The sequence below is a fragment of the Orcinus orca genome, chromosome 12, assembly GCF_937001465.1.
Source record: "Orcinus orca chromosome 12, mOrcOrc1.1, whole genome shotgun sequence".
Taxonomy (NCBI): domain Eukaryota; kingdom Metazoa; phylum Chordata; class Mammalia; order Artiodactyla; family Delphinidae; genus Orcinus; species Orcinus orca.
In genome coordinates, this window is record NC_064570.1 from 28,336,754 (window position 1) to 28,387,218 (window position 50,465).

A 50,465-nucleotide genomic window follows, 5' to 3' on the forward strand; every position below is an offset into this window, starting at 1 on the left:
TGTGCTCTAATCTACCATGTGATATCTCTTCTGGATATTATCTTTGTGGTCCTAACCCAAAGAACACTGATATACGTATAGAAATTATATGCACCAGCATTATTCTCCTAGGATTTTTAAAGCTATAAAATCTTAAAATTAGGAAGAATCCCAGAATATCCTACTCAATGCAGGAATCCCTTTTACAAAGTTTTGATCACTAGTTATCCATTTTTTAAAATTTAATTTTATTTATTTTTTTATACAGCAGGTGCTTATTAGTCATCAATTTTATATACATCAGTGTAGTTATCCATTTTATTTTGTCATTTAATTTTATTTTATTCTTTTAACCAGGGTTGAGGGGAAAAGGATGATTGAGGAAGTGATAGTTTCATGTGTGCTTTCTATCCAAAGACAACTGGTAGTATGAATTCTCTTTTCCAGAAGCCTACTGCAATCAGGAATGAACTCTTCAAGTCAGATGTAGGGGAAAGGTCACCAGAAACTTTTGCTATACCTAGATTCGGGCAAATCCTTTCCCAAGAATATCCCAGAGAATACTCCACAAAATTTCCAGGTATTCAAGAGTTCTGGGGACTTCCCTGGTGGTGCAGTGGTTAAGAATCCACCTGCCAATGCAAGGGACGTGGGTTTGACCCCTATTCCGGGAAGATCCCACATGCCATGGAGCAACTAAGCCCATGCGCCACAACTACTGAGCCCGTGTGCTACAACTACTGAAGCTTGTGCACCTAGAGCCCATGCTCCACAGCAACAGAAGCCACCACAATGAGAAGCCCACACGCCACAACAAAGAGTAGCCCTGTTTGCTGCAACTAGAGAAAACCCTCGCGCAGCAACGAAGACCCAGCGCAGCCAAAAAGAAAGAAATAAATAAATTTATGGAAAAAAATGAATTCTGTTGTTAGCTCAGCTAAAGATCAGCCATTCAGAGGGCAGTTTTGGGTCCTCCTCATGGGGTTTAGCTAGAAATTTGATTTCTTGGGACTCTTTCGATTCTTTCCTTCTTGGGAAAGTTAACTGCCTGGGTTTTCATTTTCTTGTGTCCTGCGCCACTTACAAAATTGACGTCTGTTCTTTTCAGACTAGAATAAGTACACTAGATTCCAAGAAATAACTTACAGGTTTTTCAAGTTTTCCAGTATCAGTATCTCCTTGTATATCTGTCACATCTACCTTCACATAAACACATAGACATATGTAGGACTTTAGCCCTCTGGTGGTGATGAAAGCCAGGCTTGATGGTCAGATTGAAGACTGATCACCTGTCCACATGTCTAGGGGACCCAATCTGATGAACAGGGCCTGGGCCAGGAACCCCACACATGAGTTTTCCTTCATGTACTGCTTTCCAGTTCTTTATGAGATTTAAGGGTCTCTGACCCTGTTCTGTCTCTCTGCCGATTCCCACTATCGCTGAAATAGGCAATGCCTGCCTAACTTCTCCAGCTTATTTTGAGAGTCAAGGGAAAAAAATATATATGCAGAGTTAAGTGCCATGGAAGAGGGAAAGTATCATGTCCACTCTTCTATCCATATTGAAAGTTAATTGTTTAGCTTACTTTGCATTATAAGTTGGTTAGTCTAGGTGGAGTGGAGCAGAGAAGGAAGGGCAGTGATATATGGGCGGAGGTGTCTAGAAGGAAGGAAAAATGGACTAAATAGCGTTGGCTTATTTCTCCATGTATTGATTTAGACCTCTTTATTAATCCAGAATGTTTTTCTCTGAAAAGAAGATGAATTGTTAATAACTCAGGACAATAGGATGGAGAAACTTCTTACCTATGATTTGACACTGTGGATTACTTCCTCTCCCCCATTTTTGTCTTTTGAGAGCCAGAATCATCCCACAATGAATAATGGAGAACAACATGCTACTGGGCAGGTCCTCTGAGTGTCCATAGCACTCAGACCATAGTTAAGTACCACTATTTGTGGCCTGTGGCATCGTGCTCACTGCAATAACTAAAGCAACAAATACTTCCTGCTCCAAAAGTCAGCAAGCATACATGTGCTGCCCAAGAGTCATCCGGGCAGCTTTATGTTCCTCCCCTGACAGAGCTAGTGCTTCATCAGTGAGCCAGGATGGCGGAGGCTTTGACTGTTTTTCTAAATTTTATTTTTAATGTTCCTTCTAGGCTCCAGACTCACTGGAGACATCCTGACACCGTATGCTTTGCCTAGCACAATGTGATGCCCTTTACCTAGTAAGAGTGAGTCTCATAAAGGTGCTGCCTTCCCCCGCAGAACAAACAGCGGAAATGCATCAGGAGAGCTCAGCTGCAGACAGAATGCACATCGTGAAGCAGGAGCCACCACGGGATTGCTTAGATGAAAGCCGATTTCAATGAACATTGTGTTTCAAAGCCTGCTTCCTCTTGCGCCGTAAGAGCTGCAGAAGGAACATCCCACTTGCGTCTGCTGACACAAAAGAATGCTGTGGTTGGGAGATCTTATCAAGCCTTCCTGTGCCACAGTAACAGAGCTCCACTTGTGTCTTGTAAGAATTGCTCATTGTTTCATGGGGACGACTGGCTCCTTTGGGTGGGATCTGACGGCATCTCATGGAATGGAGGTAGGTGGTGTTGGGAGATCAGCCAGCCACATGACCCAGCTTGCTGGCTTTGGGGAAGTCAGAGAGAGGAAGAGACTTCACCCAGGTCTGTTGAATAGCTAAGCATTTAAGGTTAAACGATTAAAATAGGCATATGCTTTTTGTTTACTTCTATCTTCAACTGTATATGTTAAGAACAAAAAATAAAAATGATGGTCAGAGTTTCTCTGTTGGTATAAGCTGTTTCTTCTCTTTTAATCAACTCACCTAAAGCTGTCTCATGCTGATAAAATTGAAAAGAATAAAGGAGAATTTTTTTGAAAACAGAAATGTATTGATTTAAAGCAATCTCTGGAAAAGTTAGATGCTAATAAGTAAATACATTAGCATTTATCACATAAACCTCAAAAACATATATGTTTTATGAGGATGAACCTCGGGTTTAAAATTATTGACTTTATATTTAAAAGTGTAAGTTAATAATATTGGATTAATTAAATTTGGCCAATTCTAGATGATGTATCCTTTGCTTAGAAAGTTTGTGGCTTCCCAGTTTGGGCCTCTTCTAATAGCGAAAATTGATGATTAGCTGTTTAGCTATATGGAGAGTAGAATTAGAATTTTTTTCTCTTTTCTCTTCCTTTCTGAAGGCTTGCTGAGTAATTAGTACATATAAGAAATATATAACTAGATATGATATGATATGGTATGATATGCCAAGGAAAAAGGGTGACCATGAGTTTCCTAAAGGGACAATGCTTGAGATTAACATTTTTAATCTCTCCCTCCTGTATCCCCATGTAGTACTTTCTGAAGTGCCCTTTGCCCTAAATGTACTCATATTCAGTTATTTCAATAACAAAAATTATCTTCCTCTTACTCTGTATAAGGTTCTAAAATCAAAATATTACCAAAACACCATCTTTGTTCTTAACACATTTATTAAAATTATCAAATGTTGTAATTTGTTTTCTCTTAGTGAACTGTGAGCCTCTTGAAGAAAGGCGTTGGGTCACATTCATCTTCTTGTCTCCACTGCTGAGCACAATGTCTTGTTCATATTGGTGTTGACTAAATATTTACTGAATGGATGAATAGATGGATGGATGGATGGATGAATGGATGGACGGGTGAATGGCTGGCTCTGCTGTAATGCCTACAGTTACACATGGGGAATTGATTCAGGTTGTCTACATGGTTCTTGGCATGACAACACCTGTTCCTTCTCTAGGCCTTTATTATCCCACTCTTAGATGCATAGACTGAAGAGATTCTCAAGATCCCATAATCCAGCTCCTTCAGTTTACTGTTGAGGAAATGAGACTCAGAAACAGAATCTGATTTATTCACAGTCCCACAGCTGACAGGTGCCAGATCCGGGTTAAACCCAGTTCTCCTGCTTCCGGTCAAATGTCCACTGCGTTATGTTGCTTTCCATGACTCATAGTTGGAGGCTTTAAGGGACCCTTTGTGGCTGCTGAATTCATGTGCTGATGGTGCTGAAGCAAGGTAAGAACAAGAACGACTCATCTCTATTCAGGCTGACATCATTCTATGTCTCTCTCTGAAGGTGCCACACTCAAACTTCAGTGGGTGGTGTCTGGTTCCTCCCTAGTCTCCTAGATAACCTTTGGAGACGGCGCAGTCCAGCCCTATTCCACTGGTCAAGATTTCTGTTTTACACAGAGTCCAGCCTTTCAAAGCCCTTTCCAAAGAAGCTCGTGCTCCTGCCATCTCTAGGTCCTCCTGCCATCATCAGGAAGTGCTCCCAATGTATCACCTCTGATTGCCTGGACTCCTGTTTCTCTGAATTATGCCCAGTCACGCTGCATCTAAATGCTTGTGTTTGACCTATATTTAAATAAAATGTTGTTCATTAAGAACTTAACCTTTTGTTTTGTAATAACCTATAAGGGAAAAGAATCTGAAAAAGAATAGATAGATAGATAGATAGATGTCTAACTGAAATACTTTGCTGTACACTTGAAATTAACACAACATTATAAGCCAATTATACTTAGATTTTAAAAAAAAGAGAATTTAACCTTTTAGATTCAACTATTTTAGAACGAACACATAACAACAGAGATGAATCTCAAAATAATTATGCTGAGTGAAGTAAGAGAGACAAAAAAGACCATGTACTGTATGGTTCCATGTATATAAAGCTCTAGAGGGAATTCCCTGGCAGTCCAGTGGTTAGGACTTGGCACTTTCACTGCCAGGGCCTGGGTTCAAAACCTGGTTGGGGAACTAAGATCCCACAAGCCGCGTGGTATGACCAAAAACAAAAAACAAAAAAAGAACTAAAAAATAAAATAAAACTCTAGGAAATGCAAACTAATCTAGAATAGGAGAAAGCACACCAGCGGTTGCCTGGAGAGGTGGGGAGGGAGAAGCAGTGAGGGGTGGGGGGAGGTTAGAAAGAGGACGAAGTAGATTTTTGAGGCTGATGAGTATTTTCACTCTCTTGATTATAATGGTGGTTTCATGGGTGTATGCAAGTGTCAAAACTTATCAAATTGTACAATTTAAATATGTACATTTTATTGTATGTCAATTATCTCTTTAAAAAATTGAGTTTTTTTTTTTTTTTTTTTTAAGGAATGTAACCTTTTAAAATTCCACCAAAATACTGTGTTAGTCAGGGTTCAATTACAGAAGCAGAAACATTAGGGGATATTTATATAATATAGTTACAGGGATTTGACCCTATATAATTGTTGTGTGTGGTTAATTCACGTCTGTAAGGTTGTTGTCTTCACATCTGATGTTGGAGCTTGAAGTCCAAGGAAGAAGGTGTCAGGAAAAGAAGGTGTGAAGAGCCTATTTTAGAACAAGTTGGAATCCAGAGGCACAAGCTGTAGCTCAAAGGGAGAGATGAAACTTGTATCAGTTCTTAATGCCTCTGACCTTGATTGCGTGGATGTCCTGCAAAAGCAGGGCCCTTCATCACAGAGCTAAACACACACACCAGGCCCAGGAATTGGAGGAGCTGCAGGAGGATCCAGGGGAGGCAGAGCAGTGACAGGCCCAGCTACTGTCTCTTGCAGGAGGTGAGACGGCAGAGAAAAGTCAACTTGTACGAGCTATGGAATGGCTGTAACCTCACACACCCCCTCCAAATTTTTCACAAGAATGTCCCTCTGCCCACTCTAACCAGAAATATACAGGAGAGAGATTCTGGGAAATATAGTTCAGCCTCCTCAAGTTCACTCATTACAAAGTTAGTTCTTGACAACTTGGCACTTGAACACATTTCTTTACATCATACTTACTCTCCAAATAAAGATAATAACACAGCCATGTCTCTACCTAACATGATGCATCTATCCCAAGTACAACCCAAACACATTAACCTTTCCCCAGAAGAGGATCCAAAAATTTTTTTTTGACTTTGGGTGATGTTTGATTTTAGTGTGCTCCTTGCTAATTCACATTTCCCCTCTGCTATCCTATAATTTATATACTGAGATATTAAGTCTACTACTATTAACACATCTTATGTTAGATAAGGGCATGAGAAAGAGGATAAATGCAAAAATAATTGGGTAAATAATATTTATATGAATATATAATTTATATGAATATATATATATTATAATTATATATACATATACATGGTCATATCATAGTAAGGAAGAAATACTAATAACTATTCCAGTACTTATATCTGCAACTGGTTGTGTGGTCATAGCTGGTATTTATAACTACTTCCTTCCACCCATTCCGTATTCCCTTCATCTTCAGCAAACACTTCAGCTAGTTGTGCATCTTTGCCTGGTGGGGTGAACAAAGTTTTCAGTCCTGAAGGGTCTGGGTCATTAGGAGTCCTGTTAACTGAGTTGAGGTAGCTTAATCACAGAGTATGGGAATACTGAGAGGCAACCTAGAGGATCTTTAACATTGGAGACACTCCCCTTTACCTCTTTGTGTAGAAGCAGCGCAGGTTCTGTCACTCCCTTCTGTGCCTGTTGATTCAATGGCATGAGTCAAGGTGCACTCCAGTTCAACAGAGTCATCACTGGGTGCCCTGGTGGAAGCACTCCTTCCTTTGGAACTCTAGACAAGCATATCCTAACATCATAGGGACTGGAAGCAGCAGTTTAGTGGATCACCAGGGACAATAGTGAAAGGAGCCTTTCTCATCATCACCCCTTGTTCCCAGGCCCATGAAAACTGGCTGTGGGAGAAACAAAAATAAATATAGGATGATGATTTAGAGCATATTTGCATCCTGGATAGCTGACTATAACTGAGTCTTCAAAAGGCCATTCCATCATTATATCAAGCCAGCTGCTTCAGGGTGATGGGGAACATGATAAGACCAGTGAGCTGCATGAGGCAATTGCTGTACCTCATTTGCTGTGAAATAAGTTTCTTGGTCAGAAGTGATACTTTGTGAAATACCATGGTAGTGAATAAGTCATTCTGTATATGGTTTTGGTGGTGGTTTGGGCGAAAGCATTGTGAGCAGGGAGGACAAATCTGTATCTAGCGTAAGTGCCTATTCCAGTAAGAACAAAGCACCACCCCTTCTATGAGGGAAGATCTGATCTAATGTAATCAATCTGCCAACAGGTTGGCTAGTTAGTAGCTGGGAATGGTGCCATGAGAGGGGCTCACTGCTGACCTCTGCTATTAGCAGATTGGGCTCTCTGCAGCAGTCATAGTCAGGTGGTCCCTGGCAAGTAGACATCTACGTTGCTGTGTCCTTGCAAAACTTTCATCTCTGCCACCATGGTCACTTTACTCATGAGCCATTTGGGCAGTGACAACAGTTGCTGGAGAAAGAGGCTGACTGATGTCCACAGAATGGCTCATCTTCTCCATCTGATTTTTAAAATATTTCTCTGTTGAGTTCACCCTTTGCTGAGCATTCACATAGAACACAAATATCTTCACAGACCAGCCTGTTTGGAGAGATCTGTCAACCTATGTTTCCTCCAGATCTCTCTGACACCAATTTTTCAATCACATTTCTTCCAATTCTTTTGACCTTCCAGCCAAGTATTAGCCATGGCCCATAAATTAGTGTAGACATCTCTCCTTCCAAGCAAAATGGACAACCAGGGGCAGTGCTCAAAATTCTGGCACTGGGAGGATTTCCCTTTACCACTGTCCTTCAGTGGTAAAGGGAAATCCTTCAGGGACCATTGTCCCTACCATTAGACAGCTCAGGTCACACAGTACCTTAGTGACCCATGGCCAAGCATTCAATTTCTACTAAGACTCAGTAGCAAAATGTAAGCTATTTCTTAAAAGAAGAATAGTTATCCACAGAGGAGGGCTTTATTCTAAAATCCTAAGGATTTGCACTGTGATCCACCTATAGGAATCTGAAAGAGGCTCTAAATAGCATCCCTATCTGGCAGTGACATTTCAAGCACCATTGGATCTTCTGGATTAGATAGTCCGAGTGTAACTGATCAGGACCCTATGGGGCCTTCCTGGGACAGACCCGTCCTCTGCTGTAGCTCCTCCCTGAAGTACCTAGATAATAGTATGTGAGGCACACTTCCTGAGTCGTTTTACAGATGCTAAAACCACGACCAAATGGAAGAAATTAACTACTTGATGATCATAAACCCCTAGACCTCCTGGGGCCTAAGGATTGATACTGTTAACCCCTGTGACACTGCCCTGTTACCTCAACATCAACCAATCAGAGAATTGTGCACAAACTGATCATAGATGCTGCGACCGCCCCCCGCCCTCACCTGGCCTTTAAAAATGTTTTGCTGAAACCCTTCAGGGAGTTCAGGGTTTTGGGAAGCATGAGCCATCTCGCCTCTTTGCATGGCCATGCAATAAACCTTTCTTTGCTCCAAACTCCAACGTTCATTTGGCCTCACTGTGTCTTGGGCACATGAATTTGCATTTGGTAACAACCAGTGGCGGTCTGGGCTTCTTAGAGAGCTTGCTCTTGTTCTGGGCCCCTGCTCACACCCATAGCTTTTGGGATCAATCAGTAAAGGGGTCAGAAAGGGTACCTTAACATGCCACGGACTGGACACCTAGACATTTCACTAGGGTTGCAGGTCCCTGATTTTTCATGGGATTTATTCCCTACCATCTGGCAAGCAAATGTCTTATCACTGTGTGGAGAGCAGTTGCTCCTTTCTGCTCACCTGGTGCAGGAATCAGAGAAGCTGAAGGAGGATCCAGGGATGATGAGACAATTGTAAGGCTGGCCACAGCCTCACACCGATGAGATGAGCCAGCAGGTAAGCAACAGTGTGGATGAGCGAGAATAGGGCTGCTGCTTCCCTTCCTGCCTCTGCATCTCTCACAGCAGCTTTCTTATAGCCCACCTGCACTTGAAACATACAGGAACAGAAATTTGGGAAATGTAGTTCATCCTCGCCAAGTTGACACATTACAAAGCTACCAGAAATACAATTTATAGTAGATTATTATAGGGTGGAGAATCTAAATAAAAAAAAAAATAGTAGATGCCTATCCTGGCATGATCTTCTTTCCTGAGGAATTCATACGACAAAAATAATTTCTCTTACCTACAAGGCCTTGATTCCACAGACTATATGTACGTGATCTGACCCTGGGGAGATTTTCAAAAGAGAGCTTTTTCCAGAAACATATATTATTTTTTAATAAGTAAATGCTTAACAGTGTGAAAATATATTCACAGTTTGAGTGTATTTATCAACTGCTTTTCCAGAGAGACTGAAATTTGTTGAGGTTTAAGGGTGGTTTGGGTTTTTTTTTAATGTTTAGTCTTCAAAAAATAAGAATTTGCTTTTAAGTTAAAAAGTGTACTGCAGGGCTTCCCTGGTGGCACAGTGGTTGAGAGTCCGCCTGCCGATGCAGGGGACACGGGTTCGTGCCCCGGTCCGAGAGGATCCCACATGCCACGGAGCGGCTGGGCCCGTGAGCCATGGCCGCTGAGCCTGCGCGTCCGGAGCCTGTGCTCCACGACGGGAGAGGCCGCAACAGTGAGAGGCCCGCGTACCGCAAAAAAAAAAAAAAAAAAAAAAAAGTGTACTGCAGGCCAATGGCAGTGCGATGGGCTTTTGCCTTGTAATGAAAAGAAAGACTCAGAATTTGCTCACCAGGCTGCCTGGGATGCAGCTCACCCTGGTGCTGGTGAAAGACTAGTGTCATTTCAGAACGGATTGCTTGTGCATCTTGACGTGTAGAATCTTTTTCTATTGTTTCTGAAGTCTATTGTCTAAGAGAGAGCTGACACCAACTTTTGTTTCTTACTATATGAATCTACAACTTTCCCTTAGAAAGTGGTAAGATGTTTACAAGGAAGGCATGTGTATGTCGGAGAGTGCCAGCAAGACAGGCTTTGCAGAGACTTAAAGGGCAGAATTCTCAACAGAGAGCAACAAAAGAAAGAGAAAGTCCAAATGAGACCAAGGGGAAGACGGTTTTCAAATCGACCTTTCCTTATCACAAGCCAATTCATGACTTCCTGACGAAGACATTTGTCCACCCAACTGTGCGGGTGTTTCTGAATATTCCCATCACACAATAACAATTGTCAACACCTGTCTCAGACACAGGAATTGGGAAAAACCACAAGTGGAAAAGAGACACAAGTGCACAACCAATGTGACCATTTTAGTGACGAAATCGGTCACCTCAGTTAATTTGCTGAATTGAAGGATTAAAAGAAAAGGGCATATGGTGCCTTTGACATAGTATTGGCTGAATAACCATTTAAAAATATAATTGGATGGTTGACTAAGTAAGAAAAGAGTCATATCTGCTCTTCATACAGACATTTGGCAAATGTTTGACCCTATTCCCCAAAGAGCTCTGATTTCTTTTTTCCCAACCATTTTGGTCCTTGAAGCTTTAAAATCTCAAAATTAATCCTTAGGATTAGAGCATGTTAGGATCACAAGAGAGACTCTGAACCACTGAACAAAGGAGGGAGGGACATAGAACAGAATGATGGAAATTTTCCACCCATGAACTGGACACACCCTCATGCAAACAAGGCTCTTAGGCTAAGGCTATATTTTATAAAAATGTGATAAAACACTTGATAAGCCCAGAGAGGATAAGCAGTAGTTTTGTTTGTTTTTTAATCCTCCAAAATCCAGTACCACAAGCTGAGCAGTTGGAGGGAAAAGCCTTTTGTCACCTCTGTTTCCACGTGTCTATTTCCTTTCTGGAGCCCCAGCAGTTTGAGGGGCTGTCAAAGGCGAGAGGTCAGTGTGTCAGCAGCTCTGATCCTGCATTCGCCCTGGTGCTCACTGCATCCGTCTCTGCCCCTGGCTGGCTGGCTCTGACAGGAGGCACTGGGCTGGGAGGTCGCAGGAGGATCTGTCAGGCTAATTTCTCTCCAGCTCTGCAGTTGGCTCTGCGTCCCTCAGGAGAGGGCAGAGAGGCAGATGCAAGCCCCTTGGGAGCTTTCACCCTTTGCAGGCATCTCCCAGTGCTCTGGAAAGGGTGCCAAGGGACCCGGTCCCCTGAGAACACTTCTCAGTCCTGAATACATTGCTTCCCTTCTCCCAACACCTCTTTGAACCACTATTTTTATAACCACAATGCTAAAATAAAATAGCTTATGCTCTGTAGCTTAATAGTAAACACGCAAATGATGTCAAAGGTGGTTTTAAAACCCTGGCTATGGGATAACTGCCTTCTTCTTAAAAAGGAGGTGATCTGTCTTCTCCATTTTCTTTTGCATTTTTCTTTCAACTGCCAGGCCCATGAACAGCCTGCAGCTTCCTTGTGGTTGGCTATATATTATATGTTACTTTGGTGCTTTGCAGCTTTCAAAGAGCTTTTACACAAAAGTGATCTCATTGGGTCCTCAGATAACCCGATGGTGGGTAGGGTTGGTGGATATTCTATCACCATTTCTCACGGGGGAAAGAAAAGTAAATAAGTTATGTAACTTGACCAAGGTCACTCTGCACTTCAGTGGTGGAAATAGATTCCAACAGAGGCATCTCTCTGGAAGTTTTCTTTCTTTTCTTTTCTTTTCTTTCTTTCTTTCTTTCCTTTCTTTCTTTCTTTTTCTTTCTCTCTCTCTCTCTCTCTCCCTCTTTCTTTCTTTCTTTCTTTCTCTTTCTTTCTTTTTTTCTTTCTTTCTTTCTTTTTTAAATCTATTTCATCACACCAAGCCACCTCTGTGAAGGCAAGGTGCATACATCTTCCTAATTCAACAATCGGGTTAAATAGCTACAAAATTATAGCCACAGTAGCTAAGCTCATTAGGTGACAACTTTTTCCTTATTTCCATATTCTTTTGTCCCTACCACTATCATCATTTTCCTCCCTACCCAGCATCCTCTATTTACACTCATAAAAGTAATAACATCCTCTTCTACTCTCTCCTCTCTTCTTTTCTCTCTCCCTTTCTTTTTCTCCCTATGTCTCTCTATCTCCTTTTTCTATCTCCATTTCACTCCCCCCACACACACTTTTGTCTTTTTTGTTTTTGGTCATTGATTGAGTACTGAAAGTAACACATGACTGGGGTGTAAGAGAACTAAGTTCGAGATATTACAATTTCACATAACCTCTCTGGATCTCTGTTGCTTTATTTGCAAAATTGTTTCTCCTAAAATAATGATTTTTCTACAGGAGTGAAGAACAGAAAAGGAAAAATGTGACTTTTGTGCTCATCAAAAAAAAAGTAAACAGTTAAAAAAAATGTGAGAGCTACTTTGTAGGTTTTCTTATTTTAAGCTACAGATGAAGTGATCAAACCCACATATTCTGTCTATAAGTCAAATATTTAGTGATTTTATTTTATAGAGATTTTCACTAGCCTCACCAATAAGCCCTTTTCTTAAAAAAATTTTTATTTATTTTTTGGCTGTGTTGGGTCTTCGTTGCTGCACGTGGGCTTTCTGACTTTCTCTAGTTGCGGTGAGCAGGGGCTACTCTTCCGGGGACTACTGTTCGTTGCGATGTGAGGGCTTCTCATTGGGTGGCTTCTCTTGTTGTAGACCATGGGCTCTAGGCGCCCGGGCTTCAGTAGTTGTGGCGCACGGGCTTAGTTGCTCCACGGCATGTGGGATCTTCCCAGGCCAGGGATCGAACCTGTGTCCCCTGCATTGGCAGGCAGATTCTTAACCACTGTGCCACCAGGGAAGTCCCAGCCATTTTTAATATGAAACGCCAGGACAGATTATCCAAAATTTAGGAAAGAAAGAAGTGAGAATTGCCTCTTCACTATTATTAATACCTGATAATTTCTCACATTGATGGTGCTTTTTAAACACAAATTAACAGTCAACAAAACAACTCAGGAAGAAGAATGAGATGGTCATTTTAGTGCTCTATTTTTCTGGTTTTCTTTGTTAAGTGAAGTGATGGCAGGTGATGGGGGTGATTAAGTACAGACTAGAAATGAGCTACATTTAGACACTGTCTACAATGGTTTTTCCTAGGATGAAGCCCTTATTTAACTTTAAATCCATGGTTCTACAGACTTGTGTTCTCTGAATGCAGCTGTGTAATTAGTAATCATCATTAATCATTTCTACTTCTGTACTTCTATCACCAACAAAATTATAGCAACCTATATTTTTAGTAAACTCTAACTGTAAGTTCAATTTGTTATTTATTTATTACTTTAAGAAGCAGTTTGCTGAACTGATTACACAAATCTAAAATAATGTATCTGAAGATAGAAATAAAACTTCCCATCAGGAATAAATAGGATTTTCAAAAGAAGAGTATCTGCCTCTTGGCAAAAGGAAAAAAGAAAAAATAAAACAGAAAATTAGGCTTCCAGGCTTTTTCTACCTTTAATGTGAAAATGAATATTCACGTGGGATGGCTTTAGACTATTAGAAAATGCATATCAGGTAACAGATGTATAATTTATGGACCTGATTGCTTTAAGCAGAGAAGATTAAAAATGAGTTTTGCAACTCAGGTTGTTCTCATGAGGCAAACATATGCTAATTATTCAGAATTGAAACCTGACTGTGAAACATAAAACCAAAAGGAAAAGAAACTTAAAGAAACGTTTGAGAAGTAAACTGTCCCACCACTCAGAAAGATTTTCTTGTCTCTTTCTATGGGAAGAAATTAGGTGGTTTATATATATATATATATATATATATATATATATATATATATATATATATTTTTTTTTTTTTTTTTTTTTTTTTTTTTTTTTTTTGTGGTACACGGGCCTCTCACTGTTGTGGTCTCTCCCGTTGCAGATCACAGGCTCCGGACGCGCAGGCTCAGCGGCCATGGCCCATGGGCCCAGCCGCTCCACGGCATATGCGATCTTCCCGGACCGGGGCACGAACCCGTGTCCCCTGCACCGGCAGGCGGACTCTCAACCACTGGGCCACCAGGGAAGCCCGGTTGTTTATATTCTTGAAAACTCCATTAGATAGTGAGAACTGAGCAGCTGAGATTCTCTTATGGGACTGTATGTAGACATTCCCCGGGTTCCGATTCAGGATTTCCAAGCTTTCTGGGGTGGATGGGTAAATAGATGTATCAGCTGGAGCTGAGAAGCATTCTCTGAGCCAGCCTCAAGATGTGAAGGAGACAGGGCTTATTTCATTTATGAAACTGAATCATTCGTAGACTCAAGGACAAAAGTCTAACAATGAAGATGACTAACATAAAATTATCACTGTCAGACTTACATTATATCTGGAAGAACTGGATTATAAAAGCCAAGTCATGTGTTGTCAAGGGCCTGAGGTTTGCAAGGAAATTCTCTCAAAAAGGCCCATGCAAAAAATGTCCTGAAGTAGAATCTGAGACCTGGTAGCACAAAAGTGCCTTGAATGTGCTTAACTGGCAGGGTGAAGACCAGGGGACAGGGGCAGTCTCTAAAGTAGCCACAGCCCTTCAATCACATTCAGGAACTGGTGCTTCGAAAAAACAAACCACCGAAAATAGTACAGAGAAATGTCACAGCAAATCAAGTTAAAACATGGTAAGCCAAACTTTATACTCCTATAAGAACAAGGAGTCCCAAGGAGAGGTACACTGGACTTTTCAAATGTTCTACAAACAAAGAGCAATGCATCCTTCACTAGCATCTTATTTCCTGATTTTTGTTTTATTTTGTTCTGTTTTGTTAGTATTCATTTTAATGTCTTCTTTGGAAGAGATAGATTTTTCTCCAATTTAAAAAGAAACAGGAATGACCATCTAGGGTAGAATGGATAACATACAGTAGAATCTTGCATGAATCTTAAAAATGTAATATTAAGAAAAACGAGTCACAGAAGAATATGTTTAATATGATTCCATCTGTACAAAGGTCAAAAATAGGTAAAATTAAATAATTTATTTATAGAGATCCATATGTAAGTGGTAAAACTATAAAGAATAGCAAGGAACAACTAATATAAAATGCAGAATTATTGTTTCTTGGAAGGGGGCAATAGAGAGAGGGAGATGTGATCAAGGAGGCATGGGGGGGTAAGGGGGGGTGTCCCATATATGGACAATATTCTGTTATTACTTATGTTGATGGTGCATGCCTGAGTGTTCATTTTATTATTATTCTTTAAACTGACCATAAATGTTATCATATACTCTTATAAATGTATAATTTACAAATTTGACTTTTTTTAAAAGAGATGGGTCAATTTTTATCATTTCATTTTGTTTCTTGAAATCCCAGCACACCTATCTTCTGAAGGTAGCCTTCACCTGGAGAAATCTGTGAAGAAACTCAAGATGCAGCGTTTCCAGACTCGTAGACAATGCAGCCATAGAGCAAAAATAAACAAATAAATTAAAATCAGGAAAAAAAAATCACTGGGTGGATGATTTTTAAAAGTCGGCCCCCATATATACTGCCTGCCATGGCCTGACACTCAAGGCCTTTTGCCAGTGGAACCCAGTCTTTCTAAAGAGTATTTCCTAGAACTTCCCTGTGAAGCTTCTTTCCTTGTGAAATATGATTCCCTGTGCAAGCCTTACATTTTCCACCCTTGTGCTTTGATGATCTCTTTCCAGTTACCTATATTTCCCACCCTCTTGATGATTGGCCATTACAGTTTGACCTCTTCTGGGAAACCACCATGATAACCTCATAACCTCAGTCTGAAGTGCTCTAGCCTTTTCCCGAACTCTTCAACAACTGCCTATTTAATTTTTCAAGCAGTTAATCTTGTGTGCCTTGTAACACTGGCATTTTCACCAACCAGATTTATTTTCCTCCTTGGCAAGGAGCTGGACTGTATTTCCTGTCCTCCTTTGCAGGTAGCTGTAGCCACGTGATTGAGTTCTGCCCAAAGGAATGCAGATACCAGGTGCGTAGTTCTTCTCCAGGCCCTGTTCTAACACCTCCCACAAAATCCTCCACACCCTCTTTCTTCTCATCAGTGGTTACTTACAGGAACCCGAAGAAGCACTTAAAGCTCTAGGGAATTGTAGGCTCACGTCAGGGGTCATTAAACTTTTTCTGTAAAGGGTCAGATAATAAATATTTTAGGGCTTTGAGGATATATAAGGTTCCTGTTGCTGCTGCTACTGCTTCTCCAACCCTTTAAAAATGTAAAAGCTCTTCTTAGCTTCTAGAATTGGGCTGGGTTTGACTTGGGGGCTGTAGTTTGTCAGCCCCTTCACAGATGAAAAGGTCTTAGATTTCAGAATGCCTATGTAAAGCACAGCCCCCTCCCCCCTACTCCCCCCGCCTCCTGTGTCTGCAACTGACTCACTTGGATTATGATGGGAATGATAACTTTTACTGTGTTTCGCTTTCTCTGAACTATAGCTATGAGACTTTCTATCTCAAATGCAATAAAGAGATAACTATTTGGGGAACTTGAACAAAGTGGAGCTCCAATTTCAAGAAGTCGAGGTCCATTCACCCCCAAATAGTCTTCTTTACTAAAAATGTTGCTTATTCTAGAAGTATCTTGTTTGCTACGCTGCTTTGTCTAGTCCTTGTCTAGGGAACCATCGTGATCAAACAAATCTGCCTAGGCCAGAGCAGACTGCTTTAAAATCACAGCTTTAAAATCCAGCAGAAGAAGTTTCCAAGTTGGAGGAGGATCAAGAGGAGAATCTGGAAGAGTAAACAAAGAAAGAAGATGTGCGCTTCACCACATAAATTGAATCTGCAAAGCATATGGAAACCTCAGGTGTATCTGACTCATAATATTAATATTTTCTCTAAGATCTACAATCTCCCTCCTTCTCTTCTCCACTTTTCTGAAATAACCCACATCTGTGAAGTTTCTTCTTTTTTTATATTTCTCAGTCCCTACTGATGCACAGAACTCACTAGTATCGACAAGCCCAGGCAACCTTTGGTAGCAAGTCAGGGTGGCGTAATGAAATGTTTGGGGAAAAAACTCCCCACCGCAGTCTGGTTCACTCAAACAGCTTGCCAAGATGATGCGGTTCTCATGCAAAGAAAAAGTGCTCCTTCACCTGTACCAGCAAGTTGCTCCCCCTGAGACAGCAGACTGCATTTGTTTTGACACTGAGTGAGTCGCTCTTTTCTTTCATAGGCTGACAGTTGTTCTGTCCCTTGAAGCTGCAAACTACCTCAAGGGCAAGTTTTTCTTTCTACATGTACTGTCTTCACTTACTTACTAACGTGCAAAACTTGAGAGGCACAAAAGGAACAGGAATACCAAGCAAAAAGCCAACAGACTCTGGTACCTGTTCTTGTAATGCACTTCCATTACCAAAGGAAGACGGTCTCTTTTCGATTGTGATGTGAAAAGTAGACAAGTGATAGCTTCCTAAATCTGGCTCAGTCAAAGGAAGTTCAAAGCCTTCTCTATATTCTGGATTCCCACCTTTCTATCTCTGAAATTATATTTATAGAGACTATAGAGTAGATCTTAATTCTCAGCAACTACAAACAATGGACTCTGAACAGTTATTTATATGTGAGCTTTGAATCTACCAGCCTTCGTTCATTATTTGATGAGCTAGTATTAATAAAATATTCATAGCTCATGTGTTAACTCTTCCAGGGAACCAGCATTTCACTCAGACCTCTGAAAATCATCATTGTGTGCTTTAAGAAGCAACAGAAAACCCAACTGAATAAGAACTGACCTCCTTTCTGGCTGCCCTGGTAGATCACGCTTAGTAGCTGCAGTCTTCATGGTGCCTGTCCCCTGGGCCAGGACACCAGATGCCCCATGACTAAGTCTAACGCATCTAGGAACATAGATGGAGGTGGGGCAGGATGGGGAGAGAGATGACTGACTTTTGCATCCCATCAACGAATGAATGCTGGTCTACTTTGTTTAGACTAATCTAGAAGAACCCAAAGGGATAGAGCAGAATTAACCTTGTGTTGAATCTCCTAATGTCTTTCTTCTAATGCAATTATTTAAAATATAACTCAATAGAAAAGAGCAGCTCTCCTATAAATTTCTTGAAATGTTTATTCATAGGAAGGGTGTTGCTAATTTGATTAATTTTTAAGGATTTGTTAGATATTTTTCCCCCCCGAAATGGATGAAAAGATGAGCAGTTTTAAATTTTGAGTATCTTAAGAGCAACATTGGCCCTAGTGAAATTTTGTTTGAGAAAATTCATAGGAAGTTACTGTGAAGCAACCATATTCTTAGAAAGCTTCTATCCAAGACTCAGGTCAATTCTGAGGTTATTCTGGGAGTTGGATACATTTGTTCTCTCTCCGAATCACAGTTTCTGATGTGTTATTTTACAAGTTCTTGGTCTTTTTCTAAAAACTGACAGGCTTTTGGAAAAGTTAATAATTCAGTGAGTAAAATATGCTTATGTCTGCAAACAACAGAGATGAAACAATGTGCCCCACTTTTACTGTGAATCTTCCTAACGGTATTAAAAATGCAAACCCAAATCTGAAATAGAAAATGTGCAAAAGACTTTAGCCTTTGAATCTTCTCTGCAGGTTTTCCTTGTCATACAATGTTTTCAATTTTCCTTGAGGTGAAACAATTTAGAGCCCAGCTTTAGACCACTCTATCCTATACTACAGAATGTAAAAAGGTTCTTAGAAAAATGTGGCTTCTATGAAAAATAGCTGTATTACACCAAAATGACTATTTCTACATTTTTTCAAACTAATGGAAAGATAAATTTGAGGATGATTCTCTTATAAGTGATACTAATGTCTTTTATGAATGCATCAGTGCAAATCAGATTTGACATCTTGTAAGGAGATATGAGTAGGACTTATCAGGTTTTGCAATGATATTTCAGTTATATCTGGGATGTAGCTGTCAAACAATAAGAATAGCCTCCTAGTCCATAAAACAATATGCCATCTTCAGACTAAAGATGAATACTGTATTTTAGAACACAAAAAGTTCCGTTTCTTGGGTTGCTATTCCACCTGTCCATAACTTCACAGAAAATTACCTATTAGAAGCTCAAACTCAAGTAAATAATTTGTGAAGTAATACATAAATTCATGGAAAGAAAGGAAATCCTATCTGCTGGCAGACTTTGCTGTGAGCAGTGCAAGAAGGACTAGCTCTTCTCCCCTGGAACCCTTGGTTTCCTTTGCCTGGAACCCTCTTTCTCCATCTTTGCATGGCTACCTCTGTCTTGCCTTGGGATCTCAGCTTAAAGGTCACCCTACAACGATCTTTCTGATCACCCAGTCTAAGTAGGTGCCCTACTATATAATTGCCCATGTAGCCCTTATAACTAACTGATATTCTTGGGTTTTGTTTCATGTCAATTTCCTTGCACTTGGAGAGCATGAATTTTGTGATATTCATGCTGTAATCCTAGCATCTAGAACACCTGCGAAGGCAAGTGTTATGGGTTGAACTGTACCCCCAGGGCCCCCAAAATATGTGTTGACATCCTAAACCCCAACACCTCAGAATGACCTTATCTGGAATACAGTTGTTGCAGATGTAATTAGTTAAGATGAGGTCATGTGAAGTAGGGTGGGCACTTAGTCCAAAAAGACACTCTTCTAAGAAAAGGGAAAGACATACAGACAGAGAACACTACGTGAAGACACAGAAACATGGAGAAGATGGTGATGTAAAGACAGAGGCAGAGATTGGAGTTATACTGCTACAAGCCAAGGGACACCTGGGGCTACTAAAAGCTGGAAGAGGCGAGGAAAGGTCCTTCTTTAAAGCCTTCGGAAAGAGCATGGCCCTTCCAACACCTCAATTCCCTTTTCAAATGCTGATGGCTCTCATTCCACCCCCTCACGCGATGGCCAGATACATGCCTTAAAAATGATACTAAAGAAAAATGGGATTTTAGCAATAAAGACTTGTTGTATAGCAAATGGGCTGAAACATATTCTATTGCAGTTTTCTGGTTCAGCTTGAAATAATATTGTATAATTTCATCAGAAGTACTTATAGGAGGAAAGATTTTTACCATAACTTTGTACAAATGTTACTGTAAATTTGCATGTTTCAGCTAGCATTATTTAATAATTTTAAAATGCATTATGTATATATTTTCTTTTTTGCAGCAATAAGAGCATGCCTTTGGGACAATGGATGGAATCAGAGTTGAACTGAAGCCAACTCCAGTTTTTTAAGGAAAAATTTTCATGACACTTCCAGGTGGGCAGATTCAAAGACAGCATGAATCAGTGTCAAAATGATAAAGGAAATATTCTGGGTTATTAATTCCCAAAGTCTGCATGACCAAAATAGTAATAGCTCAGAAACACAAATTCAACATGTACTCATTGTTAAAACTGATGTTTAGTGATTCCTTTTTTAAAAATCTGAAATCACTTGAAAACCAATCATACGTGTGTGTGTGTATATATATATATATATATAGAGAGAGAGAGAGAGAGAGAGATACACACACACACACACACACACACACGTGTGTGTGTGTGTGTTTGAAATCACTAGCATTTGGGAACTGAAAAAGTTTATGATGAAATCCTTAGAAAGGCTACTATAGCCAGTGACTCCATTTATATCAAGTATATCTTCCTAAATCAGTGGGAAGTGTGTTCACTTATTCCTCAGTGCCATAAGAGCAATTTCTTTAGCAGGCATATTATCCTATAATTGCAGTTTTCTCTCTGTCTCATCTGGACACAATACATAGAATTAAGTAAAAAGAAGCAAAGGGATGTACTGAAAACAAAGATCAGACTTTGTTGGGGGTCATGTGCAGGGTCTCAGAGCATTTCCTGTCTCATAGGAAGCGTTCACATCATGACTTGTCATCTATACTGTCTAGCCCACTGTCTCCTAATTTCCTGGAATAAAACCAAACTAAGCAAAACAATAAAAATGACAATTTTTCTATGTTTTGGAATTCCAAACTCTTATTACTGGAATGCTAAATCTTTCAACCCTAGTGGCTATTGTGCCGTCCAAAATTAACAGTGGTTTTTAATGGTTTGTTTTTTAAAATGTTATGCTTCTATGTATATCCCATAAATTATAACAACTTATTATAAATATTACTCTAAAATGTTGGTTTAGTACTCAAATCAACCTTTGTTTTTACTTCCGCAAATGGTTTGAACAAAACTCATTCTCCCTTAAATATTAATTGGGTTTTAGATGTAGGCAAATGACCGGAAAGTGAGTAATAGGAAAACAATCCTTAGTTTTGTCTGTGAATTTGCCATTCTTCCCCTCTACATGTTCTTGCTGGTCTAATGGTTTCCAAATCTGGTCCATATTTTATCTTTTTCTTATAAAAGAAACCATCCCATATGGAAACAGGGTTATATTTTATCAGTACCATCACCACCAACTACATCACCATCACCACTTTTCAATTTGCAGAAAATTCAGCGTTATCTGCCAAGTTGGCAAGATGTCAAAAGTGCATAGATTGTTTTAATGAGAATAATTTCTTCCATTGTAGATGAATTTTAGGGACCCGTGTCAGGTGTGGGAGAGCTTCTGTGTCATAAGCTTTCACATCGCACAAATTAGTAGGATGGTCCAGGTACAGAGGCTTGAAGAAATCAACAAAAAACTCTGCTTTTCAAACCAAGTTGAGAGTTAATTTTAGGATACCCTTGGGAATGTGCAACCATGAGTGAGGTGTCCCTGGAGTAAAGGGTCAAACAGGAGCTGCAGGATGGGTTGAGGTGAGTGTGGGTCAGTACGTGTGTGGTAGAGGTTTGGCTAGTACACAATTTAATATCTATTTTTAAAGGAAACTCAGATTATGGAGGCAAACGCAAAATTTTCATAAAATTTTAGGACAAAAATGTTCTGTCCTATTTTCTGTTTGGAGCAAACATTCGTAGAGAGTACAAATTCATTTAGCTTAAGGAGAAGCATTTATCCAAGGTTTATCCAATCCAGTGTTGTTATTATATTGGTAAGGAAATAAAAGTGACTTACCAAGCCACTAGAAGCTAGATTTTCTGACTGTTAAGCCTCAGCTCTGATTCATAGCTCTCTGAGGAAAAAGGAAATGCAGAATTAACATCTATTGAATATCATACATGGGCCGGACACAGTGAAAGCTGCCAGGCACTGTCTTCTTCCCAAGCAGAGGTTAAGGGCTAGGCTCCCAGTTAGATTTCTTCAGCAGGAAATTGGTTCCATCTCTTACTATCTGTGTGACCTTAGACAGGTCACTTAAGTTCTCTGATTCCTAGTTTCTTCATGTATAAAATGTGGTTCATGAATGAACCTTCCTTACTGACAAGGATTAAGTGAGATAATCCTTAAGCCTTCATAGTGTTTGACACATAAATGTCGGTTCAATGAATATTGAGTACAAAAAGAGGAAAAGAAACTTGGCATGTCATAGGGGTGCGGGGGATGAAGTAAATGGGAGGAGATTTTATGCCTATTTTTACAAATGAGAAACATTAGAGTTGGGTAAAATTCAGTAATTTGCCAACAAATTGCAAAACCAGAATGTGAAGTTTTGTCTGTTTCAACCCAAACTTCAGGTTGTGTCCGCTATACCACAATGCCTTATAGAAAGGTTAAGAGGCTCAGGGAACTAGAAAGAATGCTGGGATCATCCGCTTGGAGAGCCGGCTACTGTGCTCATGCTGAGCTCTGAAAGCCTCCTGGCAGCTTCCCAGTAACTCTAGAAATCTACGAAGCTCTGAACTGGGTGCTGCCCAAGTGGCAGAAGCCAATGAGAATATTCAGGTGATAGTGCAAATATGACTCTAGGTTAAAGTCTGGAATGTAAAGTTGGCTTCCTTTAGCTAATTACCAGTCCATTCTCAAGGGCAGGTGCTGTGTGTGCTCTCTTTCTGCACAGCTGACTTACTCCACGCCCAGAACTCTCAGAACTTGCTCTGTAAGACCTTGCTCTGTAAGAAATTGCTCTGTGTCAGCTCTGCCAATACTGTGACCTTGGGGAGGTCACTTAAGTCTTCAAGGCTGGTTTAGGACAAACGCTCAGGCCACACCTCCAACCAACTAATGCAGATTCTTACAGAATGAGACCCTGAAATATGTAATTTTTATGTAAACTTTTCACTGAAGTCAAGCTTACATCAGAAAAAAGAAAAAAAGTACAAAGCCTGTAAGTGTACAGTTCCACTAATTTTCACAAAGTGAATACAGTCTCAAATCAAGTAATAGATCAAACCAGACCAGAAGACACCCTTCTAGGCCCCCTATTAGTCACTCTTTCCCAAGATACCCACTATATATTCTTACTTCTAACATCATAGCTTACTTTTGCCTGTTTTTTGTTTGTTTGTTTGTTTTTTGCGGTACGCGGGCCTCTCACTGTTGCGGCCTCTCCCGTTGCGGAGCACAGGCTCCGGACGCGCAGGCGCAGCGGCCATGGCTCACGGACCCAGCCGATCCGCGGCACGTGGGATCTTCCCGGACCGGGGCACAAACCCCTGCATCGGCAGGCGGACTCTCAACCACTGCGCCACCAGGGAAGCCCCACTTTTGCCTGTTTTTGATATTTATATAAATGGAGCCACACAGTGTATGTTCTTTTGTATCTGGCTTCTGTTACTCAACAGAATGTTTGTGAAATTCATCCATGTTATTGCATGTAGTTACAGTTTGTTTGTTCTTATTGCTATATAGCAGGGGGTCAACCTCCTGTTTTGTGAATAAAGTTTTATTGAAGCACTGCCAGGCTAATTATTTGTTTTCCCTCCCCCTCCCCCTCCCCCTCCCCCTCCTCTCCGCCTTCTTCCTCTTCTTCTGATGGCTTAGCAGTGGTGAAGTTTTATTATGATTTTTTGAGGAAATGTCAAGAGGAGAATGTAACAGAATTTTATAAAGGAATATTCTCAATTGAATCACATTCTATCAGGGTTTGGCAATACCTATCTGTGTGAAGATGAGATATATAAAATCTCAGTACAGATCAGCATTAGATGAACATTTGCTATTGATTTTGATCATACTTTGAACTTCAATGAAGCAAAATGTATACTCCCCAAAAGAATTTCCTTCTTCATATTAATAGATCTATATTATCAGAAACTGTATTCAATTATTATTTTGTTTTGAATGGTATCAATTTTAAAATTGTGAAAACTGTTTCTCTGTTGTGATATAAGTACCTGCATCCTACATAATAGCCTCAGTTTTGATTTTTCTGGCCCACAAAGCCTAAGTATCTACTGCATGTTCCTTTACAGAAAAGTTTGCTTATCTCTGCTCTAGACAGTGCCCAGTACTAAAACTAAGTGTACACGCAGTAATTTCTTTTGCTTGTTTCTGAGTCTCGGATAATTTTTTCCAACAGAGAGAAGCACACAACTTTTCTCTTATGAAGGTTATGTTCTATACAGGGAAACCAGGCAATAAATAAAAATGGATAATAGATAAGGGAGTGCTATGATGAAAATAAGGTGATGTGATAAAGATGATGGGATAGAGTGATGGGGATGCAATTAGATTGGGTGGCCAGTGAAGGCATTACTGCGGAGGTACCTGAGAGTTAGGAATGATAAAAAGTGGCCAGATGGGCAAAGAGTTTGGGGCAGACCGTAGAAGCATTGGGAATAATAAGTGCAGAAATCTTAAGACAGGAATGAATTTGGTGCTTTTGAGGGAAATAAAGAAGGCCAGTGTGGCTACGCCAAGGTTAGAAGTGAGCTATAGTGAGAGGGCTGGCAGCGCCCAGGGCAGGTCTCCTGTCTGCCTCCTGCATGGATCGTGAAGCCTTCAGGCTAATTTGTTTCTGTATTGTCTACAGCTGCTTTCACACAACAATGCCAGAGTTTAGTTGCCACAGAGACTGTTTGGCTGCCAAAGCTGAAAATATTTACTATCTGACACTTGACAGAAAAAAGTTTGCTGACCCCTGCTCTGTAGTATCCAATCGCGAGTATACCAACATTTCTTTATCCATTTTACTTTCGATGGGCATTTGGATTGTTTCTAGTTTTGAGTTAATACAAATAGTGCTGCTGTGAACATTCTTGTACGTGTTTTTGGTAGCATGTGTACATATTTCTATTGGATGTATGGCATGTGTATTTTTTGAAACCTCTGATCGATTCTAGTGTACAGACAGGTTTGGGCACTTCTACTTCAGAGATGTTTAGAGAGTTGAAATCCAAAGTGTTTAAACTGTCGTGCCCAAGGTTACACAGAAAATAACTGGCAGAGCTGAGACTGGCAACCAAACCCGTTTCATGGAACAATGCTGGTTTTCCACTGTAGCTCCTATAGCCGTTATCTTTAGAACATTAACTTAGAAGGGTCTTTACTTATCCAAGGTCCTTCACAAATACGACTCTTTTCTACCATTTGTGGTTGTACCTTTTAAAGAACAGGAATGGATTATATAAATCACTTAATCCAACCCCTTCATCTTATAAATAAGTAAACTGAGGCATAAGGATATTAATAATTCGCCCAAAATAGGCATTTGAATCATGACTTTTATCATGTACTACAAAATGATTTTTAACTTGCTGTTGCATCTGCACTTGTCTTTACATTTAATACTATTCCAGTCAATTAACTGACACACGGAATGCCTATTTGCTTCAACTATTTAAATTTGCAGAAATATCTAAATTAAAACTCATAATTTCTCCCCCCCTTCCAGCTCTATGGCCTCTCCCCTGCTTCTAGGTGATCCATTTTAACAATTTGTATTTTCATCATCTACATATAAATATATTAAGATGCCTGTAACTGGTATGAGTCCACAACTTTGATGAGGAAGAAATATAACTTAAATTTTCTTTAACTCAAATTAATTTCTGGTTTGAGTTTCCATCCCAGCAGTTAGGTGGCCACTCAGTCTCAGTTAATTTGGAATAACCTCCTTTTTTCCTATAACTGGGCCTGCATTTCAGGGAGCGGGTTATGTAGGACCAAGAAATTGAGTGGGAGGGAGAACATGAACAGCATCTGATTCTTCGTAATCATAGTGATATTGATACTTCCTTCATCTGGGCCTTGGCCACTGGTTCCCACAAATGCATTGGCCCCTGTTGTCAGACCCTGTCAGGTGCAGTGGTTTCTGTGCTATGTCTGAGCCACAGCACTCTGTGCCAGGCTGTCTGAGGCCTTACCTGCCTGGCTCCCTACAGCCATTTCCTCTGCAGGCTCTTCCAGCCTCCCTGGCCTCCACCTGGAAATTGAGTGCAGTTTCCTCTGGTCTTAGATCCCACCAGCCTAGCTGTAGTTTTCCACTTGCTCAGGCTCCATCTGAGGCTTTTGGCATTGGGCCCCCTTCTTCCAGGCTCACCTCCACACTCACTGCTTTCCTTCCAATACACTCTCATCTCCCCCCAAGCTGGGAGCATCTCCTCTCCAACCTTTAATAAGCATCCTTGTACACGTGTTTTGTACACTTGTATTTTCATGTCTGTCATATACCTTTTTCCAGTCAGGCAGTGGCGAGACCCCTCTCTTCTCCAACCCTCAAATATTTGCAAGTTTGACTTTTCGGAAACCGGTTGCTAGGACGATTCTTTTGTCTGTTCATACCTCATTGGGAACAACACGCCCGGAGCAGTCTAGGGGCCTGAATGGGAGTAATGGTAGAAGGGGGTAAAATGTGAACTAGTGGAAGAAAAAAAAAAAAACATGGTTAATATCACAATCTTATCCTACTACAAAAGTAGGCACATCTGTAAAAGAATTATTTAGTTTTGCTCTTATTCTAAAATTGGCTTTATACAGTATATCAAACTGTAGCTTATACTTTTTCACCGAATGTATCTTGGACAAATACATGCATACAGATATGACTCATTATTTTTAATGGCTTCATAGTACAGTTTGTTCAATTATTCTCCTTGCTGATGGATATCCAGGTTGTTTTTGTTATTACAAACAATGATAGTATTAACTAATATTTATTTGGTATTAAAATATAGTAGACAATGTTTAAACACTTAACATGCATTCTACCGTTTAATCTCTATAAAAATTTCATGAGATATATCATACTTTGCCTTCTTTTTTTGCAGATAAGAAAATTGAGGCACAAAAGGATTGAATAACTTACGAGGTAAGTTATGGATTTGAATTTCACCGAGTCTAACTCTAGTGGCCGTGCTCTTAGCCAACACACGGTTCTGCGTTTTTCCTTCAATGAGCACACCTGTATACAGGTTCATATAGTTTATTTTTATTTCTGTCATATAACCACACAGAACTGAGATTGTAGGTAAGGTCTCTGTGCATTTTTATATTTTGACAAATGCTGGCAGATTACTTTTGGGTTGAAGCAATTTACAGAACCATCCCAAGTGTTCAAGAGTAAGGATTACCCCCAAGACTTACCAACAGTGGGTGTCAGGCCTTGTCTGAAGTTATTTCATGCTGGTAGGAACACTCTCCCTCCATCTCAAATGATGATCAGATGTTTCAGTTTTCACTTCCGTGATTAATAACATGGATGTCAAACATCTTTTCTTAGGTTTATTGGTCCTTCGTATTTCCTCTGCTGCAAATTGCCTGTTCACATCTGTCATTTTCTAATTAATTTGCAAGAGCTCTTTGTGTATTAGGGGTATTAAGCCACTGTCTTATATGTACTGTAAATATTTTCTCTTACAAGATCATTTGTTTTCTTCTTTATACCACACAGTAGTTATACATGTTAATTTAATCAACTCTTTTCATTTTTTCCTTCATAAACTAGTTACATAGTACTCTATAGTATGAATAGTTTTTTAAAAATATAATATTATTTACCCTGTTTCCTATCTTGCTAAAGAAAGCTTTTCTCATTCCATAGCTATACAAATGTTTTCCTGATGTTTCTTCTAATATCTTTATAGTTTTTCATGTTTTATATCTGGTTCCTTAATACAGCTGGAATTTACTTTTGAATATTATAAGATAGGAGCTGATGTTATTTTCTTGCTAATAGATAGCCAATTATCCCAGTTTTGTTTATCATATGTACTTTGAGTTGTATGTATAATGAATATTATACTTCCTCCCCCAATGACTTTCACTCCCAGATACACTTGGATCTATATCTGGGCCCTATTCTTTTCTATTGACTTATCATTTTTAATACCAGTATCATTCCACTTTGATTCCAGTAACTTTAAAGTAAAGTTAGATATCTGTTAAATGAAGAACGCTCCCCCATTTCTGAAACAGACCTATAAAGTTCATTAGATACTTTTCTTCTCCAGATATTTCATAATATCTCAGTAGACCAGGATGCTACCTTCTCATAAACTGGTTTTCTCATGAATGAAGAAATGCAACTTTATTAGGCAAATGAAGCTCCTTATGTCTGAAAATTTACACGATCTGACATTTTTCAAATTCTGTTATATAATATTGTCAATGATTTGACCTTGAATTAGAATTAGAATTTTCTCTCAGCTTTAGATGTTATCTAAAGTTCAGACAATTGAGAAATAAGCCAATAAGGGGAAAAAGTTAGCAAATTTATGACTGATAAAAATCATTATTTTGTTTGAATAGAAACAATTGAATTTAGCAATAATTTAACTGATTGTTACTCTTGTAATTCAATGTTTTTTTTTTTTGGTGTCCCTTCCCCTGTCCCCAATCTTTATCACTAATTTGCACCCAGCTTTAATTTTAAAAGCTTTTTATTCCAAGCTTCATTATGGATGTGAGAGAGCTAAAGTTTATGGGTTTTTTAATGCCAAGATCTTAACTAATTTTCCATCAATGTCCATGGGTGTGTTGGTTCTCGTGACTTTTGCCTAGGCTATTCCTGTTTGTAAATGCAGCTCCACAGGCATATTTCTCTAGCTCTATCTATGTTCAAGCAATCCAAATAGAACCACCCTGTATGTAGTATATTACTAATTTATAACTGAAACTGGCACAACAATGATTCACGTGCTGTATGTAATATCTATTACTGCTTCCTACGAACTCTGAAAACATTTTTATTTTGGGAAGAATTCTGTCTGAATACCCACCACAGTGGATTTTTGCCCTCATTTCCGTAGTATTTATTTTCGGTGGCGTTTGTGAGACGATGAGGATCTATTTTGGTTAAGGACCCTATTCTCTTCCCAGAGGAGGAAGTGACAGCCCAGTGCTTTGTCTCCAGCTCCAAAGCTGTTAGACAGTTCAGACGGGGAGCTCTGTCAACCAGGCACCAGGAAGGCTTCTCTCTTCTGATGGAACAACTGAACAATTGTTACTATTTACAATGGGCCAAATGGAGAAGTATTCTTAGAACAATAAGAAAAGGGAAAGTCAGCCACCAGACAGGAAAGAAGGCTTTCAAGCAACATCAAACTCAGAGAATGTGAATGTCTTTAAAATGTAAACAGTTTACCCATAACACCTCTCCAAATAACAATACCAGGGGTGCTTGCCATGTGCAAGGCACTTGACTTACACTATTATCTCTAATCCTCTAACAACCATACAAGACAAGTGTTAATCCAGTCTGACACAGAAAGAAACCAAGGCCAAAGAGCTTGTAATAACCACTCCATGGCTGGTAAATGTGGAATTCAAACCCAAATTTGGATAATACAGTTAAGATATCCCCATACTCTTACCTACCTTTTTTTTAAATTAAAAAATGCATGGAGATTTACAGTTCTTAATGGGTGAATCTATAATCTTCTTACAAAAAGCACCAGGTAGCACTGAGGGCTCCATTGATACTCTGAAATATGTTCTCTCTGAGTTTCTCTGAATACTGCAGAGGCAATGGGAATCAGAAGAAAACTTGCTAAATGCTGTGTGATATGACAGCCCCCTTTGTCACATACATAATTATTCCCTCTCTATCACTCTCAAACTCTGCAAACGACCCGTGGGATGAACTCTTATTCTGCTTACAGTAACTTCAAACCTTGAAGACAAGTGTGTAGCTTAGATATCTATATTCACAATAACCATCATACTAATTTTTAACAGACCAATTGGGTTATCTATGGCACAAGTATGATATATGCATCTGAAAAATAATCATCTGTTTTAAAAGAGTTGGCCTTCTTTCCATTAGAGTTTTAACATTTCCCTGAAAATTTCTATTAAATGCTAGATCAATGAAGCAAATCTTACCTTATTTGTAGATAATTTACAATAGGTGAGAGGAGAAAATAATGGATCTAAAAGTGAGATGCTGACTGGGTTGTTTTGCATATGTAGTAATATATGAGAAAAAATAAATAATTGATCTAAGAGCTATAATGGACCATGAAAAGTTGCTAGTTTTCTAGTTGCTTCAGATATAATGACACAAATAATTTTATAGTTTTTTGCTAACTTTTTCTTTCGTTCCACTGGGCCCAATCTGGGCCTACTCTACATTTAGGTGGACAAAGGGGATGTTTGTGTGGTATTATTTAAAGCTCCCCTTCTCACTGACTAGTACCATGCTTTCATTCAAGATTTCCTTGTCCTCAGCTCCTGCAACGGCCTGCCACCATTTTTAGAAATATCCACTATGTAGAGGGGAAGGGAACTTCATCCTCCCACTAGCTCTTGTCGATAACATTTTCACGGATAGGTTAGTCATACATTAGTTACCATCACAGAAAGCAGGATTCTGGGCAAATAAATCAGACAAAGCAGCAGTGCACAAGACAGGTATGCGAAGTTAGGATGGTGAGAATAAGATGACTGGCATCTGGAACTCTGTCGAGGACACTGGACACTAAGAGGAGGATGGGGTGGAATGGATAAAGAATGATAAGAAAGAAAGCATTAAAAGAAAAATAATTCCCCCAAAGAGGAGATAGAAGACTTCCTCATCCTTTTGCCTAAGGTTCCCTGAAGTCTATGTTTGGTAAAAGGATCAATCTATAGGACACAACAGACCTTAGCATGGCGGCCATTCCTACAGTCCTCCTCAGAGGGAAACTGCTGTAGCCACAGCACCTGCTGAGGAAGTTACTCTAGGAAGTTCCTCAGGCATAAGTGTCCACATTTGCTCCACATCAGCCTGCTTCCCACAGACAGTTGGAGCAGCGCGCACGCCTAACCCAAAGGCAGTAATCTAGTCAGACCAACAGCCTCCAAGGTGGTCTGACCTCTATGAATAATGGTGATTGCTTGCACAACCTACTTATTTTTACTTGAAAGAGCAATTGACAGACCAACTGTGGTTCTTCAGACTTCGGTATTGGCAGACATTTTCTTGAAAATGAACAAAGTGTGTCTGTCATTTCAAAAAAGGACCTGGCAGTATGCGTTGGGAATGATAAAATTTAAAATTTGAAATGAAAAATAAAGTTTTGGGAAACGTGTAGCTGCCATGTGGAGCTTGACAGCTTTCCAAAACTTAAACACTGTTTTTTAAATGCTGGTGAGATCGGTGATATTAACAAATGTGATTTCTTGGATAACGTGTAATGATGCGTCAACATTTACAAGATCTGCATATCTCATTGAACTAAATTTTCCAGATGACCAATACTTAATATTACAAAAGCCACGAGTGAAATATTCATTTAAAGTGCAAGGTAGATACATGAATTTTTTTTTTTAGAATAGTGAATTTTAATGTAACCGAGTAAGCAAATTTCATTGATATGATTTCAAACTTCATGTTGCACCTAATCTTTAAGAAACCACCACTTGCTGAGTTTTGGTATTCTATCAAAGAAGAATATCCATAATCATCTGGAAAGGCTATTAAAATACTCCTCCTTCTTCCAAATACACATCTGTGTGAGGCCAGATATTCTTCACATATTTTAACCAAAACGGCATAATGCAACATATTGAATGCAGAAGCAGATATGAGAATCCAGCATTTTCTTTTAAGCCAGACGCTAAAGAGATCTACAAAAATGTACAATAAATGTATGCTTCTCCCTAATTATTTCCATTTCTGAATATACAATTATTTTTCAGAACATGTTATTTATGTTAACAGGTAATGAGTTGATTATTATTATTTTAAATGCATTAAAATATTTTTAAAACTTCTCAATGTTAATTTCTGATATGGTAAATAACGATTGATATAATCCACATAAACAAAACCTCTTCGAGTTCCTCACCAGTTTTTAGAAGGAAGCTTAAGACCAAAAAGTAGAAGCTACTGCTTTTATTCCCATTCCTTCTAGAAAAAGGTAGGTAACGCTAAAGAGGAACTACATTTACGGTTTCATTGCAAAAGAAAAAAAATCAGATACAAAAAATTCAGAAATGTCCAAAGGGAATTTCTGTTTTTGAGACCAAAGTCCCAAGTTAAATATATGAAAAGTAAAATAGACAAAGACCCACACAACCGAAATACATTCTTGGCATACTGATAGCTCGTTAGCTAGGAATCCAGCATAGCGTATGAACGCAAAGTCAGCTACTAGGTGGTTACATTTAAACTAAGACAATAATTGCACAAACAGGTTTAATCACTGACAGTGCAAAAAAAGTCATCTATTTTGAATCAAGTGAGAGACTTTCATATTTTGAAAATATATGTATTCTTTAATGCCACCAGATTTAGTCATTAAAAACTGGGTATTAAACAAAGATCTTATTTGCATTGCCTTATTCATATACAATATTCAGATAACAAAAACAAAGCTAAAACTTTTAAAGTCATGCACAAGCAACTGCTCACCATTTCTTCAGAGGCTTTGATAGTACAAGAAAGACTATATTTTGGTGACGGTGGTAGTTTAAGTTTCAGTCAAATTCTGTCAATTACAACAAATGTCAACAATGACAGTCTCAATTGTTGAGCTTCCAGAATGTGTTTTGTCAAATATTAGCTTAAATAGGTTATTACCTCTGACTTAAAATACCTTCGTTATTAAGATTTTTGTATACATACTCATTATAATAAATATCTGATCTGTAGCTTTTTTGAGTTTTGGTGCAATATTGATTAATGTTTTTCACTAAGTAAGAAATAGGTGTATTTTAAAGAATACAGATACAGACCTGAGGTGCTGTCTTGCTGTTTTTATTATTGTAGTTATACTTCTTATACAAGTGAAAAACTGAAAAAAATTTACAAAGTAGCTACATTAACCAAATTCAATAAAATCTAAGTTAACTATGATAGTTGAATCAATGATGTGGCTTTCCAGAAGTTAAACCACTGCTGGCAGCAAGCCCTTGGCACTACTCTAGCAGAATTATTTTGGTTTGACATGAAGATACTACAGTGTTATTAAATGGTAAGATGGCTGTATTCACTCACAGCTCTTTGTTTTAACCAAACTGCAGCAAAACCTTCCTAGGTACAGGATGCTATGATTTCATTGTTCTTCACTCGTATTCCTATTAGCCAGAGCTCTTGAATTCATCGGGCACTGAATTCCCCTAATGGTACCAATTTTGACAGTGATCACCCAGATGATCCCGCATTTGATCACATCAATTATTTTATTACCTTTAGAAATGAAAATGCAAACCTTAAAAATTCTGCAGAGAACTTGATTGACCTCAACTGTGTGACCTCAGAGTCCAGTTGAAGAAACCATGCTTCAGAGTAGAAAGCCTTGGCTGGAGCTGCAGGAAATAGCCTGCCTGCAGAGGAGATAGTCAGGGATGATTTTATTCCTGAAATTGGAAATATACAAGCTTGTCAAAGCTTTCAGAGCTATCCTAATTGAAGGGCCGCAAGTTAGAGAAGCTACTCCTCAAGAGAAGAGCCTTTCTTTTTCTCGGGAAAGCTAAAATTTCCACATTGATTTCCACTTACCATTAAAAATAGGAAGTTTCCATGTCAAGAACACTTTTACTTGCAAATTTTATATAAAATTACTAGTGAGCATTTTTGGGCAACATTTGCCCCATTCTAAAGTCTAAAGCAGAAGTCAGCAAACTGTACCAACTGTGAGTGTAATTAAGCTCACTGTTTTTGTACAAGTGTGAGCTAAGAATGTTTTAAACATTTTAAGAGTATTGTCTTAAAAAACATAAAATAAAAAGGAAAAAATAAGCCAAATAATAAACAGAGAAGGTATGTGGTCTGCAAAATACAAAAGAGTTACTCTCTGACCCTTTACAGAAAAAGTTTTCTGTAAACCCCTACTCTAAAGAACTGCCTATTTTTTTTAAAGTAATATCAGTCTTGTCTTGGGGGAGGGGTTGATAGTATTCATATTCTGTCCTCTTTCTTCTTGATCCTCTTTCATCCTTTATCTTTGCGTCTCCTGTTATTAAATGAAAGGCTTTTAATATATTGCTATATATATTTGTTAAATAAATACTATCATTCAGTCCTTTATTTTAAAAACAGGTGAGAAGGCAATTTATATTAATCCTACTATTTTAAAAAAAAACACTAAAATGAAATAGTCTGCTTAAAATTTTTTTTTCCTGTGGGACAGTAATCTTGAGAAAAAGAAAATGTGGGGCTTCCCTGGTGGCGCAGTGGTTGAGAGTCCGCCTGCTGATGCAGGGGACATGGGTTCGTGCCCCGGTCCAGGAAGATCCCACATGCCACAGAGCGGCTGGGCCCGTGAGCCATGGCCGCTGGGCCTGCGCGTCCGGAGCTTGCGCTCCGCAGCAGGAGAGTACGCCTCTGCCCGCGTATCGCAAAAAAATTAAAAAAAAAAGAAAAAAAAAAGAAAATGTGACCTATTTACCTTAAATGCAGTATTAAAGCAAAACTATTCCTTATAGTCTTCAATTTGTCCTCTCATTCTTTTTTTTAGTAATAAAAAAGTAGGTCACTAACGTTCCCTAAGTTTGGGAGTAACTTGAAAAATGTTTAACCCGAGCTCAGGGCTTCCCACGCGGAATAAGTAATTACTAGACCCGGTAAAGGACAACAGAACATGAACTTCACTTTCTAAAGCTCTTTTCCCAGGAATTAAAGCATGAATAATATTTGTTTAGTAAAAATCTAAATGGATTAATACTCTCTAAGCCTGCAGAGAAATTCACTTTCAGAGCTGCAAAAAGGTTTATAAGCTTCATTAATAATCCATTTTAAGTATGATTAAGTGCTTAGAATATGTTTAAATTCCCAAGAATTAGTTGTTTGATTAACTATTATGTTCTCCTTTACCTAACTCAAAGAACACATTTAAATAGCTGAACAAATGTCATAATTACTCACTAAGGAAATAAAATGTGGTGGGTAAGTGTCTGGGTTCTATGTCATCTTCAATGGATTATTTAGGAAAGAACATTTGAAACTAAGTCCACAAGAATATGCACTGGGACACAGACTGCTGATGAGAGCATTTGGTCCTCAATTCCGAACTCGAAAGACTAAAGAGAATAATGTTTTCTTCCCTGAAGGCAGATAGATGGGTACTTGCTAAGAGCTTCCTTAAGCAAGAAAGTTAGGATTCCTGCCGCATTCTCCAGCCCCTCAGTCTCGGTTTCCTTCATTTCAGGAGTTATCCACAGGAAGCGAGAAAGAGAGAGACTGTGGCGCCCCCTTGGTTGTCTGAGGACTTGATCTACATTAATCTGTGTGCTGCCCGTGGGTCTAGATGGTGAGCCCACCATAACCGGAGACATCTCACCTGTTAAGAAATGCTGATCCAGAGCTTAACTCAGGCAGCCTTGGGGTCACTAGGGCTGCACCCAGCACGCCCCTGGCACATCACGCACACACCTCTTTGGACACTAACTGTTGCCAGCAAACAGCTCTGTAAGGACTTCGGAGGAGATCGTGCCCTCCAGGTCTCTGGAAAAACTGGTAAAGGTCTCTGAGGACACAGAGGGCACTGCCTTCCCAGCACCAGGAGAATCCTGCCCTACACCCTACAGTCCTTATCTGCAAACTCAAAGCGTGGTGTTCAGACCCCCGTGGTTGTGGGCAGCAGCCTTCCCAGAGTCGGGACTACAGTCTGCTGCAGCTGCTCTCCTGGGTGTCTCACTGCTGCTCCTGCACTTCCACTCGAAGCTCCACTCTTTCCCTGACCCCTCAGGCCAGCTTGGACCCAAGTCCTGACATGTCCACGTTCTCAGACTTTATCCCTCCAAGTATGCATGAGTCAGGGCAGCTGGGATCTCTGGATCTTAAAACACCTCCTCCTGCACCACTCCCACCCCTACCGCCTGACCACACCTCCACCTTTGCCCCTGCTGGATCTTGACCTCTGGCGCTCTCAGAGCAGCCAGCCAGCTTGAAGTCTGAGCTTTGGCCTGCGCCCTGTAATTCAACCTTGTCTCCTCCTCAGACTTAATGTTCCTACACTTGTTTTATGAACTTACCCTCCAGCTCTGAGCTCTAGCTCTGCCTTGGCTGGCCTGTTACCTGAGCCACAGAGCCAGACTGGCAGAGTCCCTAAAGTCTCTTCATGCCTATTCCCCAGGTTTGCTGAAGCTATTTCTGTGCTTCCAGATTCCAAGGAATCTCCAAATATAGGACAAAAGTGGAAACTAAGGGAAAGAGAGTTAATAGGGAACACATTGTCCCAGTAAATTTCCGCTGTGAATGCTGGATGAGGAATTACAGAAAGGCAGTTTTTACATCACCATTGACAAGTATTCTTAAGGGAAGGTGAGGCTTGGGTGATAGAATGAGATAGATATTCACTGGAAGTAGAACAAGCCTGAATCGAAAGCTCATCTCTTTTACTTGCCTCCTTTCATAGATAAGAAAATGGAGGACCAAAAATATAAATTGACTTGACCAATATCACTCTAGTTAAAATAGAGCAAAGTTGGAACTAGAGTCTTGCTTCTTGGTTGGGTACGGTATTCTCCACCTTCGTTCTTTCAACAAGCATCCATTGAGTATCTACTCAAGGCCATGTTATTAGAATTTACCAATTCTTGGGTATATAATAGGTGTTAGAAAGATTCAAAATAAATATAACAAAAAGAGCCATTTTAAGGGACATTGATCTGGTGAAAAAAAAAAGTAAATATATATTAAGGATTTTAAAGTAATCCAAGGTTATTTATGCTTGTGTGGTAATAGAAGTATACATAATAAATAAATAGAAGTTTTCATGGGAATTCAGAAAGAAGAACCATCAAATTGGGCTGTGAGTCTCAAGGAAGACATGTTGGATGCTACAGAAATTAAACTGGGAGACAAAAGTTAGGATTTAGAACCTTTGAAAGGAGTGAGAAGGATTTTTAAGTAGGAGAAACTGAAGATTTTTGTTGGGATTTAGAAGAAAAGGTTGTATTGTTTGTGTGGGGACAGATTATAGAAAACCTTGGGAAAAACCCATCAAAAGTGTTCAGGGGCTTCCCTGGTGGCGCAGTGGTTGAGAGTTCACCTGCCGATGCAGGGGACACGGGCTCGTGCCCCGGTCCGGGAAGATCCCACATGCCGTGGAGCGGCTGGGCCCGTGAGCCATGGCTGCTGAGCCTGTGCGTCCGGAGCCTGTGCTCTGCAATGGGAGAGGCCATAACAGTGAGAGGCCCACGCACCACAAAAAAAAAAAAAAAAAAAAAAAAAAAAAAAAAAAAATCAAAAATAAAATAAAATTCCAAAAAAAGCAAAAAATAATTAAAATGGTTGTTATAATTTCATCAGAGCAAATGTCCAATACCATTATATCTGCCATGAAGATCATTGTACTGCGAAAATGATTTTTTGTGATATTTATAAGAAACTAAAATCTATTTTCATTAGTTCCAGCTTTTATTCCATTAACTGATATTCCATGTGATGCTTATTCCACAAGAGCCAAAGCAAAAATGATCTGTGCAGAAGACATTGTTGTTATTGTGTAATTGTCTCCACTAAGGATTAAAATGCTCACTATTTTACCTATAGTTTTGGAGAGAGATCAGTATTTTATACAAAAACAGTTTTGGCCACAAATTAATTTTTCTTGTGCCTTGCTTTTTTTAAACTAAATACCTTCTGACTGAAAATTGTTTCTCCATAATAATTGGTAATAATAAAATAAATGCATATTGGAAGATTTTCCACAAAGGTTGTCTCAGTATATTCTCATAAAGTCTTGTGAGGTAGCAATTACTGTTTTATTTTTTGATGGGTCAGGATATTGAAATCCAAATGAATTAAAATTCTTTTTAATTCCTATAACAAGTCAATGGAAAACCCATATTTTGTGTTCATGGCTGGCTTCCCAGTACATTGTTCTTTTCATCAGCCTTATATATCATGTGTTGATTGCAATGGAGCAATGATTGAAAGTCCCCACAAAGGTTACCTTAAAATTGTTTTATTGTTTCAGCCAAAGTATTTTGTCATAGTCAAATGTGGTGATCTGTACTCTTGTGCTTACTCTACACTGGTCCACCAGCGCTTTGCTTGGCACAGTTTTAAAGCTCTCACTTATAAGTGGAAACATATGCCCTCCCTCATCTCCTGTGTCCGTTCTCCCCTCATCCAGTATCCTCCCTCTCACCCGGATGCTGCCACATCTAATGAGCTTACAATTATTTTTAAACTTCTTTCCATGAGGTGGTATCTGCATACCAGCTGGGGGGAGACAATGTAATCCATCTTGCAGAAGTTAAACCATGGGTTATGTGAAGAGCAGGAGGTGGTAAGAAGGGGATATTTGATGAAACTCTCCATAGAAATGTCAAACTCCATGTCACATTTCTATCTGACTCCAGATTTCAGAGTTCAAAATGTTTGTGCTAGAACCAATCAGTGGAATCATTTCAAGTTCAGAGAAATATTTCTCCCAGATTAACAAAGAAAGATAGAGCGAGAGTGAGAGCAAGAGAGAGAGAAATGGAGGGAGAGAGAAAAAACAGAGGGATGGAGGAAGGAAAGAGAAGCAAAGAAAAAGATGAAGAAATAAAAGGAAAGAAAAAAGAAAAAGGGGGGGCAGGGCTTTTTGTGCATGCATGTTTTCCTACTCAAAAAAAAAAATAATAATAATGGCTTAGCTAATTTGATTCATTTGACCAGTGAAGATGGTTTTGGTTATAGAACAATAAATTTCATCTGGCCAGTGGCCTTAATTTGCAAATTCCTATCAGAGGTTATTAATGGGTAAACAATGCTATGACCAAAGAACTAGACAAGGGTATATACATAGTCCTGTTGAAGAACAACAAAATCACATGTGAAAGAACAATTTGGATAATGGTCCAGTACCATGTAGTTGTTAGGAGCTATTGCCTGAGGTTTCCACTTGAGGTAAGGAAGGAACATTACATGGCCCTGCCATGGCCATGGCGTTCTCATCTCAGTAAGCATCACCACCAGCTACTTCAGTCCAAGCCTGAGACCCATCAATGCTTTATACTTTCCTCTCAAAAGAAAAACACCAGGAAAGGGATCTAAGAGAAAGAAATCTCCTGACTAATTGGAAGGTGGGCGGGTATGCTAACCAGTCCTCTTCATCTCTCTCATCTTTCTTTGCTGCAGCTGTCTTACTTTAAGCACCCATTTTGTTGTGCCAGTATAATTCCAAAAGTAGCTTGACTCTTCCTTTCTCCCTAATCCAGCTACCATGCTCTTTCCAAAGCCCAAATAAAATCCTTTCGCTAAAAGAACTTAAAATCTTTGAATGCCCTGCCCTTGCCTCAGGATAAAATTGAAAGGCCTTCACCAAGAATGCAGGGCCTTTTATGAGTCAACCCTTACTTAATTGTCAAGTATCCACTTCACATTCTTTCATCCCTCAAACTGCCCATTGAACAAACTTCCATGTGGTTCTAGAAAAGGCCACACTGTGTCATGACGCCCTGTCTGTGCACTAGCTCTCCTTTGGAAGGGTCCTCTCCCCTGCTATTTCACCTGGCTGGCTTGCTGCTGACCTCATCTCTTTCGACAAGTCTCCCTGCCCCAGCCCGCCTCCTGGTGTCAGAATCTGTTTTAGGTATCCCTCCGGAGGCTCACTCCCATCTCACGATCTACTTTCTCTTATCATGGCAGCTATCAGAATTTGTTCGCTTTTCTGTGTCCACACTAGATATTTAATTCCTTCCTAGCAGGCACCTAACACATTCCTGGCACAGATAGATGCTCAGTTCAGTAAATCCTTGTTTAATGACTTAAAGAATTAATGAATTAACAAACCACCTGGTAACCAAAAGAAATGAAGAGGAGACAAGGATATGAAGTTTGGGATGGGCGGTAGTGGTGGTAGAGTTGTTTCTCTGCAGTGTTACCTAAACTGGATAAAATGGCAAGAGTCCAGAACTGGACCTGGTTCTAGTCTAACTTTGACACTAACAGTGCACCTTTGGGCGGGTCTCTAAACCTCAGCTAACTTTTCTATGTATAATATGAACCTCATATGTTTTTTGGTATGTGTGTGTGAGGATAAATAAAATATCACAATACCATGTTTACAACATTTGCTAGAACATACTAACAATCTAATAATTTAAAATCTAATAATTGAGAATATAATAAATAATAACTACAGTCCCTTGAAGTTTTTCTCTGATCCTACTGAAGTCAACCAATTCAAATCAACAATGAAAGAGCTTTAGACTAGCGATTTAAGATAACAAATTATCAATTAAGCAAACAAAAACTTCTTGTACAGGAGAGGGCAGACAGCAGAAGCAAGAAGAACTACAGTCTTGCAGCCTGTGAAGCAAAAACCACATTGGCAGAAAGATAGACAAGATGAAAAGGCAGAGGGCTATGTACCAGATGAAGGAACAAGATAAAACCCCAGAAAAACAAATAAATGAAGTGGAGATAGGCAACCTTCCAGAAAAAGAATTCAGAATAATGATAATGAAGATGATCAGAACCTCAGAAAAAGAATGGAGGCAAAGATCGAAAAGACACAAGAAATGTTTAAGAAAGACCTAGAAGAATTAAAGAACAGACAAACAGAGGTGAACAATACAATAACTGAAATGAAAACTACACTAGAAGGAATCAATAGCAGAATAACTGAGGCAGAAGAACAGATAAGTGAGCTGGAAGACAGAATGGTGGAATTCACTGCTTCAGAACAGAATAAAGAAAAAAGAATGAAAAGAAATGAAAACAGCCTAAGAGACCTCTGGGACAACATTAAACGCAACAACATTTGCATTATATGGGTCCGAGAAGGAGAAGAGAGAGAAAGGACCCGAGAAAATATTTGAAGAGATTATAGTCAAAAACTTCCCTAACATGGGAAAGGAAATAGCCACCCAAGTCCAGGAAGTGCAGTGAGTCCCAGGCAGGATAAACCCAAGGAGAAACACGCCAAGACATATAGTAATCAAATTGACAAAAATTAAAGACAAAGAAAAAGTATTAAAAGCAACAAGGGACAAATGACAAATAACATACAGGGAACTCCCATAGGGTTAACAGCTGATTTCTCAGCAGAAACTCTACAAGCCAGAAGGGAGTGGCACAATATATCTAAGGTGATGAAAGGGAAGAACCTACAACCAAGATTACTCTACCCAGCAAGGATCTCATTCAGATTCAATGGAGAAATCAAAAGCTTTACAGACAAGCAAAAGCCAAGAGAATTCAGCACCACTAAACCAGCTCTACAACAAATGCAAGAGAAGAAAAGGGCCTACAAAAACAAACCCAAAACAATTAAGAAAATGGTAATAGGAACATACATATCCATAATTACCTTAAACGGGAATGGATTAAATGTTCCAACCAAAAGACACAGGCTTGCTGAATGGATACAAAAACAAGACCCATATATATGCTGTCTACAAGAGACCCACTTCAGACCTAGGGACACATACAGACTGAAAGTGAGGGGATGGAAAAAGATATTCCATGCAAATGGAAATCAAAAGAAAGCTGGAGTAGCAATACTAATATCAGATAAAATAGACTTCAAAATAAAGAATTCTACAAGAGACAAGGAAGGACACTACATAATGATCAAGGGATCAATTCAAGAAGAAGATATAACAATTATAAATATATATGCATCAGACATAGGAGCACCTCAATACATAAGACAACTGCTAACAGCTATAAAAGAGGAAAGTGGGGAAGGGGATTAAGAGGTACAAACTACTATGTATAAAATAAGCTACAAGGATATATTGTACAACATGGGGAATACAGCCAATGTTTTATAGTAACTATAAATAGGGTATAACCTTTAAAAACTGTGAATCACTATACTGTACACTTGTAACTTATATAATATTGTACATCAACTATACTTCAATAGAAAAAAATTTAAAAATAAAGAAACTATTGACAAAAAAAAAAGAGGAAATCGACAGTAACACAATAATAGTGGGAGATTTTAACACCTCACTTACACCAATGGACAGATCATCCAAAATGAAAATAAATAAACAGAAGCTTAAAATGACACAATAGACCAGAGAGATTTAATTGATATTTATAGGACATTCCATCCAAAACCAGCAGATTACACTTTCTTCTCAAGTGTGCACGGAACATTCTCCAGGAGAGATCACATCTTGGGTCACAAATCGAGCATCAGTAAATTTAAGAAAATTGAAATCACATCAAGCATCTTTTCTGACCACAATGCTATGAGATTAGAAATGAATTACAGGGAAAAAAACGTAAAAAACACAAACACATGGAGGTTAAAAAAAAGTTACTAAATAACCAAGAGATCACTGAAGAAATCAAAGGGGAAATCAGAAAATACCTAGAGACAAATGAGAGTGAAAACACAATGATCCAAAACCTATGGGATTCAGCAAAAGCAGTTCTAAGAGGAAAGTTTATAGCGATACAAGCTTACCTCAAGAAACAAGAAAAATCTCAAATAAACAATCTAACCTTATACCTAAAGGAACTAGAGAAAGAAGAACAAACAAAACCCAAAGTTAGCAGAAGGAAAGAAACCATAAAGATCAGAGCAGAAATAAATGAAATAGAAACAAAGAAAACAGTAGCAAAGATCAATAAAACTAAAAGCTGGTTCTTTGAGAAGATAAACAAAATTGATAAACCATTAGAGAGACTCATCAAGAAAAAGAGGGAGAGGACTCAAATCAATAAAATTAGAAATGAAAAAGGAGAAGTTACAACAGACACTGCAGAAATACAAAGCATCCTAAGAGACTACTACAAGCAACTCTGTGCCAATAAAATGGACAACCTGGGAGAAATGGACAAATTCTTAGAAATGCACAATCTGCCAAGACTGAACCAGGAAGAAATAGAAAATATGAACAGACCAATCACAAGTAATGAAATTGAAACTATGACTAAAAATCTTCCAACAAACAAAAGTCCAGGACCAGATGGATTCACAGGTGAGTTCTATCAAACATTTAGAGAAGAGCTAACACCCATCCTTCTCAAACTCTTCCCAAAAATTGCAGAGAAAGGAACACTCCCAAACTCATTCTATGAGGCCACCATCACCCTGCTACCAAAACCCGACAAAGATAATACAAAAAAAGAAAATTACAGACCAATATCACTGAGGACTGTAGATGAACAAATCCTCAACAAAATACTAGCAAATAGAATCCAACAACACATTAAAAGGATCATACACCATGATCAAGTGGGATTTATCCCAGGGATGCAAGGATTCTTCACTATACACAAAGCAATCAATGTGATGCACCATATTAACAAATTGAAGAATAAAAACCATATCTCAATAGATGCAGAAAAAGCTTTTGACAAAATTCAACACCTGTTTCTTACAAAAACTCTCCAGAAAGCGGGCATAGAGGGAACCTACCTCAACATAATAAAGGCCATATATGACAAACCCACAGCAAACATCATTCTCAATGGTGAAAAACTGAAAACATTTCCTCTAAGATCAGGAAGGAGACAAGGATGTCCACTCTCACCACTATTATTCAACATAGTTTTGGAAGTCCTAGCCGTGCAATCAGAGAAAAAAAAGAAATAAAAGAAATACAAATTGGAAAAGAAGAAGTAAAACAGTCACTGTTTACAGATGACATGATACTATACATAGAGAATCCTAAAGATGCCACCAGAAAACTACTAGAGCTAATCAATGAATTTGGTAAAGTTGCAGGATACAAAATTAATGCATAGAAATGTCTTGCATTCCTTTACACTAATGATGAAAAATCTGAAAGAGAAATTAAGGAAACACTCCCATTTACCAATGCAACAAAAAGAATAAAATACTTAGGGATAAACCTACCTAGGGAGACAAAAGACCTGTATGCAGAAAACTATAAGACATTGATGAAAGAAATTAAAGATGATACAAACAGATGGAGAGATATACCATGTTCTTTGATTGGAAGAATCAATGTTATGAAAATGACCATACTGCCCAAAGCAATGTACAGATTCAATGCAATCCCTATCAAATCACCAATGGCATTTTTTATGGAACTAGAACAAAAAATCTTAAAATTTGTATGGAGACACAAAAGACCCCGAATAGCCAAAGTGGTCTTGAGGGAAAATAAAGGATCTGGAAGAATCAGACTCCCTGACTTCAGACTATACTACAAAGCTACAGTAATCAAGACAATATGGTACTGACACAAAAACAGAAACAGATCAATGGAACAAGATAGAAATCCGGAGATAAACCCACGCACCTATGGTCAACTAATCTATGACAAAGGATGCAAGGATATACAATGGAGAAAAGACTGTCTCTTCAATAAGTGGTGCTGGGAAAACTGGACAGTTACATGTAAAAGAGTGAAATTAGAACACTCCCTAACACCATACAGAAAAATAAACTCAAAATGGATTAGAGACCTAAATATAAGACCGGACACTATAAAACTCTTAGAGGAAAACATAGGAAGAACACTCTTTGACATAAATCACAGCAAGATCTTTTTTTATCTACCTCCTAGAGTAATGGAAATGAAAACAAAAATAAACAAATGGGACCTAATGCAACTTAAAATCTTTTGCACAGCAAAGGAAACCATAAACAAGATGAAAAGACAGCCCTCAGAATGGGAGAAAATATTTTGAAATGAATCAACGGACAAAGGATTAATCTCCAAAATATATAAACAGATCATGCAGCTCAATATTAAAAAACAAACAACCCAATCAAAAAATGGGCAGAAGACCTAAATAGACATTTCTCCAAAGAAGACATACAGATGGCCAAGAAGCACATGAAAAGCTGCTCAACATCACTAATTATTAGAGAAATGCAAATCAAAACTACAATGAGGTATCACCTCACACCAGCTAGAATGGGCATTATCAGAAAATCTACAAACAACAAATGCTGGAGAGAGTGTGGAGAAAAGGGAACACTCTTGCACTGTTGGTGGGAATATAAATTAATACAGCCACTATGGAGAACAGTATGGAGGTTCCTTAAAAAACTAAACATAGAATTACCATATGATCCTGCAATCCCACTACTGGGCATATACCCAGAGAAAACCATAATTCAGAAAGACACATGCACCCCAATGTTCATTGCAGCACTATTTACAACAGCCAGGTCATGGAAGCAACCTAAATGCCTATCGACAGACGAATGGATAAAGAAGATGTGGTACCTATATACAATGGAATATTACTCAGCCATAAAAAGGAACGAAATTGGGTCATTTGTTGAGACGTGGATGGATCTAGAAACTGTTGTAGAGAGTGAAGTAAGTCAGAAAGAGAAAAACAAATATTGTATATTAACGCATATATGTGGAACCTAGAAAAATGGTACAGATGAACCAGTTTGCAAGGAAGAAATTGAGACACAGATGTAGAACAAACGTATGAACATCAAGGGGGGAAAGTAGTGGGGGGGGTGTGTGATGAATTGGGAGATTGGGATTGACATGTATACACTGATGTGTATAAAGTCGATGACTAATAAGAACCTGCTGTATTAAAAAAAAAAGGAAAAAAGAAAAAAAAAACTTGTTGTAGACGAGAGGTGCAAGAAAGAAGGAAATTGCTGAAGGATTAAGTTAAAAAATGAATGGAAAAATCTAATTCACATTAGTTTTCTCTATTCTTTAAATCTTCCCTCTCCTTTTCTTCCTGCAATACCTTGGTTTATTATATTTTATAGAGATGAAGTTTACATACAAATCTTATATGTACAATTTGATTAATTTTGACAAATTTATATGCTTATATAACCAACAGCACAATCATGACAGAGAATATTTCAAAAGCTTCAACATTTTTCTTGTCCTCTCTTCCACACAATCCCTCCAGAGAAAACATATAAATTAATTTTATCTGCTGCTGAACTTTATATTAGGAGATAATATTTCCTCTTCACATAGTATTAGTCTGTGAGGTTCATTCATATTACTGTGTATATGAACAGTTCTTCAATTTATATGAATATGTCACAATTTGTTTATCCCTTCTCCTGTTGCTGGACATTTGAATTTTTTTTTTTTCAGTTTGGGATTATTACAAATACAGGTGCTATAAATACTCTCAGATCAATCTTTTTATATACATATATGTTTATTTCTCTTAAATATATGGAAGTAGGATTACTAGGTCATGGTGTAGCTGCATGTTTAATCTGATAAGAAAACAAAAAACAGTTTTCCAAAGTTGTTGTATCATTACATAGTCCCATCAGCAATGATGAGAAATGCAGTTGCCCCGTAAATCCTCACGAATATTTGGGTTTGTCAACTTTTAAAGTTTTGCTCTTCTTGTAGGAGTGAAGTGATGTCACAGTATGGTTTTAGTTTGTATTTCTTGTTGACTAAGGATGTTGAGCAAATTTTCATGTTCTCATTAAACAGTTGTATATTTTCTTTTTTAAAGTGTTCAAAGCTATTGTCACCTGCTCCTTTTAAAAAAGGAAAAGAAAAAGAAGTTTCTTGTAGGAGATGTTTATATACCATGGATACAAGTCCTTTGACATATATATTAAGTAGAGTTAGTGACATGCCTTTCCATATTTTTTAGAATTTTTTGATGAGCAAAAGCTTTAAATTTTGATAAACTTTGCCTTCCTCAAGGTTACAAAGGTAGTCTCCTATGAATTGTACTAGAGATTTTATAGTTTTAGTCTTGACAGTAAGATCTATGATCAATCTTAGCTTTATGTAATGGTGTGAGATAAAGGTTGAGGTTCATTTCTTTTTCCTGTATTTTTATCCGGTTGATCCAGCATCATTTGTTAAAAGGAAGATTCATCTCCATGAATTACATTGGTATTTTTGTTGAAAATCCATTAACCCTACATTATGTGTGGGATTATTATCGACTCTATTCTACTTGTCTAGTCTTACAAGTACCTCACAGTTCTGATTTCTATAGTTTTATAGCAAGGCATGAAATATGATGTATATCCACCAACTTTGCTTCTTTTCAAATTAGTTTTGGCTAGTCTAGGTACTTTGCATTTGCATATAAATGTTGGAATCAGTTTGTCAGTTTCTGGGGGGAGAAAAGCCTGCTGGGACTTTGACTGGCATTATATTGATTCTCTAGATCAATTTGAGGAGAACTGAAATCTTAATGATATCCATTATTCCAGCTCATAAATATGGTGTATCTTTCCATCTCTCTATTCATTTCAGTCTGCTTTTATTTCTCTCAGTAATGTTTCATAACTTTTAGTACAAAGGTCTTGTACTTTACTTTGGAAAATTCAGTTCTTGGTATTTTATGTTCTTTGATATTATTATAAATGGAATTGCTTTTTTAAATTTTACTTTAAATTTTTTTATTAGTAGATAGCATTGATTTTTGAATATTGAACTTGTATTCTTACTAAGTGAACTTACTAAGTTTACTTTAGTTCTAGCAGTCTTTTTTTGTGGAATTCCTTAGTATTTTCTACATGTTATCTGTAAATAAAGATAGATTTACTTCCTTCTTTCTAATCCTTATGACTGTAATTTCTTCCTTAAATGTTTAATTGAGTTACTAGGAAAGTCATTTGAGTCTAGGGATGTCATCATGAAGAATTTTAAAATTATGAATTCAATTTCTATATGAATAGGATTATTTTACCAGTGAGTGTGTTATTAACCATAAGTTTCTCATTGACCCCATTATTAGACTAAGGAGATTTTTCTTTCTAATTTGCTGTGCAATTTTACCATGAAAGGGTTTGTATTTTTTCAAACTTTTTCTGTATTAACTGAGAGAATTATTCTCTTAGTGTGCTAAATTATATTAGACTTTTGAATATTGAACTAACCCTGCATTCCTGAGATAAACATTACTTGGTCATAAAGTATTATCCTTTTTACATATTGTTGAATTCGATTTGGTAATATTTTAGTAAAAATTTTTGCACTTATGGTCATGAGGAATACTGGTTTATTATTTTCTTTTCTTGTAATGTCCTTGAAAGATTTTGGTATCAAGATTATACCATCATAAAATAAGTTGAAAACTATTCCTTTATTTTCTGTTTTCTAAAAAATGTTCTCTAAACCAGTGCAGTCATCTAGTCTGGCATTTTCGTTCTGTTCAGGTTTCTACTACAAATTCAATTTTCAAACCAATTTTGGACACTTCAAATTTTCTATTTCTTCTTGGGTCCGTTTTGGTAAAAATACTTTTCAAGAAATTCATCCATTTTACCTAAGATGTTAAATATATTGACATAAAGTTTTTTACAATATTCTCTTATGATACTTTTAAAAACTATTGGATCTCCCTTTTTCATTCACAGTGTTGGTTAGTTGTATTTATCTTTATCAGATTGCTAGGGCATTATAAATGTTTAAATACCTTTTCAAAAACCAACTTTTGGCTTTTAAAATGTTCTGTATTGTTTTCTTCTTTATTTATTTATTCCCTTTTCTTTAATATTTCCTTTCTTCTACTTACTTTAGGTTTTATTTTCTCTTTTTCTAGTACTTTAAAACAAAAATTTGGATTATTGATTTAAAAGATTCCTTTTTTTATTATCAGCCTTCAAAGCTTTAAATTCTTCTCAAAGTACTCCTTTAATTTCAATCAACAAATTTTGATAGGTTATATTTTTATTATCATTCCACTTGAACTATATGATCAGCTTTATTGAGATACAATTTACATAAAATAAAATTCACTCATTTTAATTGTACAGTTTGATCAGTTTTGGCAATTCCATATAATCACATAATCACCATTTCAGAATCAAAATATATACTATTTCCATTACCTCCTTGCAAAATCCCTCATGCCTCTTTGTAGTTAATGTTTTCCTCTGATCCTAGAAATATTAATGCTTGTTTCTTTACATCCTTAATATTTCCTTAATGTTAATGTTTCTTTAATGTTTCCTTAATGTTAATGTTTCCTCTGATCCTACAAATCACTGTTCTTTCTGACACTAGGGTTTTGCCATTTTTAGAATTTAACATAAGAAGAGAAATACTATAATAGTCTTTTTTATTTTTTAACATCTTTATTGGAGTATAATTGCTTTACAATGGTGTGTTAGTTTCTGCTTTACAACAAAGTGAATCAGTTTATAATAGTCTTTTGATTTGACTTATTTCATTGAGAATAATGTTTTTAGGTTTATTTATGTTATGTATCAATATATTAATATTGTGTTCCATGGTAGTTCTAGTAGTATTTCACAGTATACATTCATCAATTGATGGACATTCAGTTGTTTCTACTTTTATCATTTATGAATAATGTTGCTATAACATTCATATAAAAGTCTCTAGGTGAACATATATTTAATTTCTTACTTCAATACATAGGAGTGGGATTGCTGATTTCGATGAAATGCATGTTTAAAAAAACTTGACACTGCCATACTGTTCTCCAAAATTACTGTAACATTTTGCATGTCCACTGTGTGGGAGCTAGAGTTGCTCCACATTTCTCACTGGCACTTGGTATTGCCAGTCCTTTTAATTTTAGCCATTTTAGTGAGCATGTAGTGGGATCTCATTGTGGTTTTAATTTGCATTCCCCTGATGACTAGAGATGTTGAGTATACTTTCATATGCTTATTTGCCATCTGTATATCTCCCTTTGTGAACAATTTGTTCAAATCTTTTGCCAAATTTTTCATTGTGTTTGTCTGCTTACTATGAGATTGTAAGAATTCTTTATAGATTCTGGAACAAGCCCTTTGACAGACATATGCTTTGCAAGTATTTACTCTCAATCTACAGCTTGCCTTTTATTTCCTTCAGTCAGTGTGTCTTTCTAGAGCATAAGTTTTTAATTTTGCTAATGTCCATTTTAGCAAGGTTGTTTTTTTATAATCAGTGTTTTCTGTCCCCTGTTTAATAAATCTTTGATTAACTCAATATCACAAAGATTTTCTCCTATGCATTTATCTATGAGTTTTATTGTTCTTGTATTGGGGTCTATGATCCATTTTAGTTCATTTTTACTTATAAAATGTCATAAGAGTCAAGGTTAATTTTTTTAATTCATAGAGATATACAATTATTTCAGCACATTTGTTTAAAAGTCTGTACTTCCCATATTAAATTACCTTGGCACCTTTGTTGAAAATCCATTGATCATGTAAGTGTGGTTCTACTTCTGGATTCTATTCCATTGATCTAATTGTCTATCTTTATACCATTGCCATACTGTCTTGAACACTGTAGCTTTATAATAAATTATGAAATTGGGTAATGTAAGTCCTCCAAATTTGTTCTCCATAAATAAAGGTTAATCTCCTTAATATATAATAGCTCCTAGAAATCAAGATTAAAAAGCCACCCACCAAAAATAGAAATGGGCAAAGGACATGAACAAAAAGTTCACAGAAAAATAAGTTAAAATGTCTCTGAAAGTTATGACAATATGTTGTCACACTCATGATAAGAGATCAAATGTTAAAACTATTCTAAGACAACATTTGTCCTCTATTAGATTAGCCAAATCCAGAAGTTTGACACATATTCTCTTGGTAAAGATGTAGAGAAACAGACATTCTCACACATTTGGAGGGAGAAAAGAAAATTGCAATTCTTAAGGA

The 50,465-nt window shown here is 38.0% G+C and overlaps 1 long non-coding RNA gene across 1 annotated transcript; it reads left to right on the plus strand.

The window, feature by feature from the left end:
* The first annotated feature begins 13,625 nt into the window (after positions 1–13,625).
* LOC117196811 (uncharacterized) lies at positions 13,626–37,482 on the plus strand. Its single transcript, XR_004477199.2, has 5 exons — positions 13,626–14,459; positions 15,740–16,971; positions 19,938–20,031; positions 26,832–26,872; positions 35,136–37,482. It is a non-coding gene; the product is annotated as an uncharacterized LOC117196811 (long non-coding RNA).
* The last annotated feature ends 12,983 nt before the right edge of the window (positions 37,483–50,465 follow it).